Here is a 63927-nt window from a genome sequence, read left to right as displayed (position 1 = left end):
ACTATTCAAAATTTCTGCTACCAGTTCTCCAGAACTGGTCAAAACCTGCTGAAACCCACCTCTGGTCAGTTGCCAAGCATCTGAATTTTGATTCATGTGGCCATGGGGATGCTGCAATGGTCATAAGTGTGAAAAGTGTCACTTTTTTCAGTTTCAAACAGTCACTAAATGAACTGTTGTAAGTCAAAGACTACCTGTAGTTGCTGTACTGGGTGCTCATCTTTCGGTGCCCTCAGGGCGCACAGAGGGGGCTACTTAAGCTCTGTCCTGGTTCCTGTGACACAGGGAGTAAGGGGCTTCAATGAAACTGCTGACATCATTTGCAGCCATTGTGCCTCTGGCTCTCCTGTCATGCCCTGGGAGAGCTTTCCTGCAGTGGTTTTCTCCACAACCGCTGGCCACATCTGTCCTGGTTTTGACCTTGATCTTTCCTTGATCCAGAGGTGGGTTTCAGCAGATTCTGATCAGTTCTGGAGAATCGGTAGCGGAAATTTTGAGTAGTTCAGAGAACCGGTAAATATCACCTCTGACTGGCCCCACCCCCATCTATTCTCTGCCTCCCGAGTCCCAGCTGATCGGGAGGAAAAGGGACTTTGCAGTAATCTTCCCCTGGATTGGGGAGGACTGGAGATTTTACAGTATCCTTCCCCTGCCACGCCCACCAAGCCACACCCACCATGCCATGCCATGCCACGCCCACCAAGCCACGCCCACAGAACCAGTAATAAAAAAATTTGAAACCCATCACTGCCTTGATCATGTTCTTGTCCCATACCAAATTTGCTACAGTTTTCTTGCTGAAACATAAGAATCTTGACGTCCTTTGCACAATTTCTTTCCAACATCCTGTCAGGTTGGAAAGATTAAAAGGGTTGAGTAGTTTTAGCTCAGATTCCTGTAAGCCCATCCAGGCCAGAGTGATGATCTGGAACTTGGTGCATTATTGGCGCATTGTTATGCGCAATGTGCTGGGTGCATTATTTTTCCTTTAGTCTTAACCAGGGGTGAAATGTAAATTTTTTACTACCGGTTCTGTGGGCGTGGCTTGGTGGTGGGGTATGTGATTGGGTGGGCATGGCCAACTTTTTTTCAAAAAAAAAATTTAAAAGCATTTTTTCTACAACCTTAAGAGGTTGCAGAAAAAATGCTTTTAAAAGCCTCTGACGATCAGGCAACTCAGCTGGGATAGTCAGGGGCTTTTAAAAGCATTTTTTTTCCCTACAACCTCTGAGTCGCGCGATCATCAGAGGCTTTTTTTTTTTGTTGTTTTTAAAAACATTTTTTGGTTGAAGAGGTTGTAGAAAAAATGCTTTTAAAAGGAAAAAAAAAGCCTCTGATGATTGTGCGGCTCAGCTGGGCATGTGGGGGGGCAGGGAGTTTTGCTACCAGTTCTCTGAACCACCCACCTCCATCGCTACCAGATCGGGTGATCCGTTCTGAAGCAGGAGGATTTCACCCCTGGTCTTAACCATGCCCACTCTGGGAGCCATTTGGTGAGAAAAACTCGTAGTCTCACTTGGGTGGACAAATTATTAAACTGACACTGTGTGTGTCAGTTGTGTGACACACACAGTGAAATGTGTGCCTTTTTAGTGAAATTTGTTAGCTTGAAAAGGGGCTAACAGACTCCTTCTGAAAGGAAAATAAACAACTTTAAATAGCAATAGTGTAAAAATTGCCTTGAGAGACCCATATAAACATTTCAATCATTGGAACTCGAGGATAGTCAATTGCAGATGTTTACCGCAGCCCTGGGTAATTTTGCAACATTACCTATAATACAAGTCTTGTTACCTGATAAAAGGAAAAGATTATTGTGTAGAATTCATCAGACTGATCTGGAATGTGTAATAACGAAGGAGAAACGAGCCTTTTTCAGCTACCGTTTGTTTATTTCCTCTTCAGTTCTGATTTGATTCTGATTGCTTTAATCAAAAGCAATAAGCATCGCCTGAATCTGTAGCAAAGGGAACCCCTGAATGGATAAAGGAGAATATTTGTAGCTCAAAAGTTGAAATGAGGGATCCTTGCTGCTCTCTGAATTTGGTTGTATTTATGTAGATGTTTCATTACCCAAACTAGGTAATATCATCAGTGCAACGGTGGCAGGAAAGGTCATACAATGAGGCAACTCACTTAACAACTGTTTTTGCTTATTCATGGAAATTGTGCACTCAATTATGATGGTAGGTTGAGGACTATCTGCATCTAAAGCAGAGGTCTTCAAACTTGGCAGCTTTAAGACTTGTGGACTTCAACTCCCAGAATTCTCCAGAAGTCCACAAGTCTTAAAGCTGCTGAGTGTGAAGACCTCTGATTTAAAGCAATAACAAAGGGACAGTCAAAGCAACCATTCAATGATCAGCTTGTGTCCATTCCATGTCTCAGAGAACCTGCAACTGGCTTCTAAATCCATCAATCAGCAGAGAAGCCCTGAACACAGTTCACACAGGAGCACTCAGAGATGCCAAAGCAACACACACACACACACACACACACACACACACACACACACACACACAGAGGCATACACACCGCCCACAAACTGGATCCAGTACCCAAAGCGAAAGAAACTTGGATGTCTATAATGAAAGGTAAGTTGCACCAATCAACTCTGGTGATGAAACTGGTTGCCTCCCAGTCTGAATCCAAAATAAAGATATAACTGTATTCAGACTGTAGACTGATTTGCGTCAAGGAAGCAGTTTTTTTCAAGTTGGCTTTTCTCTCTCTCTCTCTCCATTTGAGGTTACGCTGCAGATTTCTTCACTTTCTGCAAGCATGGCTAGGAATGCCCTGGCTGAGAAGGAGAGTTGGAATCCTGCACATTTGGAAAGTACCAATGTGAAGGAGGGGGAATTAAATTCGAGGTGCTAGTTGGTTGATTGGTTTGCAGGTACGTTGGCTTGAACTGGCCTACCCTACACTATAGATTTTGTGTCATTCTTTGCTATTTCTAAAATACTATCTTTTCTTTTCCACCCCAAATAATTTTAAAATAACCCCAACAGCTTTGAAATAGGCATCGGTTCAGTTAGAAAAAATTATACCCAAAAGGTTTTACCAGGTTGCTTTTCAGATTGATATTGTTCATGATATAGTATCAGCAGCCTATGTAGTATGATGGTCCAGTGGGAGTCTAGCACAACTCACTGCGGCTAATTTGATGTGGGACAACTCATCATGGCCAACTTGCCATTTATTTATTTATTTATTGGTTCGATTTATATGCCACCCTTCTCTGGAGACTCAGGGTGGTTTAAAATACGTTAAGCAATAGCCTTCATACTTTTGTATATACCTGCTTAGTAGGGCTTTCCCCCCCCCCAGAGGTGTTCTTTTTTATACAAAGTCAGCTTATTGCCCCCACAATCCGGGTCCTCATTTTCCTTACCTCAAAAGGATGGAAGGCTGAGTCAACCTTGAGCCTGGTGAGATTTGAACTTGCAGTAATTGCAGGCAGCTGGTGCTACTTAACAGCACTTTAGTCTGCTGCGCCACCAACTCACCATGGCCAAATTGCCATGGCCAACTCACTACGGCCAACTCATTGTGGAACAATAGTTACACTAATATCGAAGAAATGGTGGAGTAGAATCATTAAAGAAAGGATGCCAAATGAGGGACAAAATGAAACATGAATAGCAAACATTAAAATATTTTTAAAATTATTTTAAGTAATTAAAATTGAATTCTTGAATTGTCCTGGGGCAAGCTGTCCTGCGGTGAGTTGTCTCGTTCCGTCCTGTGGTGTTTAGAAGTCTATTCTGTTCAATCTGCTTAATAGGGGAGCCTTAAATTTCCCCCCCTAAATCCAGGTTAGAAAGAACTACCTATGTTGGAAGATGGTATTCTGGTGAAACAATTCCAGGTGTGTGTTTCTCTCTCCGAAAATTGTATATCGCTGATATGATTTTTTTTTTAAAAAAAGGCTAAAATATCTAGAATTTACCCTGCAGCTGTCACCCCACCTCTCTAATCCTTCTCCAAATTTAGCAAGAGGGAGGTAAGCTGCTTTTTATATGTTTTGTTGCTTTTCCATGGTTGATGCTTGCAGAATCATAAGACTAATGAGGCAAATCATTCAACACAACCAAATGTTTTTTATGGTGTCTGTAAAGGAGAAAATAATGCAGGTAGTCTTCAACTTACAACCATTTGTTTAGCAAGCAGAGTTACAATGGCACTGAAAAAAGGCACTGACCAGAGTGACTTATGACCGTTCCTCACACTTACGACTACTTACGAACTGCACAGACTATGGCAGCATCCCTGGGTCATATGATTGCCATTTGTAACCTTCCCAATCATCTTCTGACAAGGAAAGTCAGTCGGGGAAGCTGGATTGGCTTAATGACTGCATGATTCACTTAACAAATGGACTTTAACAACTATGTTGAAAAATGTCGTAAAATTGGGCATGGCTCACTTAACAAACGCCTTGCTTAGAAATGGAAATTCTGTTTCCAAGTGTGGTTGTAAGTCAAGGACTACCTGTAGATTTAGGTCTTAGTGATTACGTAGGCATTTCCATTTTGTTTTCTCCGTGGCAATATGCAAGTTGTTTCCTCTTGAGTTTTCTAGGATATTTTTCTCCTTTCGTATCCAGCCTTCAATCATGGAAATGCCTCGTTATCCATGTGGTAAGAGCTCCAATCAGCTTTTCTGACGTCAGCCAAGGTTTATGGGTAGTTCGTCCCAGGATGTCTTTTTTCCTTCCATACCTTTCTAGGGGTGGGCTTCAAAATTTTAGCAAGGGGTTCTCTGTCTGGTTGCTGGGTGGGCGTGGCCATGGTGGGTGTGGCCTAGTCGGCTCCCTACACCACAGAGTGGGGGGGGCTCCAGAGGCTTTTTTTGAGCCTCCGGGAGGGTGAAAATGGTCTCCCTAGGCTCCGGAGGCTGGAAACGGGTCCATTTCCGGCCTTCCCAAACTTCCGGTAGGCCCCTTTTTTGCCCTCCCTGAGCCTCCATGCACACCCTGCGCTTACCTGCATCCAAAACGGGCTGTGTGGGGACTCCTGGGAGGGGTGAGGTGGGTGGGGCCAGCCAGGAGTGGGATTTGGGGGTTCTCTGAACTGCACAGAATCTTACTAGAGATTCTCTCGAGCCCCTGCGAACCCCCAGCAGCCCCACCCCTGTACCTTTCCTTCCCTTGATGATTCAGTCCCAAGAACACAATGATATTTATGAAAAGGCAGACGGCTGTTTTATTCGATTTCTTTTTTACAGTTTTAAAAAAAAAACATATTGTAGATAAAATACTTGAATTTTAAAACAATCCCAAGAGGTCTGAACCATAATACGGTAATCCCAGTATTATTATTATTATTATTGTTATTATTTTTAAAAAAGTTGAAAATATCCTAAGTATTTGCAATGAAACTTTGCATAAGAGGTTTCATGAGCTCAGCAATTAATACGTAAACAAATGGCTCCGAGAGAGCAATGATGCAGATATAATATGCTAGAAAATTGGTAGCTAATTTGCATATAGGTAGTCCTCAATTTACAGCCATTCGCATAACCGCCATTTGTTGTAACCAGGGCACTGAAAAAAGTGACTTGCAACTTCGCACTTATGACCATTGCAGCATCTCTGTAGTTACAAGATCCAAATTCAGATGTTTGGCAACTGGCACGGGTTTGCAACCTTCACAGCTGACATCTGACTAGCAAGGTCAATGGGGAAGTCAGATCTGCTTAATGACCACATGATTAGCTGAACACCTCCAGCGATCCACTTAACAACAGTGGCGCAAAATGTCATACAATCAGATGTGATTCACTTAATGGCCGCCTTGCCGAGCAACAGAAATTCTTGTCCGAATTGTGGTTGTATGTTGAGGACTACCTGTACCTATTTCCCCTGAGATTCATCGTTACACAGGTCTCACAGAAACACCTGCATTGAGCAGAGACACAGACACAGACGCCCATCCACAGAGTTTCCTTGTTGGTTAAGCTGCCATTTCTTGGAATTCCTGAATTCTGGTGCTAAAAGGTACAGCTCAGAGGTGGGTTTCAGCAGGTTCTGACCAGTTCTGGAGAACCGGTAGCAGAAATTTTGAGTAGTTCGGAGAACCGGTAGTAAAAATTCTGACTGGCCCCGCCCCCAACTAGTCCCAGCTGATAAGGGAGGGAATGGGGATTTTGCTTTATCTTTCCCCTGGATTGGGGCGGAAATGGGGATTTTGCAGTATCCTTCCCCTGGATTGGGGAAGGAATAGAGATTTTGCAATATTCTTCCCCCAGGAGTGGGGAGAGAATGGAGATTTTGCAGTATCCTTCCCCTGCCATGCCTGCCAAGCCACGCCCACCAAGCCATGACATGCCCACCAAGCCTCGCCTACAGAACCGGTAGTAAAATTTTTTGAAACCCACCACTGATGTACAGCTCTCTGAGATACTAGGGCACATGGTTCAAGCTTGGAGATGTTCAGAAGAAGAAACGGTGGGGAGACAAGGAACGTCATTGTCGATGTCAACTCCCAAATACCTTTTATCACCCAAATACCTTTCATCAATGGGGTTACAGTAGGGGTGAAATCTAAATTTTTTTGCTACTGGTTCTGTGGGCATGGCTTAATTAGTGGGTGGGGCTTGGTGGTAAGGTGACTGGGTGGGCGTGGCCAAGTCAATGTCCCTTCTTTGCTTTTTTTCTTTTACATGGCTCTTGCAATCCAAGCTGAGTTGCGTGATTAGCAGGCAACTCAGCTGGGATCGTCAGAGCTTGGCTCATCAGAGCCATTTTAAAGAAAAAAAAGCCTCTGATGATCACGCAGCTCAGCTGGGCATTTATTTATTTATTAATTCAACTTATATACTGCCCTTCTCCCCAGGGGGACTCAGGGCGGTGGACAGCCAAACTTAAAACACATATAGTACAAAAGTTAAGAAAAAACTAAAATAAATTAAATCATCGGCATTTCCAATTTAAAAACCCAGATCTGCAAAATCGAAAATTTCCCAATTTAAAACCCAAAATCAATAAAATCGAAAATTAAAAAAAAAAAAAAACCATTAAAACCATTTAAGCTAGGCCAGCTTGTTGAAATAAATAAGTCTTCAGGGCCTTTCGGAAAGCGCGGAGGTCCGGGATCAATCGTATTCCAGGAGGCAGCTCATTCTACAGGTTGGGTGTCCCCACAGAGAAGGCTCTCCCCCTGGGGGCCGCCAGCCGACATTGCTTGGCCGACGGCACCCTGAGGAGGCCCTCTCTGTGCGAGCGTACTGGCCGGTGGGAGGTTATCGGTAGCAGCAGGCGGTCTCGCAGGTATCCCGGCCCTATGCCATGGAGCACTTTAAAGGTGAGAACCAACATGGGGGGCGGGGGCAGGGATTTTTGCTACCGGTTCTCCGAACTGCCCGCCGCCATCGCTACCTACTTGCCCAAGCCAGTCCGAACCGGGAGCATTTCATCCCGGGTTACAGTTTTGTGCTTAGTCTTTCTACCTAAATCAAGGATAGGTAATTCCCATTCAGCCCCCCCCCAAAATGTATTTCTGATCCCTTCCAGGGCAGCCCAAAACCACACCGCTATCTTTGGGCAACAAATATTATACAAAGGGTTGGGTAGGATCATTTCCTTTAAGGACACCCATTAACTCTCCCTTACAGTCAACAACTTTCAGAGGTGTGGACTTCAACTTGGTAGTACAGTGGTTTAATGCACCCTGTTATAAACACAGCTGCCTGCAATTTCTGCAGGTTCGAATTTTACCAGGCTCAAGGTTGACTCAGCCTTCCATCCTTTCTAAGGTAGGTTAAATGAGGACCCAGTTTGTGGGGGCAATAAACTGACTTTGTATAAATATACAAAAGGATGAAGGTTATTGCTTAACGCATTGTAAGCCGCCTTGAGTCTTCGGAGAAGGGTGGCATATAAATCAAATTAAAAAAAAAAAAACTCTCAGAATTCCTCAACCTGCTTAGAATTCTGGGAGTTGAAGCAGTGGCGAAATCCAAATTTCTTTACTACCGGTTCTATGGCTGTGGCTTGGTGGGTGTGGTGGGCGTGGCTTGGTGGGCGTGGCAGGGGAAAGATACTGCAAGATCCCTCCCAACTCCAGGGGAAGGATACTGCAAAATCCCCATTCCTTCCCCACTCCTGGGGCAAGGATATTGCAAAATCTCCAATCCCAACCCACTCTGGAGCCAGCCAGAAGTGGTATTTGCCGGTTCTCCGAACTACTCAAAATTTCTGCTACCGGTTCTCCGAACTGCTCAAAATTTCCAGAACCTGTCAGAACCTGCTGGATTTGACCCCTGAGTTGAAGTCATCCACACCTCTTAAAGTTGATAAGGTTGAGAAACTCAGGCCTAATTGTTTCCCCCCCACCCCACCCCACCCCATGAAAGCAAGAAAAAAAGCAACACCTTCCAGATCTCCTGTGAAATTTCCACAATGAACTGTGTGCCATGCAGATTTTTTTTTTTTTTTTAAATCTACCTAGAAGAAGTTTAGTTCATGGCAAGGACTTGCAATCGTCTACCAATTTTGTGCAAGCCAAAAGGGGACCTTCTGAAGGGGGTCTCCTCCTCTCCTTCTGCCATGTGACAGGTCACAGTGTCTCCCCTTGCTCCTCTCTGAAATCCACTGGACGGATCATCATGGTGCTTGTTTTGAGGCTATGTCCGGGCCCTTTCCAGTAGTGCCACTTCATGCCATTGTATTTGATTGTGGCAGGATTGGGAGGGTAATAGATGCCATTCAGGTTAGAAGGTCCACAGGCATCAAACCACCAACCTGAAGGAGGCAGAGAAGGGAAAAAAGAGAGAAAAGAAAAATATTTAGAATGAACAGTATTTGGCCCAAACATCAAAAGAGATTGTTCTCTCAACTTTCTAAGAAACGTTTGCAGAATTGTTTGGATTAAACAAGTTTTGAATCACATCATTGCTTTCTCTCACTGAACCTCTCTCTGTAGGTTTAGGAAATGTAGGTTGATAGGCAAATGTTTTGGGGTGCACCAGACTTCCCCAACCCAACACAGTTCTTTGACATGTGAGACTACAACTGCCCCGATTCCCAGCCATCACTGACGGTGGGAAGAGCGGTCTATCTAGCATGGGAAATTCAATGTTGGTTTTCACCCAAATTAGTTGATGGAACAACAATGAGAAGAGATGGAATTCAAGCTTCAGAGAACTTCTCAACTGCTCCCTGAGTTCAGTTGGGTGCACCCCATGAGTGAAATCCAGCAGGTTCTAACAGGTTCTGGAGAACCAGTAGCGGAAATTTTGAGTAGTTCAGAGAACCGGCAAATACCACCTCTGGCTGGCCCCAGAGTGGAGTGGGAATGGAGATTTTGTAGTATCCTTCTGCCACGCCCACCAAGTCACACCCACAGAACCAGTAGGGAAAATTTTTGAATTTCACCCCTGGTGGACCCCACAAGCATACGGTATTTGAGGCAGGAGAAGTGGGTTCTGCTTCAAATGGGAGACGGTCCTATCTCTTCTTCTCACACTTCCTCCGACCATCATCCTTTTTCTACAGTTGCTATAGGAGCCCATTTGGGGGTAGCCAGTTCTTCTAACAAGCCATAATGAGGAAGTTCCCTCTTTAGACCAGCTATTCTGCAGCAAATTATAAAGGAAAGGAGGAAAGATTTGCAGCAATGCATTGCCCCTCATGATCTGTTGGATGATGGCTGCTTTGTTCACCCAAGTGGTAGACAGGACCCAAACAGGGTGTTTACACTCTGCTAAGCCATGATATAGTGTATTTGGGTTTGGCTTCCAGAAGAGTTAGGCGGTGGCTCAGTGGCTAAGACATTGAGCTTGTCGACTGAAAGGTTGGCAGTTCAGCAGTTCAAATCCCTAGTGCCGCGTAACGGGGTGAGCTCCTGTTACTTGTCCCAGCTTCTGCCAACCTAGCAGTTCGAAAGCATGTTAAAAAATGCAAGTAGAAAAATAGGGACCACTTTTGGTGGGAAGGCAGCAGCGTTCCGTGCGCCTTTGGCATTGAGTCATGCCAGCCACATGACCACGGAGACGTCTTCGGACAGCGCTGGCTCTGCGGCTTTGAAACGGAGATGAGCACCGTCCCCTAGAGTCAGGAACGACTAGCACATATGTGTGAGGGGAACTTTTACCTTTAAACCAAGATCTGGTGTATTTGAGTTTGGCTTCCAGAAGAAGTGTCCGCAGGAGGCTGAAAAACTCAGATTGGCAGTTGCAGCAATAAGACTGAAGCCCTTTTGTATGTGAGTCAGTTATTACGCGGAGGTGGAAAATGGGAGGATTTTGATTGTGCTACTGTGACTTGGGACAGCATTGGCACAGAGTGTTGTACAGATTTAATAACCCTGGTATATAAAGCATGGTTAAGACTTAAGCTGATGGGTGAACCCAACCCAAGCCAGCCTAACACAACCCAATGTGCTACTGTATTTTCCTGAAATAACAAACTATAGCTTCATGTTGTACGTAAAGCCAGCCAGTGCAATAATCTGAGAAATAGAGGGGAAAAATTGCACACTAGCACCAGCTAGTGATTTCTGCCTAATAATCTATTGGCCTAGGTAACAGTAACAGAGTTGGAAGGGACCTTGGAGGTCATCTAGTCCAACCCCCTGCTCACACAGGAAACCTATACTAGGGATTCGAACCGCCGAACTGCTGACCGTTCTGATTGACAAGCTCAGAAGGTTCTAGGACAGTGATGGCTAACCTTTTTGCCATCGCGTGCCAGGAGGAGGGCAGGGGGTACAGTCACACGCATGCGTGCCCACACCCATAATTCTATGCGCCCTGCCCCTGTGCGTGCATGTGCGACCCCCCCCTGCTCTCCCTGCTCCTGGCACATGTGGCCTGGTAGGCATGTTTTTCTCTCTCACCTGGCTCCAGAGCCTTCCTAGGAGTCTGGGGAGAGCAAAAATGGCCTTCCCCATCCCCCTGGAGGCCCTCCAGAGGTCAGAAATGGCCCATTTGCCAACTTCCGGTAGGACAGGAAGGCTTGTTTTTTGCTGTCCCCAGCCTCCAAAGCCTCTCTAGGAATCTGGGGAGGGCAAAAAACGGCCTTCCCCATAACCCGGAGGCTAGAAACAGCCCGTTTGCCAACTTTCGGTGGGACTTCCGGCTGGGGGGGAGGCCATTTTCTCCCTCCTCAGACTCCTAGAAAGGCTCTGGAGCCAGATAAGAGAGAAAAACGGGCCTTCCCCACCACCCCCCGAGGCAGGAAACAGCCTGTTTCCCTACCTCTGGTGGGCCCAGAAGGCCTGAAAATCAGCCAGAACTGAGCTCGCGTGCCCACTAATATGGCCATAGGTTTGCCATCACTGTCGTAGGATCTGAAAATGGGCTCCTGGCTCCTTCAATGTGAGCTTCTGGCCATTCCCCCTTAATTCCCCCTGAAAGCCATTAAAAACCCTCATATTAAGAATGGAACAGACTACATATTTTAAGCATTGTTTTAACATGTAGCACATACTGTAGCTCTTAGGGAGATTCTACAGTTTTCAGGGCTTGTCCCGCTTAAACTTCGGAAAGTTCTTTGAATTCAGGGTGAATTCGGGAGGGAGGGAATGTATTAGATGCCAAGATGCTCCCTGCAACTAGACAGATTACCGTAAGTCCTGCTTTGCAGAGTGGCAGGCACCATTTTTTTTTTACCGATGGCCCTGCTTGGCTACTTCTCAGAATGATAGACCTACAGAAGGAAGATGTCCCGCTCTCCCCTCATTTACCTCCACCTGCCATCTGGGCACACTTGCACGTGCATCGATCGTTGTCAGCATCCTTGGTGCTGAAGTTGGTTCCCGAGAGGCTGAGGCTGCTGGTGAGTCCAGCGGTACCACTGTATCTCCTCGCATAAAGTCTGCCGAAGATGGAGTAAAGAAGCGACCATCAACCGTAGTTCACCATTCGATTCTCCTCTCAGACCCAAAACACAAGATGCTTACATCTTGTGCTCGACTTACAATCTTTCGTTTAATAACCACTCAACTTCAGCACTGAAAAAAGTGACTTATGACCTTTGCTCACACTTACGACCGTTGCAGCATCCCCATGGCTGTGTGATCAAAATTGAGATGCTTGACAACTGTCTCATATTTATGACAGTTGCAGTGTCTCAGGGTCATGTGATCCCCTTTTGCGACCTGACAAGCAAAGTCAATGGGGAAGCCAGATTTAGTTAACAACCAGGTTACTAACTTAAAAACTGCAGTGATTCATTTAACAACTGTGGCAAGAAAGGTCATAAGATGGGGAAAAACTCACTTGTCTTGCTTATCAACCAAAATTTTCGGCTCGGTTTTGGTCAAGAGTAGAGTAGAGTAGAGTAGAGTAGAGTAGAGTAGAGTAGAGTAGAATAGAACAGATTAGAATAGAATAGAATAGAATAGAATAGAGTAGAGTAGAGTAGAGTAGAGTAGAGTAGAGTAGAGTAGAGTAGAGTAGAATAGAGTAGAATAGAACAGATTAGAATAGAATAGATTAGAGTAGAGTAGAATAGAATAGAACAGAACAGAACAGAACAGAACAGAACAGAACAGAACAGAACAGAATAGAATAGATTAGAATAGGTTAGAATAGAGTAGAGTAGAGTAGAGTAGAGTAGAATAGAATAGAATAGAATAGAATAGAATAGAATAGAATAGAATAGAATAGAATAGAATAGAATAGAATAGAAGTTGGAAGGGACCTTGGAGGTCTTCTGGTCCAGCCCCCTGCTTAGGCAGGAAACCTTACACCACTTCAGACAAATGGTTATCCAATCTCTTCTTAAAAACTTCCAGTGTTGGAGCATTCACAACTTCTGGAGGCAAGTTATTCCACTGATTAATTGTTCTAACTGTCAGGAAATTTCTCCTTAGTTCTAGGTTGCTTCTCTCCTTGATTAGTTTCCACTCATTGCTTCTTGTCCTGCCCTCAGGTGCTTTGGAGAATAACTTGGTTCCCTCTTCTTTGTGGCAGCCCCTGAGATATTGGAAATCAAGAAGAGTCTGTATTTGCTGTTGCTTGTATAGGAACTGGGAGACATTCAGTGAATAGAACAAAGTGAAAGAGTTAAAGGAACTCCTGAATGGTTAATCCAGATGAATGGACAAATGAGATGGCCCTTAAAAAATAAAGTATGAGGTACCCATTGGGAGCAAGAAAGCTGCCCTCTTAGATGGGCTTTTTAAAAAGGAGGGGCTTAGCCTGGTTTAACTTGTGTTTTAACTTCTGCCAGAGGTGTGGGAATGATTCTCCTTTCTGATCAGCTGAAAGCAAAGGAACAGAGATAGGCAGTTCTGCAGGACGTCAAGTCTAGTTGGAGGGAGATTAGAATTTCATTTTATTTTAGAAAATTCCTCCTTGAGCCAGGTGAGATCCTGACTCAAGGAGCTGCCACTGAAATCAACCTGTAAAGCAGTGTTTCTCAACTTTAGCAACTCTAGGATGTGTGAACTTCAACTCCCAGAATTCATACCGGCTGGGGAATGCTGGGAATTTTATTTTTTTTTAATTTTGATTTATATACTGCCCTTCTCCGGAGACTCTGGGCGGCTTATAATGTGTTAAGCAATAGCCTTCATACTTTTGTATATTTATACAAAGTCAGCTTATTGCCCCCACAAAGTGGGTCCTCAATTTACCTACCTTAGAAAGGATGGAAGGCTGAGTCAACTTTGAGCCTGGTGAGATTCGAACTTGCAGTAATTGCAGACAGCTGGTATTAATCACAATGCTATCAGTCTGCTGAGCCACCAGGCCCTTTTTTTGAAGTCCACACATCACAAAGCTACGAAGGCTGAGAAACACTGCTCAAGAGAGATAGCTGTTCATTTCTTCTCCTTTTTCCCACTCTTCTCTTGTGCAGTTGGGCTCCACCAGCCTTCCCCAACACAACACACTTCCCCTGGCATGAGAGACTGCAACTGTCCCAAGTCCCAGCCAGCATTGAGGGTACCAGGTTGGGAAATATTGGTCTATCTAGCATGGGAAATTCCATGTTGGTTTCCACCCAGATTAGTTGGTGGAACAACAGCGAGAAGGTCTCGAATTCAAGAATTTCTCAACTACTATCTGAGCTTGAGACACATATCCGGGGTGAAATCTAGCAGGTTCTGACAGGTTCTGGCGAACCAGTAGTGGAAATTTTGAGTAGTTTGTAGAACTGGCAAATACCACCTCTGGCTGGCCTCAGAGTGGGGTGGGAATGGGGATTTTGCAATATCCTTTCCCCAGGAGTGGGGAGGGAATGGGGATTTTGCAGTATCCTTCCCCTGGAGTGGAGTGGGAAAGGAGATTTTGCAGTATCCTTCCCCCAGGAGTGGGGAGGGAATGGGGATTTTGCAATATCCTTCCCCCAGGAGTGGGGAGGGAATGGGGATTTTGCAATATCCTTCCCCTAGGAGTGGGGAGGGAATGGGGATTTTGCAGTATCCTTCGCCTGCCACACCCACCAAGCCACACCCACAGGACCGGTAGGAAAAAAATTTGGATTTCACCACTTGCACATACCCCTGTAAAAATCAAGAGGGGGGGAGGAGGGAGGGAGGGAGAGAGAGAGAGAGAGAGAGATTGGAATTGTGCAAGGGTTGGAAACAGTGCTTACAATCATCAGAGTGGTCACAATCAAGAACCCTGACAGGGCAGACATAAAATCCTACAGAGATTTTGAAAATTACATTTTGGCCCAAATCTTACAGGATCCCCAAATGATCTTCCTATGTGTGAATTGGAGTGCTGTCCCCAGAATTGGACAATCAACCCCCAGAATTCTCAGCAGTGGCCTTGGGAAATTTTAGGAGTGGAAGGTCATCCATCTGTTGGGGCAGGATTCCAGATGTTTGTTCAATGAACAGCTAAGCAAAGAGACCACAGGTGTTCCATGAAAAGCCTCACCGATAATTCTGCTCCTCGGAGCCGACTTGGAAATGCTCGAAGGCAGAATAAGCTTCGTTGTTTTCCCAGTCTTGGAGCTTGATCCGGAGAGAGTAGCGGTTCTGGGTGGTGAACAAATGGATGAAGTGGTTGCCTAACCAGTACTCTCCAGGTGGGGACCCAAAGCCCTGTCAGGAAGCATGAGAAGACATTGAAAAAAAGGGTCTGGTAGAAAATATTTGTTTGCTTGTTTATTTGTTAAATTTATCATCATAGTAATAACCTTTATTGTCACTGTACAACATACATACAATGAGATCGGTGGAGCTCCCCCAGTGCACCCACACCCACACCCAATCAGGGGTGAAATCCAGCAGGTTCTGACAGGTTCTAGAGAACCAGTAGCGGAAATTCTGAGCAGTTCGAAGAACCGGTAGCGGAAATTTTGAGTAGTTTGGAGCAAATACCACCTCTGCTGGCCCCAGAGTGGGGTGGGAATGGAGATTTTGCAATATCTTTCCCATGGAGTGGGGTGGGAATGGAGATTTTGCAGTATCCTTCCCCTGCCACACCCACTAAGCCACGCCCACAGAACCGGTAGTAAAAAAATTGGATTTCACCACTGCCCCCAATACAATACAATTCACAGTGGAAACAGAAAATCCCTAACCCAATAAATCATATTAATAAACACTCAGTCCTATTGCACCTCTGTGAACATGTTTCATGTTGCGCCGGCCCTGCAAGTCCTTCGTACTACATAGTTATGATGTTATTTCGCATTCAGGAGTCTGATAGCCCATGGATAAAAACTACTTATTTGCCACTGACCTCACCGTACGGCGACTCTAGGCGGTTTATAATAATAAACAGGAAGAGAAATGAAAGGAATACAGGTAGCCCTCAACTTATAACGGTTCATTTAGTGACAGTTCAAAGTTACGACACAAAAAAAAGTGACTTAGGACCGTTTTTCACACTTACGACTGTTGTAACATCCCCCTGATCAAAATTGGGAAGCTCGGCAACTGATTCATATTGATGACCCTGGGGCAGAGGTGGGTTTCACCAGGTTCTGAGCAGTTCTGGAGAACCGGTAGCGGAAATTTTGAGTAGTTCGGAGAACCTGTAAATACCACCTCTGACTGGCCCCGCCCCCGTCTATTCTCTGCCTCCTGAGTCCCAGCTGATCGGGAGGAAATGGGGATTTTGCAGTATCCTTCCCCTGGAGTGGGGAGGGAATGGAGATTTTACAGTATCCTTCCCCTACCACGCCCACCAAGCCACACCCACAGAACCGGTAGTAAAAAAATTTGAAACCCACCACTGCCCTGGGGGTCATGTGATCAGCAAAGTTAGTCGGGGAGGCAGATTCACTTAACAACCGTGTTACTAACTGTGTTGTAAAATGGGGCAAAGCTCCCTTAACAAATGCTTCACTTAGCCACAAAAACGTTGGGCTCGATTATGGCCGTAAATCGAGGACTTACCTGTAGAAGTAAAATAATCGAAAAATAAAATAATTAACGACAAAAGGCTCAGAATGAGAATAATACATCAGTATGATAAGCAGAAAGGTGGATGGGTTGAGAGCAGAGAGCAAGGGTGGGGAAATGGAGTCTGTCATCAGTCTCGCAGCCACCTCAATTATATTTAGCACAGACTTCACTGGGATAAGGAGCTGGTTGGTTTCCAAATGTTGCTGGATGGGTTTGCCAGACAACATGGTTAAAGGTAAGAGGTGCTGGACGTTGGAGTCTGCAAGATCTCAGTGCCACAAGTTCTCCACTCCATGTATGAGCTAAAGAAACCCTGGTGGCTTAAGTGCCATCCTAGAACCAGCCTGGCTCAAAGTCACAAAAGCTTTGACCAAGAAAACAGCTGGCAACCTTGCAGAAGCTGGAGAAAAATCCAGCACTTGCTGTGACTGAGCTCTATATTGCAGTAGAAATTCAGGTGATGGATTTTTCTGCTTGTGCCTAGAAAATAAGAAGAATGCTTCTTGCTCAATCTTCTCCAGGTCATCTCATTTTCTTTTTGTAAAAGTTTTTTTTATTTTTTATACAAACGAACAAACAAAACAAACAATGCCTTTTTTCTGAACAGATAACAATTTTTAGTTATCTCCAACACAATTTATATATTTCACTTTTTGCCATAATAATCTTTCTCTCTAATTTTTCTTTTCTTTTCCTTGTTTCTTCTAATAACCAATATTACCATTCACCCTAATCTCTAATCTTAATCAAATTTAAATGTTAACCTTACTTTCTGCAACTTAAAACCCTTAAGTTGGAAATCAATCATTTTTCTAAGAGTTAAAATCAAATATTTCCCCATTACATCCTTTTCACAACATAGTATAATTTCCAGTATTTCCCTAAATTTCCTTATTCCAATCACAAATATTTTCTTTGTCAACTTATCCAAATATTACAATCCAATATGTTACTAGAAGTCACTTAGATATATAACATTGCAATCATTCATTTCTTTTCCAAGCGATAAACCAAATTACTTTCCATAATACATTATAATTTCCAGTACTTTAGCTGAATTCCTGGTTAAAAATATTCCAAATCTTACTTTGATTCATTTATAATTCTATTTCTCATTTCTCATTATTTTTTTATATAAATCCAATTTTCGATTGCTTTTTCAAATATATATATTTTCTATACCTCTTCAACAATACCTTAAATATTACAATTCATAGTTAAAGTTAAAAATATACCAAATATTACAATCTCATATATTGAACTTATTTGTCTTTGTAAATCTTATTCCCATTCATTTATAATTCAAGGTAATAATCCATTGCTTTGTACATAATTTAAACAGAATTTTCAGTTTAATTTCAAATGTTCAAAGGTCATCACATTTTCAATGTGCAAAATAATCAGTTTGAATCCAATTCATCCTGAGTTCCTCCGTCATGTTAAGTCACAGACTTATATCAATTTTTACCTGTTTATATTCCTTCCAGGTGCGTTGGAAATCCACAGAACCATCTTTGCGGTGTTGGATAACGGTCCAGCCTCCTCCACTGGTCTCCATGTCACACAGCACCTGGAAGAATGGCAGAACATCAATGGAAGAGAAGTTTCCACAAATTAGGTCAAACAACTGGTTGAGCAACGTGGAAAATAGTGAGTCTTTAAATTCGAACTACAATCTCCTTTTCCCTTTCAATTGGTTATGTTATGTGTTAGCATCATTCTTGGGAGGATCAGAAACAGGTGTAGTTCTTAGTGCTAGTCGTTCCTGACTCTAGGGGGCAGTGCTCATCTCTGTTTCAAAGCCGAAGAGCCAGCGCTGTCCGAAGACGTCTCCGTGGTCATGTGGCCAGCAGGACTAAACGCCAAAGGCTCACGGAACGCTGTTCCCTTCCCACCAAAGGTGGTCCCTATTTTTCTACTTGCATTTTTCACGTGCTTTCGAAGTGCTTAGGTTGGCAGAAGCTGGGACAAGTAAGGGGAGCTCACCCCATTACGCGGCACTAGGGATTCGAACCGCTGAACTGCCAACCTTTCGATCGACAAGTTCAGCGTGTTAGCCACTGAACCACCATGTCCGTAATGTAGTTCTTAGTAATGTTCTTAGTGATAGTGCCCAAATTATGAAATTTCTTTCTTCTAGACATCAGATGAAACCTATTTCTTATTTGGAAGCTTTTAATAGTATTTGATTACCTATTATTCCTATAATTGATTATACCAATTATGTCATTGTTCATAGGCTTGTTTTGCCTATTATTGCTTTATATAATGAGTGATCTATACATTATCTAAAACTTAAATATGATGTTTACATTTAATGGTTGTAAGTGAAGCAACATAAACTATGGACCAAATTAAATCATGGTTTGTGCCTGGTTTCATTCTTCGCATAAAGCCAAAATTAAACAGATCACATGATGGCTTAATGCAGTGTTTCTCAACCTTGGTAGCTTGAAGATGGGTGGACTTCAACTTCCAGAATCCCCCAGCCAGCAGTGCTGGCTGGGGGATTCTGGGAATTGAAGTCCACTCATCTTCAAGCTACCAAGGTTGAGAAACACTGGCTTAATGTGACAAATGGGCCCAGCCATTGTAACTAAGCCTTTTTATAGGTAGACCTCAACCTAGTTGGGATCAGAATTTCTGTTGCGAAGTGAGGCAATTGTTAAGTGAGTGGTTACCAATTTCACAAATTTTTTTGCCATGGCTTTTGAATGAATCACTACTTGTGTGAATCAGGCGATTGTTGGGTGAATCCGGATTGCCAGAAGATCGCAAGTGGTGATCACATGACCTCAGCACATTGCAACTGATGTAAGTTCATGCCAGTTGCCAACTGCCTGAACTTTCATCACATGGCCATTGGAATGCTGGGATGGTCGTAAGTGCAAAGACCAATCATAAGTCACTTTTTTTCAGTGCTGTTATAACTTTGAATTGGTTGCTAAATGAATGGTGATAAGTCAAGGACTACCTGTACATACGTTCGGTCATAAAAACGCATTCAACCAATCGTGCTTAAGAATACTGTGACTTAGTCTGATGTATGAACTGATGCAGTGGTGAAATCCAATTTTTTTTACTACCAGTTCTGTGGACGTGGCTTGGTGGGCCTAGTGTGGCTTGGTGGGTGTGGCACGGAAACGATACTGCAAAATCCCCATTCCCTCCCCACTCCAGGGGAAGAATACTGCAAAATCTCCATTCCCACTTCGCTCCAGGGGAAGGATACTGCAAAATCCCCATTCCCTCCCCACTCCAAGGGAAGGATATTGCAAAATATCCTTCCCTTGGAGCCGAGGTGGCACAGTGGTTAGAGTGCAGTAATGCAGCTACTTCAGCTGACTGCTAGTTCAGCAGATCAGCGGATCAAATCGCACCAGCTCAAGGTTGACTCAGCCTTCCATCCTTCCAAGGTGGGTAAAATGAGGACCCAGATTGTTGGGGGGCAATATGCTATTTAGTATACTGTCTTTGGTGTAAGCCGCCCAGAGTCCTCAGAAAGTGGGCGGCATAGAAATATGAATAATAAAATAAAATAAAATAAATAAATAAAAATCCCCATTCCCTCCCCACTCCAGGGGAAGGATACTGCAAAATCTCCATTTCCACCCCACTCTGGGACTAGCCAGAGGTGGTATTTGCCGGTTCTCCGAACTGCTCAAAATTTCCACTACCGGTTCTCTAGAACCTGTCAGAACCTGCTGGATTTCACCTCTGAACTGATGCATGAAGAAGGACAAAGCTCATTAGTACATACACTCACTTTTACAGTGGCTGTAGTATTGGGGACCCGAAGGGTGTAGACTCCGCTGGTAGAAACCCCCTCTTTGTATGCAGCTGCACAATCCTTGAAGACCTTCTGCTCATCTGGCAAGGTGAACGAAACATCTGTAGGGCGAGATCAAAAGTCATTTTCAGTAAATTGCCCAGTTAGGGTAGGAATGTGCATGTCAGGGTTCCTAGTAACACCTCCAACGAAAGAAAACTCCGAGGCTTGAGTTTCCTCAAATTTCCATTTTATTAGAGATGTCATATTGGCACATCTGGGAAAACCCGAATCTGAAAGCTTCCAGGTTTTCCCCACCCAAAGAAAAGTTCAAGTCCCTGCCCAACACCCACAAGTCCATCACATGGTCCAATCCAAGCACCGTCCCAACTGGAGATGCCTTCCAGTTCTAGCCTTCCATGTGCAGGGCAAGATGACCTTGACTCTCTGAGAAAAGAATGTTATTATGACTATATATCACCCATGCTCCATACAATCCCCCCTCCCAATTTCCCACAGTAGTAAACATGGCAGGTCTGAAGGCCTAATGCAAAAGATGATTTCCAGGCCTGATAGTGCATCAATTATATTGTTGTAAGGCTGAATTCATCCTCTCTGTAATAAAATGTGTCTGTGTTAGGGATACCAGGGACCTTGCAGAGCAGGTGGAAGGTTTCCAAGGAGCAAAACAGTTTTTCAAATAGACCCAGAGATGCTTTGGAAATGGAACCCTAAACTCTGTTTATCTAGGGCTGCTGATTCCTGGAATGCCCATGTCACCTGCAACTTTTTTTTTAAATTTGATTTATACTTGTGAGGTCATTTAGAGATTTTAGGAAGTATGACTAGAAGACAATATTGATAGCTGAGGGTTGAACTGTGAAGTCCTTGGTGTTCTCTGAACTTGACTGTTTTCTTGCGCATGTTTCATTACCCAACCATCTGAAGATGTTACCTACTTGGGTAATGAAACGTCTGCAAAAAAAAAAAAAAATACAACCCCAGCTCAGCTCAGAGAGTTTAAGGACTCTAAATTTTAAGAAGTGCTAACAAAGAGGGATGCGGTGGCTCAGAGGCTAAGACGCTGAGCTTGTCGATCGAAAGGTTGGCAGTTCAACGATTCGAATCCCTAGCGCCATGTAATGGGGTGAGCTCCCGTGACTTGTCCCAGCTTCTGCCAACCTAGCAGTTTGAAGGCCCATAAAAAATGCAAGTAGAAAAACAGGGACCACCTTTGGTGGGAAGGAAACAGCATTCCGTGTGCCTTTGGCATTGAGTCATGCCGGCCACATGACCACGGAGACGTCTTCGGACAGCGCTGGCTCTTCGGCTTTGAAACGGAGATGAGCACCGCCCCCTAGAGTTGGGAACGACTAGCACATTTGTGCAAGGGGAACCTTTACCTTTACCTTTACCAAAGAAGTGAAAGAGCTACATACTGCTTAGATTTTATAAAGACTGGGGATCTCTTAGCCACTTTGTCATGGATTTTTCTGCAAAAAGACCCACTCTACATGATGGTAGTATTGTCCTGCGTCTTCTCAGCACACTTTAAATTCCAATTGGGCCAACTGGCCAAGTCTTGAAACTTAGGGGAAGTTACTTACGATTGCACTGGGACACCAAGCCTATCAGATGCTTCACTGTCTCTGCCAAAGATGTTTGTTGTTTGTGGAGGGCTGTGTTGTTCAGCAAGGCAACACCCAGGCGTTGCTCCAGATGCCCAACAAGGTCCACCTGCTTGGAAAGAAGCTTCTGCATTTCCATCTTCTCGGTCTTCAGGCCCTGCAGCTCCTCCTCACGTTGGTTTTCAATAGCCAAGACTTTCTTCTCTAGAAAGCTAAAGAAAAGAGACGATTTATACTGATTCTCAAACTCAGGGTGTCAGGCCTGGAACCCATCTTTTGTATTAGGCCTTCAGACCTGCCACGTTTACTACTCTGGGAAATTGGGAGGAGGGATTGTATGGAGCATGGGTGATATATAGTCATAATAACATTCCTTTCTCAAGAAGTCAAGGACATCTTGCCCTGCACCTGGAAGGCTGGAACAGGGAGTTCTGTTGGAACGATGTTTGATTGCACTATGTGATGGACATATGGGTGCTGGGCAGGGACTTGAACTTTTTTTTGGGTTGGGAAAACCTGGAAACTTTCAGATTCGGGTTTTCCCAGTTGTGCCAGTATGACATCTCTAATAAAATGTAGCTTTATTTATTGGAGTTTTCTTTCATTGGGTGTGTTTCTTGGAACTCTGACACAGAGTTGAAGCAATTCTTTATGTACCAACAGAAGAGAATATTTGTAGCCCAGGGTTGAACTGTCAGGTCTTTGGTGTTCTCTGAGCTTGGTTGTTTTCTTGCAGACTTTTCATTATTTAACTAGGTAACAGGATCCAGGTGGCCAGGAAGGCCCAACAGAGACTCAATTTCCTTAGGGTCTTGCGTAAAAACAGGGTGGATCAACAACTGATGAACTCCTCTTACTGTTGTGGCCCGTACGCGGCCTGTGCAGCTAGTAGCTGATTCAGGCAGCGAGGAGGCTGATGTGGTGCTGGGCCAGCAGCCTGTGCAGTTGGCACTCAAGTCCAACAAGGAGGAGGCTGGAGAAGATGTGGTGCCAGAGGCGGGGATTCAGCCAGGGCCTTCAGAACCTCCAGAAGCTCCCTTAAGTGAAGAGGACGAAGAGGAGGAGCCTCTTCTCGATGCAGGCGTGGCTCCTCAGGAGAAGGTCTCCTCGAGAGTAAGGCTTGGGGCTAATAGGCCACTTCCTTAGCCTATTTAAGGAAGAACGCCGACTGAAGCAATTTGCAGGGAACAACTTCGTTCACATACCTTTGTGTCTTGTCTTGTTTATCTTATCAGCTTCCTGCAAATTGTTTCTGGGCATTCTGCCAACCACAGTAAGCTTTCAGTATTATTCTTTGAATTCTTGGTGGCTGTTAATGCAGTTAATTAACAGCCATTGTTGTAAAAAACCTGGTTTATTTAGTAAACTAAGGTTTGAACGGATTTTGTGTGTACTGTGTTCTTTGGGGTCCATAGCTGGGGCAGAACATTTACCGGTCCACAATAGAAAGCGGTCCTCACTTATTGCATCATGGTATGGCATGCCAGTTTGACAGCCTCAGATAGAAAAACATTACAGAGGGTGGTGAGCACAGTACAAAGCATCATGGGCTGCCCCCTGATACCACTACAGATGAGATCGCTAGGGCTCGCTGCCTCAGAAGAGTGAGGAAAATCCTCAGGGACGACTCTCACTCTGATCACCACTTCTTTACCCTCCTACCATCGGGAAGGAGATATAGAAGCATAGCCAGCCGCACAAACAGGTTGAAGAACAGTTTCTATCTGTGGGCTGTCAGACTCCTGAATGAGAAATAATATCATAACTACGTAGTATGATGGACTACAGGGCCGGCGCAATGTGTAACATGTTCACACTGGTGCAATAGGACTGAGTGTTTTGTTAATATGATTTGTTGAGTTAGGGATTTTCTGTCTTCACTGTGAGTTGTATTGTGTTGGGGGTGTGTGTGCACTGCGGGAGCTCAACCAATCTCATTGCACATATGTTGTACACTGACAGTAAAGATTTGAATTGAATTGAACATCATTAGTGCAACCGGTGGAACAGTTTGCCTTCAGAAGTTGTGGGTGTCCAACACTGAAAGCTTTTAAGAAAGGACTGGACAACCATTTGTCTACCATGGTATAGAATCCCATGCTTGAGCAGGGGGTTGGACTAGATGACCTTCATATTCCCTTTTAAATCTGTTATTCTGTTAGTTCACTCCAAGGATGGGTGGGTTAAATTGGATGGGTAGGTTGACTTCCCCCACATGATCGGGGCTTATTCTATTTTGATGTTTAAAAAACTGTTAAATGTTTTGCAGACCACTGCTGTTTGGAGAAATCGCTTTTGAACACTATACCTGTCATTTAGAAGAATTATCTAAAGAATTACCAGGCTTGCTGGGGAGCAAAGGAAATAATTCAGCACTAGAAAAATAGAGTTACTGTAGATTTATAATCTTGAATTATACTTTTATGTTCACTTATTGTTATTCCCCTGTCATCTCAGGGGAAAGATTGCTGAATATTCTGTTTCGTGGTCAAAGCTCAACAATATATTTAAACTTTAGGGCGATATATATGAAGTTTTCCATGGAGAGCTTTGCTGGCTGAGGAACTCTGGGAGTTGAAGTCCACAAGTCTTAAAGTTGCCAAGGTTGGAGACCCCTGATCTAGTTCTTCATTTCAGGGCAACTGCTTCTCGAATTCCATTATGGAACGAATTCCATGTTAAGTTTTATGTCTTCACACAACAAGCTTAACTGGGTGAAGAAAAAACGTAGGAGAAGCTGTTGCACAACATTTATAATTTGTGGTTCAAGGAATTTTGAAAACTCAGAACACTGATTAATAATTAAGATAAGCAGAGCTTATCAAACCATAAAAAACAGGCACTGCCATGGCTGTTTTTTTGGGGTTTTTTTTTTTTTTAATATGCAGACATTTCTAAATTCAACACGTTTCTTGAATTTGTCTGTCTTGCCCTGTATAGGTAGTCCTCAACTTACAACTACAATTGGGAGTTTCTGTTGCTAAGCAAGACAGTTGTTCAATGAGTTTCACCCGATTTTATGACCTTTCTTTGCCAAAGGTGTTAATGTCGATCACGTGACTGTGGGGATGCTGCAACGGTCATAAGCGAGAGGACTGGTGGCTAAATGAAGGATTGTAAGCAGGGGTGGGATTCAAATAATTTAACAACCAATTCTCTGCCCTAATGACCGGCTGGGTGGGCGTGGCCAGGGGTTTGACAGGCAGCACTCAGCCTGCTGAGCACTTAGCGCCACCACCAGCCCGCACCCCGTTTTGGGCCTAGTAGGCCTCTCTGCAGCCTCCTGGGAGCAAAAATGGGGAGTGTGGGGACTCCTGTAAGGGGTGGGGCGGGAAGGGGAGAGGCGGAGCCAGCCAGTAGTTTAACTACCGGTTCGCCTGAAACGGCCTAAGCTGGCTAAATCCCACCACTGATTGTAAGTCAAAGACTACCTGTAGAGCAGTGGTGAAATTAAAAAATTTCCCCTACCGGTTCTGTGGGTGTGGCTTGTTGGGGGGGAGGTCATGTGACTGGGTGGGTGTGGCCAACTCGACATCACTCACATCGAGGGGCTCCTCACCAGCCCCTCCCCTCCTAGCCACTTCTTGTCGCGAATGGCAGGAAAATGGGGAGGGGAATATTCCTGTCTACCATCCTTCCCTCAGCCTGTTCTGAGATTGAGGAATGGATGACAGGCGAGAAAATCCCCTTCCCCATTTTCCTGCCTTTCACGAAAACGGCTCCATTCCAGCTGCTCCCCCGCCCTGTCCCCCTCCCTCCTGGGGACTACCTTTAAAGGGACAGGCTGCAGCAGCTCCATTGTGAATGGGGGGAGAAAAGTTAGCATTCTCTCTGCTGCATTTAACATTGAATTCTGTGGCAGAGAGAATGCTAACTTTTCTCCCTCCATTCAGAACGGAGCTGCTGCTCCCTTTATGGTTCCCTCCCGGCCCCCTCCCTCCTGGGGACTACCTTAAAGGGACAGGCTGCAGCAGCTCTGTTCTGAATGGAGGGAGAAAAGTTAGCTGTCAGCTTTGGAAGCCATATTAGGCCAGAAGCTTCCTTGCTGCCACCTTCTCCTGGGTGGGAAAGTAGGAGGGGGGATTTAGTAGAGGGGTTGTCTGTAGACATAATAGCCTTCTTCTTGTCGGTCAAGATCAGGGCGATCCTGCATCTGGAGAAGGAGTGGTCAGAGTAATGTCTCGAGATGGGACGGCGGTTGATTGGCGCATGTGATCGACTGAGGAGTGAGGGGATGGTTTGGGGGTTTTTGATTTACTGAGCGAAAACTCGGACCTCTCAGATTCGGGTTTTCCCAGATGTGCCAGTTTACCTATTCTAGTAAATAGAACTTTGAAAATGCTTGCTTCAGAGTCTTTACTTGGAGCTGGGAGTTTTTCTGGAATGCTGACATTAGCATTCTCTCTGCTGCATTTAACATTGAATTCTGTGGAATATCGAGCAGCCGGAAGAGGTGATCAATGACCGGCCGGGTGTGGTGGGACCAACTACTGGTTCTGCGAACTGATGCCAATAATCCCTAGCGGTTTGTCCGAACCGGTCTGAACCGGTAGGATTTCACCCCTGTTGTAGGGGCAACTTTACTGACTGGTTTTCCAACAAAATTTTCTCCAGTTATGTCTAGAGGTGCTGAATTTTCTCTCCACAAGAAACCAAAATGTTTGTCCTCCCTTCAAAATTATCCAGATCAGGAAGCTGACTCCAGAAGAAGAATAGAACTCAGTTGTACTGAGAAAAGATGTATTAACAGGACTTGGCAAGACTGCTTGTGATTTTCCTCTTCTCCCTCCTTTACCCCAGTGAGTCAGGGAGAAGATAGTCTGCATCTCTTCCTAACACTGTAGCATCTTTTCTGGGGCTCCTGCTCTTTTTTGTTTTTGTAATGGCTTCTCAACATTTCCGTCCTCTCGAGGGCTCTACGATGCCACAACCGCACTAGGATTACACAAATATACTCGGATTAAGTGGGTTTCACTTATTCCTGATGAATTAAACATCAAGCCAAACAGGACTAACCTGTTCCTTTCCTGGAGTCTGCTGATTTCGTGGGTCTGCAGAAGAAGAAGTTTCTCAAGCTTGTTGGTAGACAGGGAATTTTCCAAAACTTGAATTTCCAGGCGGGACGTTTGGTTGAGAACCTGTTTGTTAGAAAACCTGGTTACACCGGAGAATAGAAATAGTAGAGAAAGTCTCCTATATCTTTTCTTGGCTTTTATGCATCATGCTCAAACTTCAGGTAGTTTGACTTCAGTTTAGTGTATGATTGTAAATCATGACTGATGGCTTACAATACAATAGAACTGAAGTAATTCTGATAAAAACCGAGAATAACCATCTGAGAGACCTCACTGGTTGATGAGTGCTTCTTCCAAAGGTCCCTCAGATATTTATGATAGACCCCCGGCAATCAAGCTGAATCACTTAATCCTAAATTTCATTAACAGAAGGATACAATCTGTTACTCTAATGCTCAATCTAATGCTACTCTATTAAGCAGTGGTGAAATCGACATTTTTTTACTACCGGTTCTGTGAGCGTGGCTTGATGGACGTGGTGTGGCTTGGTGAGCGTGGCTTGGTGGGCATGGCAGGGGAAGGTTACTGCAAAATCTCCATTCCCACCCTACTCCAGGGGAAGGTTACTGCAAAATCTCCATTCCCTCCCCACTCCAGGGGAAGGATACTGCAAAATCTCCATTCCCACCCTACTCTGGGGCCAGCCAGAGGTGGTATTTGCCAGTTCTGTTTGTTTAACGACCGCTGCAAAAAAGGTTGTAAAATTGGGCCCGGCCATGTGATCACTCACTTAACAATCAGTGTGACTTACAATCATAATTGTGGGCTCAATTACAGTCATAAGTTGAGAACTATGTTGAGTACCTGTAGCTTTTCTTCCTTCAGCTCAGGTTCAGGAAAAATAAAACAACAATATAATGCCCTAACTACAAAAGTACAGAACTTAATCCTGAAAACACAAGGGGTAGCTGTGGAGTTTCGCATAGGGGAAAGTGTTAATAAGAAATCCTTTTTATAAAAGTCAGTGAAGTCAAATTGCTAGATATAAAATGTTTATTGGGATAAGGAAAATAGAGGAAAAAGGATGAAAGGCAACAATCACACCAGAGATGGGTTTCAGCATCTTCTGACCAGTTCTGGAGAACTGGTAGCGGAAATTTTGAGTAGTTCAGAGAACCGGTAGTAAAAATTCTGACTGGCCCCGCCCCCCTCTGTTCTCTGCTTCCCAACCTCCAGCTGATCGGGAGGAAATGGGGATTTTGCAGTATCCTTCCCCTGGAGTGAGATGGGAATGGAGATTTTACAGTATCCTTCCCCTGCCACGCCCACTAAGCCACACCCACAGAACCGGTAGTAAAAAAATTTGAAACCCACCACTGCCTTGGATGTCCTCCATGTTCCTTCTTTGGTCAGTGAGGCAAACATCGATTTGTAGGTTCGCACCTGTTTTAAACTCTGTATTTTTAGAACAAGCCATGACACAGCTTTGGGGAAAACAAAGAGCTGACATGATTGGTTTAGGATAGCTACATTCCTTGAATATGCCTGTTCAAACCCTTCTACTTTTTGCAGAAGCTACTTATGTTCTTCTGGATTTGCACAACTGACCAAACAGTATTGGGGCTGTTGCATTGGGGCCCATCTGCAGCTTCCAAATTGTCATCAGTGGCAGGCCAACATAGCATGTGTGGGTTTTTGACTTTGGTTCTTTTTTGGTGGTTTCATATGCCACAAAAACCGTTCTAGGCTATTTGTTCAGTTGTGCAAATCCAGAAAAGCATGAATTCAGGGACCAAGTCAAGCTTGTGGTAGAAACCCAGCCATCATATAAAACCCCAGTTTTGTTTTGGCATAGCTTGTGCAAAGGCAACGGGGGGAGGGGGGGATTCTACCAGTTCTACCCGGTTCGCGCAAACTGGTAGCGGCAGGAGGCTCTGCCCACATGCCCTGATGTCATCATGGACGCTCTGCGCATACGCAGAGGTGGCAGCGTGCTCACATTTGTGAACCGGTAGTGAAGGTAAGTGAATACCACTACTGGAAGGCAGCCACTGTGGTTAGGAAACCATCTTCCCTTCTGGCTGTCATCTCGACTTTTTTTTTTTTTTTAAATTTGATTTATATGCCGCCCTTCTCCAGAGACTCAGGGCGGCTTACAATGCATTAAGCAATAGCCTTCATACTTTTGTATATTTATACAAAGTCAGCTTATTGCCCCACAAACTGGGTCCTCAATTTACCTACCTTAGAAAGGATGGAAGGGTGAGTCAACCTTGAGCCTGGCAAGATTCGAACTTATTTTAATTGCAGACAGCTGGTGTTAAATTACAGTGCCTTGTCTGCAGAGCTATCCAGGCTCCTTTGATGTATTCAGTAAACAATGGTAGGGCCATTATGGCTGAAATAGGCAAAGCAGGCCCTGTAAGTTGGCAAGAAATAGCCTTGCTCTAAATAATAATAATAATAATCACCAGAGATAAAATCCAGGAAAAGGCTACCGAAAGAAGATTGGCTTACCTGTATCTCTACATTGGTGAGTTTCCGGGTCTGCTCAGCAGTTTGGTTAAGGAGGTTGGTCCCAATTTCCAACATGGCTGCCGTGTGGTCCTGTACAGAACTGAAATGGGTCTCTGACATCTCCATCCGCACATTGTCCTGGATGTAATTCTCCAGCTGAAAGAACGTAAGCAATGGGGATCAAATTTGAGGTGTCATCACAGAGAAGGTAAGGGACACGGTGGCTCAGTGGCTAAGATGCTGAGCTTGTCGATTGAAAGGTCGGCAGTTCAACGGTTTGAAACCCTAGCGCCATGTAACGGGGTGAGCTCCCGTTATTAGTCCCAGCTTCTGCCAACCTAGCAGTTCGAAAGCATGTAAAAAATGCAAGTAGAAAAACAGGGACCATCTTTGGTGGGAAGGTAACAGCGTTCCGTGCGCCTTTGCCATTTAGTCATGCCGGGCACATGACCACGGAGACGTCTTCGGACAGTGCTGGCTCTTCGACTTTGAAACGGAGATGAGCACCGCCCCCTAGTGTTGGGAATGACTAGCACATATGTGCGAGGGGAACCTTTACCTTTACACAGAGAAGAGGGGGTCACCCTATTCTCCAAAGCACCTAAGGACGGGAGAAAGGTAACGGATAGAAGCTTACCAGACAGAAATCCAACCTAGAATTAAGGAGAAATTTCCCATCAATGAGAACAATTAATCAGTGGGATGGCTTGCCTTCAGAAGTTGTGGATGCTTCATCACTGGAAGTTTTAGGACAAGTTAGATAGCCATCTTTCTGACCGCTATCTTGAAGCAGGGGGTTGGACTAGAAGACCTCCAAGGTCCCTCCCAACTCTTGTTACTCTGTATTCATACTCTCTTTTTATTTGTATTTTGTATTCTAAGTATGGCTAGCCAGCTTGCAAAGCACTTGCACTTAACTTCCTAGATATGTACATTATGCAGTAACTTCATTTTGGCTTGATTCTTGCATCACCAACATCTTCTGATTGAAAAGATCCTTATCTTTACTATTTGGCAAATCCCCAGCACTTCTTCTTTCTTCTCTTTTTAGGTGACTTGATCCAAGACATACAGAAACAATTTCAAGCAGTCCTTGACTTATGCCATTCATTTAGCAACCATTCAAGGTTACAATAGCACTGAAAAAAGTGACTTACAATTGGTCCTCGCACTTATGACCATCGCAACATCCCCACAGTCATGGTTGTGGTTGTGAGTTGTGGTTGTGAGTTGAGAACTACCTGTACTTGCAAGATTGCCTGTCCCCAGTCCTAGACTGGGCATTCTTTATCTCTCTTCAGAAAACATTGCCACCTCCGTGGGATATCCCTTCTCTGTTGTAGATCTTGCCTTATGGAACATCATTATCATCAAAATTTGGATAGGCCTGATCTTTCCACCCTTCCCCATATAGCCTTAAAGATCCAGCACTTCTCTAGAGCAGAGTTTCCTCTTCTTGGCAACTTTAAGATGGGTGGACTTCAACTCCCAGAATTCTCCAGCTAACATCTCTAGTGGATTGAGCCAGATCATGGAATGAGCCCCTGTAGAACGGAAGACTCTGGATAAGACGTGCTTTGGTTGGCCTTGGTTAACAGTAACAGAGTTGGAAGGGACCTTGGAGGTCATCTAGTCCAACCCCCTGCTCACACAGAAGACCTGTACTAGGGATTCGAACCGCCGAACTGCCGACCTTTCTGATCGACAAGCTCAGCATCTTAGCCACTGAGCCTCTGTTAATCAAACGGAGAGTCAGTTTGGCCTAGTGGTTAAGGCTAGAAAGCGGAAAGCTGTGAATTCTAGTTCTGCCTTAGCCATGAAAACCAGCTCGATGACTTTAGGCAGTCCTTCTCTCTCAGGCCAACAGCAACAGGGTTGCTGCTGTGAGAAAATAAGAGGAGGAAGGTGTGTTGGATACATTCGCTGCCTTGAGTTATTTGTAAAACTAATAAAGGCAGGAAACAACTAACTAAATAAAAATATCTAGTTACTTCTGTCAAAAAATGTTGTACTATTCATAACTATCCTGACATTGAAATAAAAGCCCTGCTATACGCAGCCTTGCAGGCTAACTCTGCCCACTGCCAGGAGTTCAATCCTGACGGGTTCAAAGTTGACTCAGCCTTCAATCCTTCCAAGGTCAGTAAAATGAGGAGCCAGATTGTTGGAGGAAATAGGCTGACTCTGTAAACCATTTAGAGAGAGCTGTGTAGGAGCCTTGGTGGAGCAGCGGACTAAAGTGCTGTTAAGCACTTAAGCTGGCACTTAGCTGCCAGCTGCCTGCAATTACTGCGAGTTCAAATCTCACCAGGCTCAAGGTTGACTCAGCCTTCCATCCTTCCGAGGTAGGTAAAATGAGGACCCGGATTGTGGGGGCAATAAGCTGACTTTGTATAAAATACACCGCTTGGGGGGGGGGGGAAAGCCCTACTAAGCAGGTATATACAAAAGTATGAAGGCTATTGCTTAACTCATTGTAAGCCGCCCTGAGTCTCTGGAGAAGGGCGGCATATAAATTGAACTAATCAATCAATCAATCAATCAATCAATCAATCACTAGGAAGCAGTATATAAATCTAAGATCAGTGGTGAAATCCAATTTTTTTTTACTACCGGTTCTGTGGGTGTGGCTTGGTGGGCATGGTGTAGCTTGGCAGGTGTGGCTTGGTGGGCGTTGCAGGGGAAGGATACCACAAAATCCCCATTCCCACCCCACTCCAGGGGAAGGATACTGCAAAATCCCCGTTCCCTCCCCACTCCAGGAAAAGGATATTGCAAAATCTCCATTCCCACCCTACTCTGGGGCCAGCCAGAGGTGGTTCTCCAAACTACTCAAAATTTCCACTACCGGTTCTCCAGAACCTGTCAGAACCTCCTGGATTTCACCTCTGTCTAAGAGCTATTGCTATGGTCAATTTAGTTTTGGATATTTTGAATACTTGAATATCAATTCTCTAATGCTGGTTAATGGCCACCATAAAATAATTTATCCATTTACTGAAACTTCTGCTTTTCTCTTCTTCTTCGGCTCCCGAGTGTGATTTATTTCTCCATGCAATTTCATACCTGGAAATCCAAGCCTTTGAAATCTGTCAGCAAGCTGAAGAAACAGCTGCTTCTACAAACTCCTGAAATCAGCACATTTCAGGGGAGAAAACACATTTGTCCTGTCTGGCTTCATGCTTGAATTGTAAGGAATAAATTACTCCAGTTAATCCAAGCATATCTGTGTAACCCCATATGCAGTGGCAACATGTGGGTGTCTTTTGTAGAGATAAACCAGACCTGCGGAAATCTTTCCTAGAACCCCCCACCCCAGTCGGCAGAGTGGCTTATATGGATCGAAACAAAGCAAGGAAAATCAGCAAAGAGAAGGGAACACTGTAGGCCAGGTGTCTCCAACCTTGGCAAGTTTAAAACTTGTGAACTTCAACTCCCAGAATTCCTCAGCCAGCTCTGGAGTTGAAGTTCACAAGTCTTAAAGTTGCCAAGGTTGGAGGCACCTGGTGTAGGCCATACCCCAAACTAGGGATTTTTCCACCTGGGGTAAAGAGATCATAGTTTGCTCTGCTGTTTCAACTAATTTGATTCTCAATGTCTATGGAGATTCTCAATCATCCAGGTTGTCCCAAAGGTGTTTTTTTTTTTCTAGAAGGCAACTGGACTTGTTTTTTTTCTTTGAAAACATTTCACTTCTCATCCCAGAAACTTCTTCAGTTTAGTTCTTCAGAATTGTAGAAGCATCTTGGATGAGAAGAAGTGAAATTTTTTGCAAAGGAAAAAAAAACCCAAGAAACTCAATTGCCTTTTAGGGAGGGGGAAAAGAATCTTTGGGATAGTTTGATTCTTTTTTTTTTTTGACCAAAAAATATTTTTAAACAAATATATAAAAAACAAATAAAAAACCATCTTCAATGTAAATACAAACAGTGTGTCGGTTGGTTCCAAGTCTTTTGTGCATCTTCACTCTATTCATATATATCCATGTATTATTATCCTCATTAATCATATGTTTAACTATGGCTGTTTCTTCCCTCATTTCATACAAAATAATCTAAGATTTAAATTAATTTGTATTATGCCTTTCATTCTCCTAAATCATTCCAATAACAGTACATCTTTATATTGTGTTTTATATAATTCTACATTTCTTGCATTGGAAAAATCTCTATCATATTTCATTTCCATGTCTTTTTATCTAAATTAGATAAAAAGGGATAGTTTGATTCTCAAGTAAACGCTTCTTCCACTGGATTGTTTCTTGCATAGAGATGACACTAAATTTAAAGTAAACTGCTTTGATATTATTGGGGTATTCCAATACGATGCTTAACTGTATCAATCAATAGCTACTATCATTGCTCCTAAATCAGGGGTAGGTTCTAAATTTTTTTACTACCGGTTCTGTGGGCGTGGCTTACGAGGTCATGGCTTGGAGGTCATGTGACTAGGTGGGCTAGGAGTCATTTCTGGAAGGTCCTCGCACTTATGACCAGTCCTCGCATTTACGACCCAACTCATTTGTTTGCTTTTAACAGTGATCAGCTGTAGGACGGCCCTTTGAAGCCCCATGGCAAGAGTTTAAACAGTTTTTTTTCCCTCTAGTCATCAGCTGGGACTCAGGAGGCAGCAATAGATTGGGGGTGAGACCAAATAAAAGGTAAGAATAACATGGGGGGGAGGGCGGGGGGGAGAACCGGTTCGGTGACGTCATATTGTCACCGCTACTGGCTCGGCCGAACCGGACCGAACCGGGAGGAACCCACCACTGTCCTAAATTCATCCTAGGCTTAGAATATGAAAGGTTTTGCATATTCAAACAATGCAGCTTTTCCAAACCAAGCTTTTATTTGACAATGTCGGTCCCTTTGCATGCAACCGATGATGGTTTGTTTGTTTTTGTCTCTCCCCCCCCCAGGTTTCCTCATATGGGCAGCACACTGACCCATTGACCATCTCAGCATCCTGTTCTCTGCTTTTCCTCCTCTCCAAAGGGGGTCTGGCAGAGGTGATGTCTAGTGAAAAACAACAAATAGCACACCTGTCTGAACACAGTTACGAGTCCAAGGTCAAGCTCACTTTTCTCCTCCTTCACCTATTGGTCAACAACTTTAGTTACACTTTAGACCCATGATGGTGAACCTATGGCAGAGGTGGCACACGGAGCCATATCAGTGGGCACGTGAGTTCGGCTCTGGCACGCCAGCTGATTTTCGGGCCTTCTGGGCCCACTGGAAGTTGGCAAACAGGCCGTTTCCAGCCTCTGGAGGGCCTCTGGGGGGATGGGGAAGGCTGTTTTCGCCCTCACCAGGCTCCTAGAAAGGCTCTGGAGCCTGGGGAGGGCGAAAAACAGGCCTACCGGGCCCACCATGCCATCACATGCCAAAAGCGGGGGAAGTGTTTGTGGGGGGATCGCGCACACATGTGCGGGGGCAGGGCACATGGAATTATGGGTGTGGGCACGCACGCACATGACCCCCTCAGCTTCCCCCACTTTTGGCACGTGATGGCAAAAAGGTTAGCCATCTCTGCCTTAGACCTTGGAATACTCATTTCTAAAGATCTAAGTGCCACTGTAACAACATTGCCAGAAAGGCATTAAGAGTTGTTAACCTAATCTTGCGTAGTTTCTTCTCTGGTAATATTATACTACTACCTAGAGCATACAAAACATTTGCTAGACCAATTCTTGAATACAGCTCATCTGCCTGGAACCCGCACTGCATATCGGACATAAATACAATCGAGAGAGTCCAGAGATATTTTACGAGAAGAGTCCTCCATTCCTCTACCTGCAATAAAATACCTTATGCCACCAGACTTCAAATTTTGGGCTTAGATAACTTAGAACTACGCTGACTTCAGTCTGACCTAAGCATAGTACATAAAATTATCTGCCACAATGTCCTTCCTGTCAATGACTACTTCAGCTTCAACCACAACAATACATGAACACACAACAGATACAAACTTAAAGTGAACCGCTCCAAACTCGATTGCAGAAAATAGGACTTCAGCAACAGAGTGGTCAACGCTTGGAATGCACTACCTGACTCTGTAGTTTCATCCCAAAACCCTCAAAATTTTAACCTTAGACTGTCTACTGTTGACCTCACCCCATTCCTAAGAGGTCTATATGAGGCGTGTATAAGCGCACCAGCATTTGGCAAATTTAAGAAAGGTGGATTTCAACTCCCAGAATTCTCCAGGCAGGTAGTCAGTGGCAGGTTTCAAAATTTGTTACTACCGGTTCTGTGGATGTGGCTTGGTGGGCGTGGCAGGGGAAGGATACTGTAAAATCTCCATTCCCTCCCCACTCCAGGGGAAGGTTATTGCAAAATCCCATTTCCTCCCAATCAGCTGGGACTCAGGAGGCAGAGAATAAATGGGGGCGGGGCCAATCAGAGGTGGTATTTACCGGTTCTCTGAAATATTCAAAATTTCCACTACCAATTCTCCAGAACTGGTCAGAACCTGCTGAATCCCACCTCTGCAGGTAAGTAGTATGCTATCAAAGACCAGCCATGGTACTTTGCAATTTATATTTTATGGCTTAATCTGATCTGCGTTTGCAGCCAGTGCTGTGTTAGTCAGCAAATCATGGCTTTGTACGATGTGTGAATTAAGATAGAATAGCTGGCTGGGCTCACACCTCTTTTAAATCTTGTTTTTTCGAACGATGGCTTAGTCAATAAGCTACAATTTGGTTCACATAACACACAAAGCTGTAAGCCAGGTTTTTCTAATCACAAAGGTCAAATTCATCCAACTTTTTAAGTCTAACTTAAATAAATCGTATTATAGGTTAGCGTTTTGTATGAATCCAATCATCCTACTTTGTAAACACATCTTACGCTTTATTACATTGTCAAAACTGGACCATTATGATATTCAACAAATCAACTCAACCTTTTAACTCTTTGGCAGGGTTCCTGGAACACATTACATCCTAATTTGTTCTGGTCTTACTCTACAAACCCATATTTGCAAGACATAATTCAGGGCTTAGCATGCAATGTGAATCCAGCCATCTAATTTAGTTAATAAATCATGATTTAAGTCGATTGCATCAATCCCTACAATGGAAGAATGGATGGAAAAAGTGATGGAACTAGCAGAGATGGCAAAATGAACTGTTTTAATCAGAGACAGGAATATATCCAGTATTGTTTCTACTTGGAAACCATTCCTGGACTTTGTGCTCGACAGGAAAAAAAAAATTGAAATCTTGACTTTGGATTTTGCTGATTAAATTAGCTCTTGTTATAGAAATGGATGGTACTTACTAAGTTGGTAAAAGGAAAAAGTTGAGGCTGTAATTTTATTTTGGACTTTGTTGCATTGAAAAATACAGGTAGTCCTTGACTTACATTAGCTCATTTAGTGACCTTTCAAAATTATAACGGCACTGAAAAATGTGATTTATGACCATTTTTTTTACAGTTATGACCTTTGCGGCATCCCGATATTCATGTGATCAAAATTTGCACGCTTGGCAAAGGGTTCATACTTTATTTTGTTTTTTATTTTTATTATTCATATTTCTATGCCGCCCACTCTCCGAGTACTCTGGGTGGTTTACACCAAAGACAGTATACTAGATAGCATATTGCCCCCAACAATCTGGGTCCTCATTTTACTCACCTCGGAAGGATGGAAGGCTAAGTCAACCTTGAGCCGGTGAGATTTGATCCGCTGATCTGCTGAACTAGCAGTCAGCTGAAGTAGCTGCAGTACTGCACCCTAACCACTGCGCCACCTCGGCTCATACTTATGACCGTAGCTGTGTCCCAAGGCCATGTTATGCCCTTTCTGACAGGCAAAGTCAATGGGGATGCCAAATTCACTTAACAACCGGGTTACTAGCTTATCCCCCTGCAATGATTCACTTAACAACTGTGGCGAGAAAGGTTGCAAAATGGCAAAAGTCACTTAACAACTGGCTCACTTAACAACATATATCTTGGGCTCAGTTGTGGTTACCTGTATTGGAAGTTCATGCTTTTTTTCCCCCACTTTCCCTCCCCCCCTTTTCTTTTCTCCATCTTTCCTTTTTCCCATTTCCCAGTTATCTATTTTTCTTTGTATTTTATAGATGATAATTTTAATTTTAAAAAAACCTTAGGTAATCGTGACGATTACCGTAAGCTAAGCGTGTCTTAATCAGCTTTAAACACGGCACGCACATTTTCAAATGGAAGATTAAGCCAGCCATTTAAATGGTTAGAAATCCGTAGCCTGGAAGACGAACAGTAGATACAAAAGCAGTCCTAAAAATATCGCCCTCTCTTCCTCCTGCTCTCGCCTTTCCTGCCAGTATGCGTGCTTGCATGCTGATAACTGGCCAGCTTGTTATTTTAAGACCAAGAATTCTAATTAAATAACTGGCGTTGCTGGAAAATGGAGAGAAGTTCAGCGCCTCTGTGGCAGGAAATTGCCTGGTTCTGCTCCACCATTCAGATATTTTTGAAAAATTTAGGAAGAAGCATCACTGGTTCCACCAGCCTATGTGGCTCCCCAAATCATTTTAACCAGGGATGAAATGCTTCCGGTTTGGACTGGATCGCTCAATCCGGTAGTGATGGAGGCGGGTGGTTTGGAGAACCGGTAGCAAAAATCCCTGCCCACCCCCCCATTGCCCAGCTGAGCCGCACAATCATCAGAGGCTTTTTTTATTATTTTTAAAAGCATTTTAAAAATGCATTAATTTTGGCTGTTCACCGCCCTGAGTCCTTCAGGAGAAGGGTGGTATACAAATTTAAATAATAAATAAATTTTTTCTACAACCTCTTTGGCCGAAAAAATGCTTTTAAAAGTAAAAAAAAAAAAAGCCTCTGATCGCGTGGCTCAGCTGGGATCATCAGAGGCTTTTAAAAACATTTTTTCTACAACCTCTTTGGCCGAAGAAGTTATAGAAAAAATGTTTTTAAAAGGAAAAAAAGCCTCTGCCGATCAGGCAAGTCAGCTGGGATCGTCAGAGGCTTTTCAAAGCATTTTTTTTACAATCTCTTCAGCCGAAGAGGTTGTAGAAAAAATGGTTTTAAAAGTAAAAAAAAAAAAAAAAAAAGTTGGCCATGCCTACTCAGTTTACCCCCACCACCACCAAGCCACGCCCACAGAACCAGTAATAACAAATTTTACATTTCACCACTGGTTTTAACTTCTGCCGATGGATGGAGATGGAGAGGAAGGGTCTGGTTTCCTCGGGTGCCTTTATAACCATGGGATAATCCAAGGTTGCAATCTGAAGATCTCGCTGGGATTAAACGCAGTGTTTCTCAACCTTGTAGCTTGAAGATGGGTGGACTTCAACTCCCAGAATCCCCCAGCCAGCAGCGCTGGCTGGGGGATTCTGGGAGTTGAAGTCCACCCATCTTCAAGCTTCCAAGGTTAAGAAACACTGGGTTAAAGGCAGAGAAACGGGGTTGGGAGAGGGGTGGAATTGGCAGGACTCTAAGGATGGGGAACATGCCGCGTGTGTTCTTACTCGGGGATCGGACATGGCTGTGAGCACTGACAAGATTGGCCACTCCCCGAGGAAATGTTCTCCCATGTACGACCGCAACACAGCCCAAAATTTCCGTTGCTAAGTGAAACGTTTTGTTAAGTAAATTTTGCAACCTTTGACACGCTTTCTTTCCCACGGTTGTTAAGTGAATCACTGCAGCTGTTAAGTTAGCAGGACGGCTGTTAAGTGAATCTGGCTTTCCCAGAAGGGGATCACATGACCCTGGGTCGCTGTAGCTGTCATAAATGAGTCAGTTGCCAAGCGTCTGAATTCGGATCACGTGGATACTACAGTGTTTATAAGTGTGAAGGACACTTTTTCCAGTGCTGTTGTAACTTTGGACCAGTGGTGGGTTCCTCCCAGTTTGGCCCGGTTCTCCCAAGCCGGTAGCGGTGACGATATGACGTCACCAAACCGGTTCTGACCCCCCACCCCCTCCGCCCCCCCACGTTATTCTTACCTTTTATTTGGCCCCACCCCCAATCTATTGCTGCCTCCTGAGTCCCAGCTGATGGGTAGAGGGAAAAAAACTGTTTAAACTCTTGCTGTGGGGCTTCAAAGGGCCGCCCTACAGCTGATCAGTGTTAAAAGAAAACAAATGAGTAGACCGGTGCCTGCAAAAATACATGAGTAGATCAGTGCCTGCAAAAATAAAAATAGTAAGTTCTGCAAGCAGTTAAAAGCCTGGTAGACCAGTACCTCTGCTAAATCCTAAATAATTGTCACATGACCATCAAGCCACGCCCACAAAATAAGCCACACCCACAGAACCGGTAGTAAAAAAATTTAGAACCCACCCCTGCTTTGGACGGTCACTAAACGAACTGTTGTAAGTCGAGGACTACCTGTAGTAGTGTGTGTGACAAACACACACACACACACACACACACACACACACACACACACACACACATATGCATTGTATCTCCTTCCTGCTCAGATGATTTTCAGGAACATCTGATGCTGGATTCCAAGAATTGGCAGCCCCAGTGAAGCCCATTCCAGCCCTGAACTGTAAGCATGAAAATAGATTTTGCTAAGTCCCCAGTGTAGGTCATGATCAATGTTAAAAAGCAGAGACATCACCCTGCCAACAAAAGTGTGCATAGTCAAGGCGATGGTTTTCCCAGTTGCAATAGATGGCTGTGAAAGTTGGACCATAAGGAAGGCTGAGCGCCAAAGAATTGAGGCCTTTGAACTCTGGTGCTGGAGAAGATTCCTCCTTGGACTGCAAGGCGATCCAACCGGTCAGTCCTAGAGGAGATCAACCCTGACTGCTCTTTAGAAGGAATGAGAAGGAAGGACTCACTGGAGAAGAGCCTAATGCTGGGAACGATTGAGGGCAAAAGAAGAAGGGGACGGCAGAGAATGAGGTGGCTGGATGGCATCACTGAAGCAGTAGGCGTGAGCTTAAATGGACTCGAGGATGGTAGAGAACAGGAAGGCCTGCAGGAACCTTGTCCATGGGGTCACGATGGGTCGGACACAACTTCGCAACTAACAACAACAACAAAGGAAGGCTGAGCACCAAAGAATTGAGGCCTTTGAACTGTGGTGCTGGAGAAGACTCCTGCGAGTCCCTTGGCCTGCAAGGCGATCGAACTGGTCAGTCCTAGAGGGAATCAACCCTGACTGGTCTTTAGAAGGCCAGATCCTGAAGTTGAAACTCAAATATTTTGGCCACCTAATGAGAAGGAAGGACTCACTGGAGAAGAGCCTAATGCTGGGAAAGATGGAGGGCAAAAGAAGAAGGGGACGGCAAAGAACAAGGTGGCTGGATGGAGTCACTGAAGCAGTCGGCGTGAGCTTAAATGGACTCCAGAGGATGGTAGAGGACAGGAAGGCCTGGAGGAACATTGTCCATGGGCTCACGATGGGTCGGATACAACTTCGCAACTAACAACAACAACAATGTAGGTTACTCGGAAGCTGATATAAAAAGGAGGTGAAATCTTTTGAACCCGCAAGATGGGATAAGGAATCTAGGGGTATTAATGACCTACAGTTCCCAGTTTCTTTCTTCTCTGGCTGCACTTCCAAGGAATGTACAGAAAGTCCTCGACTTACGACCATTCATTTAGAATCGGTTGGCAGTTATGACAGTGCTGGAAAAAAGTGACATACAACCAGACTCCACCCTTATGATAGTTGCAGGCGCCCAATGGGCAAAATTTGGTTGCTTGTCAACCAGCATTGTATCAGTTGCAGCGTCCTGGGTTCATGCGATCACCATTTTCAACCTTCCCAGCCAGGTTCTGACAAGCAAAGTCAATGGGGAACTGTGTGATTCATTTAACGACTGCGGCAAAAACGCTGCAAAATTGAGCATCGTCCTGTGATGCCTCACTTAACTATCACATTACTTAATGATGAATTTTCCAGTACAGGTATTCCTTGACTTACGATTGCAATGGAGCCCAAGCTTGTTGTTGCTAAATGAGAAATTTGTTAAGTGAGTTTTGCTCAGTGGTGGGATTCAAATAATTTAACAACCGGTTCTCTGCCCTAATGACCAGCTGGGTAGGCATGGCTTGGTGGTCATATGACCGTGTGGGCATGGCTAACTCAACATTACTCACGTCAATGAGCGCTTCGCCTTAGCTGTTACAATGTTAATAAGGGTTAACCAGAGAGGCAGTTTCTGTAAGCAGGGCAATAAAGATTAGGCTAGAAACACCACTAGAATGTTTCCTTCCTGCCTTCCTTACAGCCCTGTAAAGTAGAAAAAAACAAAATAAGGTTTCTTCCAACAACTGGTTCTCCAAACTGCTTAGAAAGTTAACAACTGGTTCTCCCGAATAGGTGCGAACTGGCTGAATCCCATTACTGGTTTTGCTCCATTTTACGACCTGTCTTGCCCCAGTTGTTAAGTGAATTGCTGCAGTTGTTAAAATTAGTAACACCGTTGTTAAGTGAATCTGGCTTTCCCCATTGACTTTGCTTGTCAGAAGGTTGCAAAAGGGGATCACTTGATCCTCAGACACCACAACTGTCATAAATGTGACAAGACCCCTTGTCAAGCATCTGACTGTAAATCATGTGAACCCGGGGGATGGTGCAACAGTCATAAGTGTGAAAAATGGTCATGTCACTTTTTTCAGTGCCATTGTAACTTCAAACGGTCACTAAATGAACTATTGTAAGTTGAGGAGTACCTGTACCTATTGTGATCATAAATTGAGGACCAAAATCTTACAGGGCCTAAATCAAGGGCGGGGGCTGCTGGGGGTTCGCAGGGGTTCGGGAGAACCTCTAGCTAAGATTCTGTGCAGTTCAGAGAACCTCCAAATCCCATTCCTGGCTGGCCCCACCCTGCCTGCCCACCCCACCCCTCCCCTCCCAGGAGTCCCCACACGGCCCGTTTTGTATGCAGGTAAGCGCAGGGCATGCGTGGAGGCTCCAGGGTGTGTGTGAAAAACTTGCCTACAGGAAGTTCGGGAAGGCCAGAAACTGGCCCATTTCTGGCCTCCAGAGGGCCTCCGGAGCCTGGGGAGGCCATTTGCACCCTCCCGGAGGCTTCCGGGTAGGGAAAAAATGCCCCCCCCCGGCCGTGGTGCAGGAGGCCAATTAGGCCCTGCCCACAATAGCCACGCCCACCCAGCAACCAGGCAGAGAACCCCTTGTTAAAATTTTTGAAGCCCACCCCTGGCCTAAATTGTTATGCCAACAAAGTACAGCAATGACACACATACTAGATCTGGAGGCCCTTTGTCCAACTCAATTCCAAATGATGCACACTTCTCCTGCATTGTTGTCACACACTAATTTTGAAGGGGCAAAAAAAATCCTGGCCACCAAAATTATCCAGACCAATAGCTTTTCGATGCCTCTTCCTGGCCCCACACCTCCCCCAAAGCCATCATATGGTTTGTTGGATTGAAGTTAATGTAAATATGAACCCACATCATCGTGGCCATTTAATGCCAGGCATGAGCAATCCCTGTCAAAAATTAATAGTTTCTTTTTTTCCCTGCTATTTAATACTCTGGGTTTTGTGCCATTCAGTATCAAAATTGCAGTAGAAAGTTTTTGAAAAGCCAAGAAAATTCCTTTCCAAGTAATAGGGAACAAAATAAAAATCCCAGCCCTGATCGCTTTTTGTGAAAATCCCACCCACTCATCTTGGATCACCACTCCTCCCAATGAATTCTGCTCCCTCTCCAACAGCAAAGCCTATTCACTCAAATATATGCCATCCCTGCCTTAGATAGGGTGAGGAAGCCAATCCCTTGTGGTTGTTTGGCCCAAACCAGGGGTGAAATCCAGCAGGTTCTGACAGGTTCTGGAGAACTGGTAGCGGAAATTTTGAGTAGTTCAGAGAACCGGCAAATAACACCTCTGGATGGCCCCAGAGTGGGGAGGGAATGGGGATTTTGCAATATCCTTCCCCCAGGAGTGAGGAGGGAATGGAAATTTTGCAGTATCCTTCCCCTGGAGTGGAGTGGGAATGGAGATTTTGCAGTATCCTTCCCCTGGAGTGCAGTGGGAATGGAGATTTTGCAGTATCCTTCCCCTGGAGTGGGGTGGGAATGGAGATTTTGCAGTATCCTTTTCCTGGAGTAGGGTGGGAATGGAGATTTTGCAGTATCCTTTTCCTGGAGTAGGGTGGGAATGGAGATTTTCCGTGCCATGCCCATCAAGCCACGCCCACAGAACCAGTAGTAAAAAAAATTGGGATTTCACCACTGGCCCAAATTGATTAAAATTAAAGCCATCAGACTTAATGACACAGAGTATTAACAATAACAAGAAGAACCACAATAAAGGTTTAAGGATCAGAAGTTTTGTTTGAGTGACCCATTGCAATAAAACAAAATGTACCAATCAAGGGGAATATTTGAAGCTCAAGGTTGAAATGAGGGGATCCTTGGTGCTCTCTGAACTTGCTTATTTTCTTGCAGACGTCTCATTACCAAACTCGGTAACATCATCAGTACTAGTAAGGAGTGCTGTTTTGCTGTCAAACCAAACTGTGATTTCCTTGGTTTTAATCTAGAATACCGCATGAACCTACCCATTAAAACCGTATCACTAGAGACAATCAATCTGGTCTAGTAGATTAACGCACCAGGCTAGAAACCCAGAGACGGTGAGTTCTAGTTCTAGGCAGAAAGCTGGCGGGGTAACTTTGGGCCAATCACCAAGAACCCTGAGCTTTAATCCTGCCTTAGGCATTCCAGGTGGTTGGGTGAGTTTGGCTGGACACTCTCTCTTAAACCCAACTCATCTGAAAAGGTTGTTGGGGATTTTGGGAGAGGAAGGAGCCTTGGTGGAGCAGCGGACTAAAGTGCTGTTAAGTAGCACTTAGTTGCCAGCTGCCTGCAATTACTGCGAGTTCAAATCTCACCAGGCTCAAGGTTGACTCAGCCTTTGTGGAGTTGGGATCGTAGAAACACCCAGGAGCATAGAAGAGTTCAGAGGCAGATGCATAAATAAATGTCTTAAACGTATTTATTCATATGATAAAGCATATTAACTATGTACAACAGAGATCAAGTCTCATGAGGAACAAACATGAAGAGATGGAGAGAGAGAGAGGTGGAAAAGGTTGGAGGGGGTTTTATACTCAGGGTAAGCCCCTCCTTTCCACATAGGGGTGGAGACACTCTCTACCTCCACTGGTGTCTATATGACACATGTGCCAATGGCTTGCAAATACTTGACAGCCTTCCATCCTTCTGAGGTAGGTAAAATGAGAACCCAGATTGTGGGGGCAATAAGCTGACTTTGTATAAAAAAAGAATACTGCTTGGGGGGGCCCGAAAGCCCTACTAAGCAGGTATATACAAAAGTATGAAGGCTATTGCTTAACGTATTGTAAGCCGCCCTGAGTCTCTGGAGAAGGGCGGCATATAAATCGAACTAATAAATAAAATAAATAAATTAGTATGTTAGCTGCCTTAAGTTACTTATAAAGTTGAGATAACAGAATAATGGAGTTGGAAGGGACCTTGGAGGTCTTCTAGTCCAACCCCCTGTTCAGGCAGGAGTCCCTATGCCCTTTCAGACAAACAGATGTCCAGTCTCTTCTTAAAAATCTCCAGTGTTGGAGCCCCCACAACTTCTGGAGGCAATTTCCATTCCACTGATTAGTTCTAGATAAAATGCTAACCAATAAAGTAAATATATAAATAAATAAACGTCTCAGTCCCGATTATCACACGTTGGTTTACTGACTCGTTTGCCGTTGGTCTGCGCAGCATCCTAAGTCATAAATCCTTACACAAACCGTTACAAAGTGGGACTCAGAGTTCGTTAGACCACAAGCAAGCTGCTGTTTGGCTCATTGCAAAAACAGCCGACTACCGTAGGCACTTTTCACAGCCTGTTGCTTTTCTTGCAAGGCTTCAGTGCAGTGCAGATGAAGGACCACTGTGTGTGTGTGTGTGTGTGTGTGTGTGTGTGTGTCTGTCTGTCTGTCTGTCTGTCTGTCTGTCTGTCTGTCTGTCTGTCTGTCTTACCTGGCCCACTGTTGCAAAGAGACTAGCACAGTCCTCAGATCTCTACAAAGAAAGACCTTCCCTTAGATTTGATAACCTCTAAGTTACCTTACAGACCCCAACCAGTGAAAGTCATTCCTGCATTCCCACACACCAGGTAAACCCTGCTTGTTATGAATCCATTTTTTGGACATTGCACCAGACCATGGACTGCTCTGAGTTGGCACCATGCTTTTTACTCTTCCACCCACATCCCAAAGCCAAGCCAAGCCAACCAAGTGCAATGAATGCATACAACTCTCTCTCTCTCTCTCTCTCTCTTTCTTTCTTTCTGTGTGTGTGTGTGTCTCTCTGTCTCTGTCTCTGTCTCCCTCCCTCCCTCCCTCTCTCTTCTCCCCCTCTCTCCCTTCTCTCTGTCTCTGTCTCTGTCTGTCTCCCTCCCTCCCTCTCTTCTCCCCCTCTCTCCCCCTTCTCTCTCTGTCTCTGTCTCTCTCTCTCCCTCCCTCTCTCTTCTCCCCCTCTCCCTCTCTCCCTCTCTCTCTTTGTCTCTGTCTCTCTCTCCCTTCCTCCCTCCTTCCTCCTCTCTCTGTCTCTCTCTCTCTCTCTCTCTCTCTTCTCCCCACCTCTCTCTGTCTCTGTCTCTGTCTCTCCCTCCCTCTCTCTCTCTGTTCTCCCCCTCTATCCCTCTGTCTCTGTCTCTGTCTCTGACTCTGTCTCTCTCTCTCTCTCTCTCTCTCTCCTCCCCAGCGGCCCCCCCCCAATCCCCAGGGCCTGATCCCTGCAGCTTCTGCCCAGGTCCTTCGGCCTTAGCACCCTCGCCTTCCTCCTCCTCCTCCTCCTCCTCCCCACCTTCTGCAGCCACTGGGTGTTGTTCTCCATGACGGTCTCCAGCTGTTGCAGTCGCTGGACGGGCCACTGGGCTTCGGCCATGGGCGGCGCATCCCTCTGGAGCGAGTTGGACACTTGGAACGGGACGGCGGCGGCGGCAGCAGGAGGGGCCGCGCCATCGCAGCCCCCCAGCTCGGGCAGGAGGAAGGTGTAGGTGCAGGCTCCGTGTTGCAGGCGATGCTGAGAGCGCTCCGGGGCTCCCTTGCCCAGCACCCCCGGCTGCATCCCTGCCCAGGCGGCCAGCAAGAGATACGCCAGGACCTTCCAGCTTCTCATCCTGACTTTCCTCGGCGGGACCTGCAGGCAAACGCCTCCGTGGTTTGCAATGGGTCTGCCTTCCTCCTGACAAGTCCGGACGCCTCCTGCGGGCAACGGGAGGATGGAGGGGGGGATGGAGGGGGGGGGCTTGGAGCCCTCCCACCCTCTCCGCCCTCCGCCTCTTCCCGACCCCTCCCTCCTTTGCCGCCCCTCCCCGCCCCCCCTGCTGGCCTTTGGAAGCCCGCCCGGGTCGCTTAGCTGGCTGAATCGAGCGAAACCCGCTTCGCAGAAGATCGGTGGAAGGGTCAGAACACGCGCTCTCCCAAGTCAACAGCCCCGGCCAGGACCTTTCCGCCTTGTTCCAACGAACGGGTGCCTGGCAAGGCTGGGCCGGTCAGGAATCGCCGGGAAGTCAGGATGTTGGCTGCGCGGAAATTATCCGGAGTTTGGGGGGGGGGTGAAGAAGAAACTTGAGAAGCCTCCTCTCCCGATGGGGCGTGAGAATAGGATAGGATAGGATAGAAATTAGGAATAGGATGGGATGGGATGGGATAGAATGGAGTGGAATGGAATGGAATGGAATGGAATGGAATGGAATGGAATGGAATGGAATAGAATAGAATAGAATAGAATAGAATAGAATAGAATAGAATAGAATAGAATAGAATGGGATAGGAAAGGATAGAGTGGAGTGGAATGGAATGGAATAGAATAGAATAGAATAGAATAGAATAGAATAGAATAGAATAGAATAGAATAGAATAGAATAGAATAGAATAGAATAGAATAGAATGGGATAGAATGGGATAGAATGGGATAGGAAAGGATAGAGTGGAGTGGAATGGAATGGAATAGAATAGAATAGAATAGAATAGAATAGAATAGAATAGAATAGAATAGAATAGAATAGAATAGAATAGAATAGAATGGGATAGGAAAGGATAGAGTGGAGTGGAATGGAATGGAATAGAATAGAATAGAATAGAATAGAATAGAATAGAATAGAATAGAATAGAATAGAATGGGATAGAATGGGATAGAATGGGATAGGAAAGGATAGAGTGGAGTGGAATGGAATGGAATGGAATAGAATAGAATAGAATAGAATAGAATAGAATAGAATAGAATAGAATAGAATAGAATAGAATAGAATAGAATAATAGAATAGTTTAACAGAGTTGGAAGGGCTCTTGGAGGTCTTCTAGTCCAACCCCCTGTTTAGACAGGAAACCCTACACCACTTCAGACAAATGGTTATCCAATCTCTTTTTTAAAACTTCCAGTTGGAGAATTCACAACTTCTGGAGGCGAGTTGTTCCATTGATTAATTGTTCTCACTGTCAGGAAATTCTTTAGTTCTAAGTTGCTTCTCTCCTTGATTAGTTCCCACCCATTGCTTCTTGTCCTGCCCTCAGGTGCTTTGGAGAATAGCTTGACTCCCTCTTCTTTGTGGCAGCCCCTGAGATATTGGAACACTGCTATCATGTCTCCCCTAGTCCTTCTCTTCATTAAACTAGACATACCCAGTTCCTGCAACTGTTCTTTATATGTTTTAGTATATAACATAATATGCTAAACATAATAACATATAAGAAACCTGGACAATAGCAATAGTCCTTAGACTTATATACTGCTTTGCAGTGCTTTTACAGCCCTCTCTAAGCGGTTTACAGAGTCAGCATATTGCCCCCAACAATAATCCTTAATATTTGCAGTATTTAGATCAATACTTATGGTAGCAACGTAGAAGTCTTACCAGAATGTCAGCTCCTTTAAAGTCAATTGGACCACCCAATTCAATTTCTATGATGGCTGCTCAGCTGTCAGCAGCATCTAGGAGTTCAGGAGGATTGGACTTGTTTGAATGCTTGGATGGGAAGCTTACTCACCTGGAAATCCCAACTTGTAGGCTAGGAAAGTAAAGGAACTTTCCAGAAAAAGGATATGACAAACCACCTGCATAGTTGCCAAAAAAACTTATGGGGGTTCTCCGAACTGCAGAGAATCTTAGCTAGAGGTTCTCCCAAATCCCAGCAAACCTGCAGCAGCCCATCCCTGGCTGCATCCCAGGGTCATGCAATCACCATGTGTGACCTTTTCAGCCATTTTCTGACAAGTACAGTCAATGTGGGAAGCCAGATTTGCTTAACAAACAGGTGGTGCACCTAACAACTGCAGTGATTCGCTTAACAACCATGGTAACAAAAGTCATAAAATGGGAGCGACTCTCTTAATAACTGCCTTGCTTAGCAACAGAAATTCTGGTCCCAATTCTGGTCGTAAGTCAAAAACTTACGTAACTGTCTTCCTCAGTCTCTGGCTTGTTCCCCTCATCAGGTTGAGCAACTCATGAATCTGCCTAGAGTGGCGTCTCTCATCTTTGGTGACATTGGCTGGCTGGGGAATTCTGGGAGTTGAAGTCCAACCATCTGAAAGTTGCCAAGGATGAGGAAAAAACTGGCCTGGGAAGATGAAATCCAGGCCTTTTCGTTCTGAAAATTGTGGTTCAAAACTACATTTCAGGTTTCTGAGATTTCAGGTGCCATCACCCAGACACCTCTTAGTCACCAGGACTAGAAATTGGATATTTTGCAGGAAATGGCAGAATTCTGTTTTTCTCTATTTAGGTGTCTATGGAGGTTCTCAATCATCCAAGTCATCTCAAAAGTGCTTCTCAGAAGACAACTGGACTTCCTCAGTTTTTTCCTTGAAAATGTTTCACTTCTCATCCAAGAAGCTTCTTCAGTTCTAAATGACTAGTGGGGAAAGGAAGGATTTATATTCTTTGCAGTCATCTGGACTTTCAGAGCTCTAACGACCAGATAACTGCAAAGAATATAAATCCTTCCTTTCCCCACAGGTCGGTTAGAACTGAAGGAGCTTCTTGGATGAGAAGCGAAATGTTTTCAAGGAAAAAACCCAAGAAAGTCCAATTGCCTTTTGAAAAGCATCCTTGAGACTCTCTATTTAAGCTTAAGCTTAAACATGTCAGTTCCATTTCACCCTCGCCCCCCAAAGTGGTAAAAGAGGGAGAAAAAGATCTTCACATGTTCAGCTTCATCATCGGAAAGGGATTCTAAGCATATTAACTGAGTGTTTAAGAAGAGACTGGACAACCACCTGTCTGAAATGGTATAAGTTCTCCTGCTTGAGCAGGGGTTGGACTACAAGTCCTCCAAGGTCCCTTCTAACTCTGTTATTCTGCTTGCCTTCCTTCCTTCCCTTCCTTCCTTCCTTCCCTTCCTTCCTTCCTCCTTTTTCCTTCCTTCCTTCCCTTCCCTTCCTTCCTTCCTTCTTTTTCCTTCCTTCCTTCCTTCCTTCCTTCCTTCCTTCCTTCCTTCCTTCCTTCCTTCCTTCCTTCCTTCTTTTTCTTTCCTTCCTTCCCTTCCTTCCTTCTTTTTCCTTCCTTCCTTCCTCCTTCCTCCCTTCTTTTTCCTTCCTTCCTTCCTCCCTTCTTTTTCCTTCCTTCCTTCCCTTCCTTCCTTCTTTTTCCTTCCTTCCTTCCTTCCTTCCTTCCTTCCTTCCTTCCCTTCCTTCCTTCCTTCCTCCTTTTTCCTTCCTTCCTTCCCTTCCCTTCCTTCCTTCCTTCTTTTTCCTTCCTTCCTTCCTTCCTTCCTTCTTTTTCCTTCCTTCCTTCCTCCCTTCTTTTTTCTTCCTTCCTTCCTTCTTTTTCTTCCCTTCCTTCCTTCCTTCCTTCCTTCCTTCCTTCCTTCCTTCCTTTCCTTCCTTCCCTTCCTTCCTTCCCTTCTTTCCCTTCCTTCCTTCCTTCCCTTCCTTCCCTTCCTTCCCTTCCTTCCTTCCTTCCTTCCTTCCTTCCTTTCCTTCCTTCCCTTTCTTCTCTTCCTTCCTTCCTTCCTTCCTTCCCTTCCTTCCTTCCTTCCTTCCTTTCCTTCCTTCCCTTTCTTCTCTTCCTTCCTTCCTTCCTTCCTTCCCTTCCTTCTCCATCACTGGAACTTTTTAAGAAGAGACTGGACAGCCGTTTGTCTGAAAAGGTATAGGGTCTCCTGCTTTTTAAATTTTTTTTTAATTATTTATTTATATGCCGCCCTTCTCTGGAGATTCAGGGCGGCTTACAATGTGCTAAGCAATAGCCTTCATCCTTTTGTATATTTATACAAAGTCAGCTTATTGCCCCCACAATCTGGGTCCTCATTTCATCTACCTTTGAGCCTGGCGAGATTTGAACTTGCAGTAATTGCAGGCAGCTGATGTTAATAACAGTGACTTAGTCTGCTGTGCCACCAGGGCTTGAGCAAGGGGTTGGACTAGAAGACCTCCAAGGTCCCTTTCAACTCTGTTATTCTGCGATCCTCCCTCCCTCCCTCCCTCCCTCCCTCCCTCCCTCCCTCCCTCCCTCCCTTCCTTCCTTCCTTTCTTCCTTCCTTCCTTCCTTCCTTCCTTCCTTTCTTCCTTCCCTCCCTCCCTCCCTCCCTCCCTTCCTTCCTTCCTTTCCTTCCTTCCTTCCTTCCTTCCTTCCTTCCTTTCCTTCCTTCCTTCCTTCCTTCCTTCCTTCCTTTCCTTCCTTCCTTCCTTCCTTCCTTCCTTCCTTCTCCATCACTGGAACTTTTTAAGAAGAGGCTGGACAGCCGTTTGTCTGAAAAGGTATAGGGTCTCCCGTTTGAGCAGGGGGCTGGACTAGAAGACCTCCAAGGTCCCTTCCATCTCTATTCTAATTGATTGATTGACTGAGTTTGTCATTTGCTCACTGATCCTGCTGTGAAAATTTCTTTGAATCTGTGAAATGTTGTCCTGGGTGGGCCTTTGGAGTGCGGGGCAGGTTGTATAGGCACCTCCCCAGTAATTTCATACTTTCTGCAGAATAATTCAACAGCACTTCCGTATTAACCTTCTGGCTGAATAAATGACCACACTGTGCTGTATAGGTAGTCCTCAGCTTACAACCATTTCCTTAGTGACTGTTTGAAGTTCACAACTGAAAAAAGTGAATTTATGATCATTTTTCATGGTCAACTACTGTATTGCAGCATCCCCACAGTCATGTGATCAAAATTTGGACGCCCAGCAACTGGCATGTATTTATGACGGTTGTAGTATTTCCCGGGGTCATTTCATCCCCTTTTGTGACCTTCTGACAACTAAAGTCCAGTGGTGAAATGTAAAATTTGTTACAACCCGTTCTGTGGGCGTGGCTTGGGGGGGGGTTAATATGACAGCCAACTTTTTTTAAAAAAAAACTTTTAAAACCATTTTTTCTACAACCTCTTCAGCCAAAGAGGTTGTTAAAAAATGCTTTAAAAAGCCTCTGACGATCCTAGCTGAGTTGTCTGATCGGCAGAGGCTTTTTTTCTTTTAAAAATGTCAGATGTAAATGCCTTATTCTCTAATGTGTAAATAGTATATGAACGGGGTATCAGGGGTTAATTTATTCTTCACTTCTTAATGTATTCATAATTCACCACTCCCACATCTAGCTCCACCCATTGTATATATAAGGAGCTGTATGCACCCATTTCCTCGCTTCTATCTGTGAATATTCAGTGAATATAGAATGCCTAATGTAAATAAAAGGAGAAATATTTAAACCTTTAACTCTTACTAGATTTATTGAGTCTGATCCTGAAAATATTGCAACAAGCTGGTAGCAGAGGATGGTTAATTGACTCAATAAAAAAAATTTAAAAATGTCTAAGAGAGATAGGCCCAACACCAGGGCATACAGCAAAGAAATGGAAACGGACCAAGAAATAATCGACGAATCCACAAACGTGATTTCGAGAGAATCCGAAGAATACACCACTGAAGACGAAGAAATAATAGATGAAAATGATGATCGGGAGGAAATCAAAATAGAAAACAACGAACTCAGGTCAGAGATATTAAAACTATTAAAGAGCCAGAAGAATGATGAAAGCCTCATCGCGAACCTCCAAGATATGCTGAAGAACAGCGGAGCAGCGAGAGAGAAGCACATCACTACTGAAAAACCAAAAGACCCAAAAATAGTGAGTGATATGACTGCAGAAAAAAATACTATGAAGAAGAAAAACGGTGATCCCGCGCGAAATTTTGAATGGCAGCCATCTTGGTTTCAACAGACCTCCAGGGTGAGCGAAGCAGAGCCAATCAGAAAACCCGATTCAAAATTTCTGGCGCGAAAAACATTACCAGACAACGAAAACGAAAAAGAAGATTCAAACACCTCAGAAGAATCAGAATCGGAAAGTGAAGGCGATTCAACAGATAATCAGATAAAATCAGCAATGAAAATGCTTTTTGCTGCATTTGGGCCGAAACTAAAAATCACCAAAAAGCTAACTAAGAAGCAAGCGAGCAAGTCAATGCCTCAAGACCTACCCGCTCCCATCCTGACTACGAGAGCGCCGACGCCCGAACCCAGAGAGCCATGCCGATACCGCCCCACGCCACAAACCGAAGCAAGCACCAATGCTCTCAAAAGAAGAGGAAGAGCAGCCGCCATCGTCAGGACTCCCAAGATCGAGCCAGAGACCGATTCGTCTGAGGAGGAGCAGAACGAGCGAGCCGCAACGACGAGAACCTCTCACGACGACTCCAGGGACGAAATGGACAACGCGCATGCGCAAGACTACGCAGACGGTCCGGGAAGACATGAATTGCTGAGAAGACCGTGCAGACTCGTTGTGAGCATCCCCACGCCGTTTTGTAACTTTCAGCATTTACGAGACCACGGACTACCTCAGGTTGTAAGTAATGGACCTAATAATGTCGGAAACTTACCCAGTGACTTCCCAAAGCTGAGGATAGATGGCATTAATTTACAAGAATGGTATCAGCAGCTACAGGTTGTCTTTATGAAAGAAAACTTACTGTTTTTTATCACTAGTCCCCCAAAAAGACCTTGGACTCTAAAATTAGACTGTTTACACCATAGAGCATTTTTCTTATTAATTTCTAGTGTATCTCCTGCTATGTATCACAGCATTAAGCAAAATCTGACTGTTTCAGAAATTATTCAATGCATGTTCAATTTGTTTCACAGTGACAGTGTAGCTACTACCACAAGGATGTCTAAAGATTTCTTTTCATCTAGGATAAAACCAGGGGTTTCCATAAGTGAGCACTTAATATCTTTAAACAAAATAAGAGCTGAACTGCATTTAAGGGGGGAGGTGATTTCAGACCAAACAATGAAAAGTGTTATCATCAACTCACTTGACCCATCTTGGGATAATTACATGACACACTTAGACACAATCAATCTAGGATACTTATCCATAGAAAGTCTATCCAATAAGTTAATAGCAGAAGACAATTCAAGGAGGAATCGTTCTAACAATCACATAGAACACAAACCATATAGAAAAGTAGCTTTTCAAGAAAAATATAATGAAACATTTAGATGTCACAACTGTGGATCCAGGGAACACAATAGAAGAGATTGCCCCAAAATTTTAAAAGAAAGACATAGGTCAGAATACAGAAACAAATACAATTATAGACAGTCTTCCAATGATAGACATAGATATAGAAGCCCACCAAATTACAAAGAGAATAGAGGGGGCAGAGATAATTCAAAGGATAGAAAATCTGGTTCACTGAATGGATTAAATAAACAAGACAACATTAACATACAGCAGAATGAGAACAATAATTGGCTTATTGATTCTGGAGCAACTAATCACACCACTAATAACAAAAATATATTATCTTCATTTGTAGAAGATAAATTTGTAATAAAGGTAGCTAACCAAGAAAAGGTTCAAGTATTAGGTAGAGGGAATGTAACCTTACCTGGCCTGGGAAAAATAGAGGGGGTATTACTATTACCCGAAATACCTCATAACATACTAAGTGCCATAAAACTAAGCAGGGATTCTGATATTAACATTGTTTTTTCTAAAGGAAAAGCGACTTTGGAGAAAAATAAAATAGATATAGGCACTGTGATAATTAAAGGAGGCCTACCTTATCTAATAACAAAGGAAAAATGGTTGCACAACATTGATTCAAATATGGAAGATTGTATTGAAGTAGATGATGAAAACATTAGCAACAGTGACAATGATGAATGTAAAATATCTCATGATCACAAAGATGCACATAATGAAAAAAAACCAAAAATAGGTAAGCCAATTCATGATGAGTGTGCTCACATCTTACATAGGAAGTTAGGACATGCCAGTTTTCCTGTAGTACAAAAAATGACTGAACACGCAGAAGGTGTTAAAATAAAAAATTGTGAAAACTATTTGGAATGCTCAGTATGTAAATCTACAAAACTAAAAACTAGCCCCAGGCCAAGAAAATCAACTAGGTCAACCAACAAAATTTTTGATTTAGTACACATGGACTTAGTTGGTCCACTAACTCCATCAATCACTTATAGAAAACGTTACTTCTTGACCATAGTGGACGATTATAGTCGCTATGGATTTGTTTATACACTAAAACACAAAGATGAAACTTTTCAGAAATTTAAAGAATTTTATAAACGCACAGAAACACAACACAATATCAAAATAAAACAAATCATGACAGATAGGGGATGTGAATTCATGTCTAAAGAATTCTCCCAATGGCTGAAGGACAAAGGAATGTTACATTACACATCTAGCCCATTTTCTGCATTTCAGAACGGGATTGTAGAGAGAAAGAACTCAACGTTACAAACCATGATTAGATGCACATTGGAAGATGCTGGCTTAAGCAAACAATTCTGGTCAGAAGCCCTACATTATTCCAATTACACACAGAATAGAACCTGGTCCAGCATTGTAAATAAGACACCATATGAAGTGATGTATAATAGGAAACCAAAATTGGCACACATGCACATATTTGGAGTCACTGCAGACGTACACATACCTAAGCAATTAAGAAGAAAGGGAGAAAACGTGTCCAGAAGACTCAGATTTATGGGATATGAGACAGGCACTAAAGGATACAGATTCATTGATAATAATAACAAATTTATAGTTTCCAGAACAGCTGTGTTCCATGAGCAGGCCAACTGGTCTAAAATACATCTTAATGAAATATTTCCAAGTAACAACAAAAATACAAAATCTCAAGAGAAAGGAACTATAGAAAAGCAAAATGACAACAAACATAGAAACAAAACCAAAACATGGACAAATAGCCAACACAAAATAAAGACAGATACATTAACAAAAAAGGAAGCAAGATATTTGCATGATAATAATAGTAAACCTGAAAAAACAATTAGAAACACCAGAAATCAAATGCCAAATAAATACAAGGATTACATAATGCATATGGATGGTGAATCAACAACACCTAATACATATGAGGAAGTGTTAAAACTTCCTCGTAAAGAAAAAGAAAAATGGGAATTAGCAATGAAAAAGGAAATGGAAAGTTTACAGGGATTAAACGTATTTACACCCGCAATTGCACCAAAAGACAAAACAATTATTGGTACTAGGTTGATATATAAAATTAAAAACTTAGAGGGAGGCAATACCCTATACAAAGCTAGACTAGTTGCACAAGGTTATGCACAGAAATATCCGGAGGACTATACTGACACATATTCCCCCACAGTAAGAACTGAGAGTGTCAAAACAGCTCTAGTAGTAGCATCAGCACTCAATCTCGATGTATTCCAATATGACATACAAACTGCGTATCTACACGCAAAACTAGATAAGGAAATATATGTAAGAGCACCTCACAGTCAATACACAAACAAGAATGAGACTTGGTTGTTAAACAAGAGTTTATACGGGTTAAAACAATCTGGTAAACGATGGTATGATTGTTTAGTAAAAGTACTTAAAACTATGGACTTCAATGCTACCACTGCTGATAACTGTTTTTTTGTCAAAAAGGGTGATGATTACATAGAGTTTGTATTGATCTATGTGGATGACATTTTATACATAGGTAAACATAAAGAGAGAAGAGAAACATTTGTAACTAAGTTAAATGAACATTTCTTATTGAAATCTTTAGGCAAAGTAAATAAGTATCTTGGTGTTCAAATTAATAAGACTAAAAGAGGATTCAAATTTACTCAGAGAGATAAGATCATAGAGCTCTTAAACAAATGCAATCTAAGTGATGCCAAACCTTGTGATACTCCTATGCAGACTGACTTCCTAAGAAATGCTGATGAATCATCCCCTGAATTCAAAGATAACACGTTTTATAGATCAGTCATAGGCTCACTTCTTTATATCTCTAATTGGACAAGACCTGATATCGCTTTACCCCTCAATTTATTATCCAGACATGTCAGCAAACCAACAATGTACCATTGGGAAGCTGTTAAAAGGATATTAAGATATTTGAAAAATACACTAGACTTTTGTTTAATGTTAGAACCTAATAATAATAAAGAACCAAACCTCACATGTTACGCAGATGCGGATTGGGCTGGAGACACCTCATGTAGAAAAAGTACATCCGGTTATATATTCCTCCTAAATAACTGTCCAGTTTACTGGTACACTGGTAAACAAGAATTAGTGGCCACTTCAACGACAGAAGCAGAATATGTTTGTTTATCTAAAGCTGCAAATAATCTTGTATGGTTTAATGATTTAATTTCAGATGTTTGGAAAAAACCTGCTTTACCTTTTGTTATGCATGAAGACAATAAAGCAGCTATTGAAATATCTAGATCTGACGCCATTGGACAAAGGTCCAGACATATAGATATAAAATTTAAACATGTGAGACAATTATCTCAGGATGGATTTATTAAAGCAGTGCATTGTGAAACATCAGAACAATTAGCTGACATACTGACAAAGCCTTTACCTACTAAACAGCATAAGTACTTGACTTCCAAGTTATATGTTTTGTATTGTCCTGAGTCTGAATGTAATTGGTGTAGCATAACGAATCGGCATTTAGAGGGGGATTTGTCAGATGTAAATGCCTTATTCTCTAATGTGTAAATAGTATATGAACGGGGTATCAGGGGTTAATTTATTCTTCACTTCTTAATGTATTCATAATTCACCACTCCCACATCTAGCTCCACCCATTGTATATATAAGGAGCTGTATGCACCCATTTCCTCGCTTCTATCTGTGAATATTCAGTGAATATAGAATGCCTAATGTAAATAAAAGGAGAAATATTTAAACCTTTAACTCTTACTAGATTTATTGAGTCTGATCCTGAAAATATTGCAACAAAAAACATTTTTTTTCTACCTCTTCATCCGAAGAGGTAGAAAAAATGCTTTTAAAAGCCTTTGACAAACCCAGCTGAGCCGCGCGATTATCAGAGGCTTTTTTTTTTTACTTTTAAAAGCATTTTTTCAGCCGAAAAGGTTGTAGAAAAAATGCTTTTAAAAATAAAAAAAAGCCTCTGATGATTACGTGGCTCAGCTGGGCAATGGGGGGGGGAGGGATTTTTGCTACCAGTTCTTTGAACCACCCGCCGCCATCGCTACCGGATCGGGAGATCCGGTCCAAACCGGGAGCATTTCACCTCTGGTAAAGTCAATGGAGAAGCCAGATTCACTTACCAACCATGTTGTTAAAAATTAACTGCAGTGATTTACTTAACAACTGACTTACTTAGTAATAGAAATTCTGGGCTTAATTGTAGTCATAAGTTGAGGACTACTAGTAATGTTATTTGATTTGGGTTTGGTTCATGACGTATCTGTAAACCCTACCATTCTGGTTTGTAAATCAGGCTTATGATTTATGTTTGGTCTTTGGGTGGCTAACAGTTAATAAAATGCCATATATTCCAATTCAGTTTAATTGCTTCATAGACCAATCCAGATAATAAACAAAATAAAACTTAAGACAGAATTAAAATACATTTGTAAAATAATCTAACATCCAGTGGTGGGTTGCTCCCGGTTCGCACCGGTTCGCAAGAACCGGTAGTAAAAATTTGTAGTAGTTTGGAGAACCGGTAATAACATTGGCTAGCCACGTCCCCGAACCGGTACCTGGCCCGGTCGCCGCTCGCTTACCCCGCCCACCTCATCAGAGGCTTTTTTTTTTTTACTTTTAAAAGCATTTTTTCTACAACCTCTTCGGCTGAAGAGGTTGTAGAAAAAAAAATGCCTTTAAAAGTCTCTGACGATCCCAGCTGAGTTGCCTGATTGTCAGAGGCTTCTAAAAACATTTTTTTCTGCAACCTCTTAAGGTTGTAGAAAAAATGCTTTTAAAAGTTAAAAAAAAAAAAGTTGGCTATGTCCACCCAGTCACATTACCCCCCCCCCACCAAGCCACGCCCACAAAATAAGCCATGCCCACAGAACCGGTAGTAAAAAAATTTAGAACCCACCCCTGCTAATATCTATATGTGAGGTCCAGGATATAGCCTCTATTAAGTTACAATGAAAAAAGTAAAAATATATTAAGTATGATAACATCTAAAGTTACAAAAAATTAACAGTATCTAAAACTATTAGTGTCAACAAAGTACTTAAAATTTAAACAAATTATAGTTACAAAGAATGCATTGGGGGAGATTAAATGCCAAATAAAATAAACCCCTCTCCCAAACAATGAAGATATAAAACTTATACTAACCACGCATCTAATAAATAAACAACATCCCATGGGCTCCGGCTAATCTTGTAACCCTATGCCTGGTAACAGAGTATTGTCTGAATGCATTCAGTTATGGCTTTTTCATCAAACCATAGTTTAGGGCAAAGGGTGAAGCCAGCCATTCTGTACTTATGACACTCTTACTTCTTAAGAAAACTCTGCATGAAAAGCAAGCCTGTATAAATATCTTGAACTGAAAGACTTTCCATTTGAAATTAGATTTCTAAATTGCATTCTTTGAGTACAATCTGTTTATTTAGAAAAAATGTTTTAAAGCAAAGCCAAAATCACTGTTCTTTCCTGCGAAGGTCAATCTGGACTTATTAATTCCAGTAAATATTTATGGCTCCAACCCATGGAATTCCGTACGGATTGGCCTTCCCTTCCTTCCTTGTTTCTTCTTTCTTCACTCAAGAAAATTGCAGACTTTTTGGCCTACGGAAGTGATATCTGGATTAGTCATGCCTGGCTTATTTTTTTTAAATCTTAATTATAGGGAAAGAAGGTTCAACCCACTCAGGAGTATTTGGAACAAGAGTTAAAAAAAACAAAATGGTACCCATGAGTGGGTGACCAAAGCCCTACCATATGTTACTAGACACAGAAAAAAAAGGTGGGGCTTTCCATTGAGCAGCCAAAGGCATCCTCTTGACTTCTTCTATTTCCATCCATGGATGGTCCTGAATTCCACCTTCAGTCATGGAAATTCACTGGTGACTTTGAGCCAATCACTGTCTCTAGAAGAAATGCTCTGAATCCAGCCTTAAGTTCTTGGAAGAACCATCATTTATACATTCCTTTTTCTTTTTCCTCCGTCCTTTTTCCTCCGCCAACAGTTCCCCCCACCACCACCATAGAGTTTCCTCCTAGTGCGGCGTCCTTTTTCCTCTACCTGTCCTAACCAAAAGCCCTATCAATTGTGGAGCTGACCAGCAACAGGGAGCCACAGCAGAGGGATGAAAGAGCCATAGATTGCTGACCCCTGCGGCCTACTCCCAAATGTTGGATAAGAGATAATAAAGACCCAAATTCCTAAACTTATTCCTGGACCTGGTGGCTCAGGTCAAGAAACAGACACTGCAAGGTTTCAAATAATACTACTTTATTATTGTTATCCAGGATTAACATACCGTAATTATGAAAGCCTGACCAGTTTTCTCTTCTTCCATCTAATATTGAACAGTATCAGGATAGCATTGTAATGAGTTTCTGTAGCATGTCTGATTTGATCTTTGGATTGTCTAATGGATTTATAACCATTTGTTTACATTGCTCATCGCCAGTCCTCACACTTACGAACTGTTGCAGCAGCATCACCACTGATCAGAATTCAATCGCTTGGCCCTGGCATGAATTTATGAAGGATGCAGCGTCCTGGAGTCATGTGTTCGCCTTTTGGGACTTTCCTAGCTGCCTTCTGACAAGCGAAGATTTGCTTAACAACCATATGGTTCACTTAACAGCTGCAGCGATTTGCTTAACAACCATGGCAAAAAAGAAAGGTCATAAAATCAAGTGCAATTTATTTAACACCACCTTGGTTAGCAAAGGAAATGCTGATCCCAATTGTGGTCATAAGCCAAGACTACCTGTAACTGCTTCTCCGACTATTTCAATGGTTTCTTCCTTCCTTCTCCTCTTAATGGTACTTTCAGATTTTGCCCAAGGACACCTCCAAAGTTTTAAAATAAATTACAGGGTATCCCTGTCAACTGCACATCTTTCATCAGGGCCTCTTGGCGTTGGTGAGACCCAGGTTCTAATCCCCACTCAACCCTGGAGTCATTGGGTGATTGGAGTTGAAGTTGATGATTATACAACTTGGTTAAAATTGGATTTCACCCCTGGTCACCACCTTAATTTTTTTTTTTTTGACCCTCCTCCTGTTGATGTCCTTGGAGTCATTTTTCAAGAAGGAGAGAAGAATTTGCTGCTTTTTGCAGCTCTTGGTTCTTGGCCCAGGTGAGATCATTCCACGCAATTCATCTTTTTCTTTTGTAGTTTTGACTTTGGGAAGCCTGCCCTTACCACTCTTCATCTCAAGCCAAAATCTGGGAAACGCCAAAGGCATCAAGTACACAAAAACCTTGTTGATTTGAGTGGATTCAAAAAAAAAAAAAAAAAGGAGAGGGGGTGGAATGGAATTTTAATTTTAAACCAAACGACAGGCAAGGTCTACCTTTTGACAGGGGCCAAACCGCAAGGCCAAGCATATGGGAAATCTACGCTTTGCATCTGGATCTGTTCAGACCTGAGGATTTCCAATGTTGTGATGTATGTGAGGTGTGCTGAACTAAAGGATGGTTGGAACATAATAAGCATGATTATAGCACTAATTGTTGTCTTATTAACGTCTTCTGTTTAATCGTGTCCAATTCTTGAAGACTGCAGGGTACGTCCCTGTAGTTTTCTTGGCAAGATTCCAGAAGTGGTTTGCCATTATCTGCTTCCTGGGGCTGAGAGAGAGAAAGTGACTGGACCAAGGTCACCCAGCTGGCTTTGTGCCTTAAGGCAAGATTTGAAATTAGGGTTTCCTGGTTTCTGGCCTGATGCCTTTTCCACTACACCAGGTTAGCTCTCTAATATTAACTACACAGCAGTATTAATTATAGAACAGGGGTATTGTAAGTGTGTCATGCCAGTGCCCTGCAAAATGTTAGTTCTTCTTCACAAGTAGGTGGAAAAGGACCGATTCTGTTCAGATCATCAGCTATTACATGGCAATGTTTTATTGAATAGCTCAGCAGCATGGCATATACTGTATCTCTAGAGTTGGTTCTCAATCACCTACAGATACAGGCTGTCCCATTTTTTCCAAAGAAGCAGCCATCCCACAGAGAAGGAGCAGGAGGAGGAGGAAAGAAAAGAGAAGAGGAGGAGAAGGAGGAGGAAGAGGAAGAAGAGGAGGAGGAAGAGCAAGAGCAAGAAGAAGAAGAGGAGGAGGAAGAAGAAGAGGAAGAGGAAGAAGAGCAAGAGGAAGAAGAGGAGGAGGAAGAGGAAGAAGAAGAAGAAGAAGAAGAGGAAGAGGAGAAGGAAAAGAAAGAGAAAGAAGAAGAGGAGGAAGAGCAAGAGGAAGAAGAAGAGGAGGAGGAGGAAGAGAAAGAAGAAGAAAAGGAGGAGGAGGAGGAGGAAGAGGAGGAGGAAGAGCAAGAGGAAGAAGAGGAGGAGGAGGAGGAAGAGCAAGAGAAAGAAGAAGAAGAGAAGGAGGAGGAGAAGGAGAATTATTCAAGATTTATGTATATATATGCTTCTAATCTGAAAGTAAAATATAGGTCACAATTCTTCTGTTGTTCCTTTGACATTTTCCTGGATAAATCATACAAATCTGAGAAAAAACAGGGCTGCTCCTTGGACTGATTTTTTTACTGCTTGAGAAACCCAACAGCCTCAAATCCTTAAGAGGCACTTCCATACCTCCCTTGCAAACTCTGTAACAACTCATAAGTAAATACAGAAGCCTCCTGGAGAAATTTCATTAACTTTCATTAATGTGGGAGAATCCATGTGAGATCTCACAAGATTTTGTGGGTTTTGAAATGTGCTGTGGTCAAGCTACTAGAGGAGATGATGGGACCTGAAGTCAGAAGGCTTTGCCATCTCCTGGCCATAGGGGTTGCCTGTGTGCAGGATGCAACTACATCCCATAGATCAGAAATCAGAGAGTGAAATCATATTTTATGGTAGGTGAGTTTAAATAAATTAAAACACACACACAACTAATCTAAATCCATCCTACATTTGGATGGCATGCTTCATCACTGCTAAACAAGAAAGATTATTTGCAAGCTGATAGTACAGATAATTAATAATAATAATAATAATAATAATTTTATTTCTATACCGCCCTTCTCCCGAAGGACTCAGGGCGGTGTACAGCCTATTTAAAAACACAAACAAAACAATGATATAAAATTTAAAATAATTAAATAAATGGCTCAAATTTAAAACCCCAATAAATTTAAAATACCCCAATTTAAAATTATTATATTGACAGCCCTGCCTGGCGGAACAACAGGGTCTTCAATGCGCAGCGAAACACCCGGAGGTCAGATATCTTACGAATTTCCGGGGGCAGTTCATTCCACAGGGCTGGGGCTCCCACAGAGAAGGCCCTCCCCCTGGGCGTCGCCAGCCGACATAACTTGGCCGAAGGCACCCTGAGGAGACCCTCTCTGTGGGAACGAACTGGTCGGTGGGAGGCTATTGGTGGCAGAAGACGGTCTCGGAGGTACCCGGGTCCTATGCCATGGAGCGCTTTAAAGGTGGTAACCAACACCTTGAATCGCACCCGGAAGACCACCGGGAGCCAGTGCAGCTCGCGCAGGAGGGGTGTCACATGGGCATAACGGGTTGCGCCCATAACCACCCGCGCGGCCGCATTCTGGACCAGTTGGAGCTTCCGAGTGCTCTTCAAGGGAAGCCCCATGTAGAGAGCATTACAATAGTCCAACCGGGAAGTAACAAGGGCATGAGTGACCGTGCGCAGGGCGTCCCGATCCAGAAAGGGCTGCAACTGGCGAATCAGGCGAACCTGATAAAAGGCCCCCCTGGCCACGGCCGTCATATGCTCTTCTAAAGACAGCCGCGCATCCAGGAGGACACCCAGATTGCGAGCCCTCTCCGTGGGGGGCAAAGATTCACCCCCAATAGTCAGCGATGGCACCTGCTGACTATATCGGGGCGCCGGAAGCCACAGCCACTCGGTCTTGGAGGGGTTGAGTCTGAGCCTGTTCCTCCCCATCCAGGCCCGCACGGCCTCCAGGCAGCGGGACATCACATCAAGGGCATCGTTGGGGTGGTCTGGGGTGGAGATGTACAGCTGGGTATCGTCAGCGTACAGATGACACTTCACTCCAAAACCACGGATGATCTCACCCAGCGGCTTCACATAAATGTTGAACAGGAGGGGCGAGAGGACCGACCCCTGCGGCACTCCCCATGCGAGACGCCTCGAGGTCGACCTCTGCCCCCCTGCCAACACGAACTGCGAGCGGTCGGAGAGGAAGGAGGAGAACCACCGCAAAACGGTGCCCCCTATTCCTAACCCCCTCAACCGCTGCAGCATGATACCATGGTCGATGGTATCAAAAGCCGCTG

The 63927-nt window shown here is 43.8% G+C and overlaps 1 protein-coding gene across 1 annotated transcript; it reads right to left on the bottom strand.

Moving 5' to 3' along the window:
* Positions 1-8386: 8386 nt before the first annotated feature.
* LOC139321224 (angiopoietin-2-like) lies at positions 8387-46409 on the bottom strand. The gene is made up of 9 exons (XM_070949878.1): positions 46043-46409; positions 29246-29401; positions 26730-26851; positions 21693-21925; positions 20083-20207; positions 17785-17886; positions 14839-15005; positions 11691-11821; positions 8387-8746 (listed from the first exon to the last, which is right to left on the bottom strand). Exons 1-9 carry the CDS (start codon positions 46355-46357, stop codon positions 8562-8564), a joined length of 1536 nt encoding a protein of 511 aa, XP_070805979.1. The 5' UTR covers positions 46358-46409; the 3' UTR covers positions 8387-8561.
* Between the last annotated feature and the right edge of the window lie 17518 nt (positions 46410-63927).

This window comes from Pituophis catenifer, unplaced genomic scaffold (genome assembly GCF_029215685.1).
Source record: "Pituophis catenifer annectens isolate HBS135680 unplaced genomic scaffold, rPitCat1.0.hap2 SCAF_9, whole genome shotgun sequence".
Taxonomy (NCBI): domain Eukaryota; kingdom Metazoa; phylum Chordata; class Lepidosauria; order Squamata; family Colubridae; genus Pituophis; species Pituophis catenifer.
The sequence above is the reverse complement of the archived record's forward strand: the minus strand, read 5'-3'. Positions and strand labels throughout refer to the sequence as shown.

What these genes read in the sequence shown, in the direction of transcription:
- LOC139321224 (XM_070949878.1), bottom strand. Translation starts at nt 46,357, where the DNA reads ATGAGAAGCTGGAAGGTCCTGGCGTATCTCTTGCTGGCCGCCTGGGCA. An exon ending in TCACCAATGTAGAGATACAG is followed by an intron (nt 26,852 to 29,245) that starts GTAAGCCAATCT and finishes TCTAACAAACAG; the next exon opens with GTTCTCAACCAAACGTCCCG. An exon ending in CTTGGTGTCCCAGTGCAATC is followed by an intron (nt 20,208 to 21,692) that starts GTAAGTAACTTC and finishes CTCGCCCTACAG; the next exon opens with ATGTTTCGTTCACCTTGCCA.